Consider the following 72089-nt stretch of genomic DNA (forward strand, 5'->3'; position numbering starts at 1 on the left):
GGCCCGAAGGCGCCGAGGCTAGGGCGGCGAGAGAGCCGAGATCCGGGCAGAGGGAGCGAGCCGGCCCGAAGGCGCCGAGGCTAGGGCGGCGAGAGAGAGCCGGCCCGAGGGCGCCGAGACTAGGGCGGCGAGAGAGAGCCGGCCCGAGGGCGCCGAGACTAGGGCGGCGAGAGAGAGCCGGCCCGAGGGCGCCGAGACTAGGGCGGCGAGAGAGAGCCGGCCCGAGGGCGCCGAGACTAGGGCGGCGAGAGAGCCGAGATCCGGGCAGAGGGAGCGAGCCGGCCCGAAGGCGCCGAGGCTGGGGCGGCGAGAGAGCCGAGATCCGGGCAGAGGGAGCGTGCCGGCCCGAGGGCGCCGAGACTAGGGCGGCGAGAGAGAGCCGGCCCGAGGGCGCCGAGACTAGGGCGGCGAGAGAGAGCCGGCCCGAGGGCGCCGAGACTAGGGCGGCGAGAGAGCTAAGGCTAGAACCCGGCCCAAGGGCGCCGAGGCTAGGGTGGCGAGAGAGAGCCAGCCCGAAGGCGCCGAGGCTAGGGCGGCGATAGAGCCGAGATCCGGGCAGAGTGAGTGAGCCGGCCCGAGAGCGCCGAGACTAGGGCGGCGAGAGAGAGCTGGCCCAAGGGCGCCGAGGCTAGGGCGGCGATAGAGCTAAGGCTAGCGCGCCAGGCGAGAGAGAGCCGGCCCGAGGGCGCCGAGGCTAGGGCGGCGAGAGAGAGCCGGCCCGAGGGCGCCGAGGCTAGGGCGGCGAGAGAGAGCCGGCCCGAGGGCGCCGAGGCTAGGGCGGCGAGAGAGAGCCGGCCCGAGGGCGCCGAGGCTAGGGCGGCGAGAGAGAGCCGGCCCGAGGGCGCCGAGGCTAGGGCGGCGAGAGAGCCGAGATCCGGGCAGAGGGAGCGAGCCGGCCCGAAGGCGCCGAGGCTGGGGCGGCGATAGAGCCGAGATCCGGGCAGAGGGAGCGTGCCGGCCCGAAGGCGCCGAGGCTAGGGCGGCGAGAGCGTGCCGGCCCAAGGGCGCCGAGGCTAGGGCGGCAAGAGTGCTCCAGACTCAGGCAGAGCCGGCGATTAGCCAGGCGCCGGCTAGAACCCGGCCCAAGGGGCGCCGGTAGTGAGCGGCGTTGGCGAGTCGGACCCAGGAGGCGCCAGCAAGTAGCTGGGTGCCAGCGGGACAGGCCCAGGGCGCGGGGAACAGGTGAGAGAAGGGCCCGACCCAAGGAGGCGCCCGGTGGGTGAGGAGCCCCGGTGCCCGAGAGTGAGAGCAAGGGCACCCGAGGGGCGAGGGACCATACAAGCATCCCCCGGAATAGCTGCGAGGCTTGGGGCGTGCTAAGGGGGAGGGTTGGAGGCACGCATTGCCCTTAAGGCAGGACGCTTATCAAATACCCGTCGGGAATAGGGACGAACAACTAGACCGTCCATTAGGGAAACTGGCAGCCTCCACATTACATATCTTACCATCAAAGTCGTGGCGGGCGAGGTTCTGAGGGTGCTACGTCACCCTAACGTGACGGTAGGCGGCGCTAGGGGGTTCACGGCCGCCCCTAGCCGCCGCTCCCTCACATCCCCGCCTGTCTCTTAACGTAGTTGTTATAACCGACATGGAGGAGCACCTGCCGTGAGTCCGGACTATTCCAGGAAATGGGAGATGAGATGAAAACTAGCTGAAGTGTTGAAAAAGGCACATGATCTTGTGTCTACCATCTCTCGATATAAATGCTGTGTCCCCCCCGCCCCTCGGGTAGCTGTGGGAACAGTAGCTAGTGTTTCCTAAACACTCCTCTCTGCTTCCTCTGCAGCTTTGTGCTCATACTTTACCTGTCCATACCACTTCCCTCTGAGCACCTCAAAGTGACTTAGAACCATCAGGTTACGAAGCCCTGCAACAGCCTTTTGAGGCAGGCCGATTTTTTTATCTCCGTTTTACAGGAGGGAAAAATGAAGCACAAAGCTGTTGTGTTCAATAACTTTCAAAGTGGTTGGTGTATTTGGGAGGCCTCTGTTTTTGTCCTGAGACTTGATATACTGATATTCCAAAGTAGGCCTGTGCCAAGCGGCTACTATTCACTTCGGATTTGGCCAATTCAGGGGACAGTGGTTCGATTCGGTGATTTGAATCACTGTCCCGAATCGTTTCGGCCAAATCTGATTCGGTGATTCGGCTTTTGCCGAATCAGCCAAATCCCCAAATCACACAGGCTCCATCCCTTGCCTGCTCTCCCAGCCCTGCCCAGCCCCAGCTCCTGGTTGTTTTAAAAAAAAAAAGCCCCCATTCACTGACTGCTGCCAGGCAGAGGGGTGATCCCTGCTGTCCCCCACTGCCCAACACTGTGTGGGGGGCTCTAACTTGAGCTCCCTGCCCTGCTGTCCCAGCCCCACCTTCGTGGCTGCCCCGCCTGCCCCAGCTCCTGGCCCTTAAAAAAACAAATATATAAATAAAGCCGCCACTCACTGGCTCCTGCCCAGGAGAGGGGCAATCCCTCCTGTCCCCCACTGCTCCACTCTGTGTTGGGGGCTCTTTCATGAGCCCCCAGAAGCCCTGAGGCTGCTGCAGCAGCTGGTGAGTGCAGGGCTTTTTTGTTTTGTTTTGTTTTGTTTTTAAAGGGCCCAGAGGTGGGGCTGGGGGAGCAGGCATGGGTTGGGGGATACTCAGGGGGCTGGGGAAGCAGGCAGGGGATGGGACCTTGCAGGGGTCTCCCTATGGTCTCATCCCCCTTCTTCTAGCCACCCTCCCCTGCCCCCTAGTTACCAGCACGGAGTCCGGGACCAGCTTCCTGTCGCAGTGGGCAGGGACTGCCCAAATTGCCAAAGCTCTCCAAACCTTTTCTGAATTAATTCAGGGAGCTTCAAATTGATTCTGGCCTTTTTATTGGTCCCCTGATTCAATTCAGAGTCGGCCACCAAATCAGGCCGAATCTCCTCTGAATCGAATCCGCACCTGAAGCTTCACACAGCCCTACTCCAAAGCAACAGGGACTGTGAAAAACTTTAACAGAAGTTTCTGACCGCAGGTCACGTGGGAAGTCTGGCAGAGCTAATTACAGAACCGAAGAGTCTAGGCATGTCATTCCCGGCTTAAAACAGCAGACAGACAGCCACTCTTGAGAATTCAGCAGTATCTAGATAGAAGGCACTGCATCAAGGGAAATATTCCATTAAAACTCTATATTTATATGTGTAACAAAAGTGGTATCAGCAAAACGTTGCTGCATCAAAGCAAATCACTTCCCTATTTTTAGCTGTATGATTTAGTCACACACTTGCAGGAAATAAGGTCAGGTTCTTTGCAACGCATCTCCTTCTTTCTCTCTTTTTTTTTCCTTACTAACTTTCTCTAACCTGCAGGAGAATTCTAAGATACTGAGAGATCCTTAGTATCTGTAGGGTTTTGTCCAGCTGCCAACATGTCTGTGTTCAAAAGGAAAGAAGCTTGCAGCTGGGATGTAGCTTTGGATGAAACTTCTCCATAAGTTTCATAGATTTCATAGACATTAGGGCTGGAAGGGACCTCAGAAGATCATTGAGTCCAGCCCCCTGCCCCAGGGGCAGGAATTCAGCTGGGGTCATAGGATCCCAGCAAGATAAAAATCCAATTAACTCTTAAAGGAGTCCAGAGTAGGTGCTTGTACCACCTCTGGAGGCAGTCTGTTTCAGGTCTTGGGGGCTCGGACTGTAAAGTTCTTCCTTACAACAAGCCTGAAATGGTTTTAGAAACGTTTGTGACCCTTTGACCTTGTCATCCCTTGGGGCGCTCTGGTGAACAGGCGTTTCGTCAGATCCTGATGTACACCCCTTGTATACTTATAGGCAGCCACCAGGTCCCCCCTGAGCCTGCGTTTTTCCAGGCTGAAGAGTCCCATAGCTCTCATCCTCTTATCATAAGGCCTGTTTTCCTGCCCTCTGATCACGTGCGTGGCTCTCCTCTGGACTCTCTCAAGCTTCTCCACATCCTTTTTAAATTGTGGAGCCCAAAATTGAATACAATACCCCAGCTGTGGCCTCACCAAAGCCAAGTACAGCGGGAGGATGATATCCTGGGATTTGCTTGAGAAACATCTCTGAATGCAAGCCAGAGTTTTGCTCACTTTGCCAGCTGCAACATCGCATTGGTGGCTCATATTCATCTTGTGGTCAGTTGTGACCCCCAAATCCCTTTCAGCTATGGTGCTAGCAAGTGTAGCACTGCCGAGCCTATAGGCATGCTGTGGGTTTTTCTTCCCAAGGTGGAGTACCTTGCATTTTTCAGAGTTGAAGGCCATCAGGTTTTCATCCACTCATTTTCCAAGCCTGTCAAAGTTGGCCTGGATCACCAGTCTGTCCTTGGTGGGGATGCTTTATCCCAAAGTTTGGTGCAACCAGCAAACTTGGCCAGTCCGCTCCTGACACCGATGTGTCGTTAATGAAGATGTAGGAAAGGATAAGTCCCCTGGGGTATAAGCTGTCTGGGCCAGCTGACTTGAAGTTGTCCAACCTCTCAAGGTGCTCCTTCACATGGTCAACATTGATGTAGGGTAATAGTTCTCTTTCGCCCTGACCATCCCAAACTGTTAGGACTGTTTGGGTTTTTTTCTTGTTATTGGTCATTCTCTAACTTGGCTTTTCACTTACGAGAGAGGAGTACAGTCCATGGTCTGACCATAGAGCTACAGAGAGACAGTCTCAGCTGATGTAGGTTGCCAGCATCCCATTGACATCATTGGAGCTAGACTGATTTGTAAAGGAGGAACTTTCCCGGAAATCCCTGAGTTCTACCCCCGCTGACACTGACTCACTTTGTGGACTTGAGCATGTCACCATATCTCTGTTCCTCAGCTTCCCCATCCATTAAGAAGCATAGTAATGCCTACCACACAGAAGGGCTGGGAGGAGGAATGAATTGATGCCTGTAAAGCACTTTGACCAGAATCATGCTCAGTATTATTACAGGACCCATCACAGCCTAGCCAAGCCTAGAAAATATATGAAAACAAGCTTCTGTCAGTCCATAGTGGGGACAGATATCCAGGTATCCAGATATAAGGACCTTGACAGCAGATTCCAAGTTGCTCACAGAATCCACGGGGTAAATCCCTACAAATTCTCGGTGCTCCTCCAAGAACCACCTTAGGTCCAAGATGACAGGAACCCAAGCGTGAGCGGAAGGGAAGAATAGCCTTGGAAAATCAGTTGTGTGTCACATAGCTGTCTCTCTTTCGTTGTTCTGTTGTCACTGGTTATGAAAGCACCTCTACAGTGAGCCTGGGTTGTGCCTGCACAACAAGTGATGGCTTATAGGTGGAAAGAGAACTGAGTTCACTGTGACAAGCCCTTGGCTTCCAGGACTAGATTCAGTTTAAATGCAAGCTGGAACACTGCAGAGCCCCAAAGCAACTTGTTATTTCAAAGACTTCAAGGGAAGGACCCAAACACCCCGAAAACAGCATTGCAAATCCCAAACATCCAAAATCAAAGATTCAGGACCCTGAGAAGTCACATAATAGAGTTGTAAACCACAAGGCTTATAAAGTAGTATGTGTTGGGTTCTTTTTATGTGTTTCCTGGTGCTGGAGACATGTTTGTCTTCTGGTGTTGCAAGCTTTGCCCTGCAGCAAGGAAGGCTAGAAGCTTCTTTTTTTAATTATAAATGAAAACCAGGATTCCCGGGTAATAATAGGATTTTGGCAGTTACGGAAATCCCTCAAAATGGCCAGACTCATGGAAAAAATCATGAGATCTGGCAACACAGCCACAGACCTCCCTGAAACTCCTGAAATTCTTGCAAACAATTATCTGAAATCCATGTTGCTGGGCATTTCCAGCTTGATATAACTTCACTGAAGGAAGTCAGTAGAAAAGGCTTTTGGACTTAAGACTCCTGGGTTTTTGTGCCAATGGCAAAGAATAGTCCTTGGATCTGGTGGCTTCTGGCTCTTCCTTGCATTTCCAGGCAGTCCCCGAGTGACACACACCTCTGAAGACTGTATTAGTACAGCTGCTTGAGACAGTCTTAGATCTGATGCCATGTTGACCGGACTCTCTTTAAGGGCTGGGGGATAAAGAAGACATTTTCCCAACTCACTAGCTCTCCTGTCCCTCCCCCAAACTTTGTATTACTCAGCAGATCAAAGGTTGCACATAGCCCTGACTCCCTGGAGCATCTTCATTTACCCTGTCAATCATGTCCCTGGTGGCATAGGTTGGTGCCTAAACTACAAAACCGAATGAACGAGGGATAAGCAGGTAACACAGCCTCACATAGAGCCCCTCCTGTATGTCAAGCACCAGTGGCTTTAAAGTTTACCTAAGCAGAGCTTGAGAGAAGCAAGTGCTGGAAGAAGATGTGTCCGGGGAGGAAGAGATGGTACGCATTCTGGAGAGGCTGAGATGATCTCTGTCCAGAGGGGCAGAAGAAAAGTGAAGGATCTGGTGCTCAGAGCTGGTGCGTGTTATGCACACATAGGTTTGCTCAAGCATCCCAGGATTCATCAGTGCACACATCCACTCTTTCAATCCTTGACCTTCTAGAAATGCAGCTTGCACCGTTTCCTAAAACCCAGGCTTCCTTTACGCACTTTTTCAAAGCTCCTGCAGTCACCAATGTCCCCGTGGCTCAAAAGCAAGAGACAATGCAACTGGATGCTCCCAAAACTTCTTCTTCCCCCGGACTCCCAGCATGCTCTGTTCTTGAGTGATCATAATTACCTTCAGCAATTCACTTAAGACTCACAGTCCCAAATCAATATTCTTCCTTCCAGCCCCCCGATGATGCTTCTGCTGCCTCCAGGAAATTCCCCTTTTTCCACTTGTCAGCAGAATAACCTACTCTGTCCATCAACAGCACTTTTCCTTTTTCACACAATCATCTCTCCATTATTACCCATCGGCAGCAGACAAATCTGCAGCAAGGAGCAGGGAGCTAATAGTATTTCAGTGATTGTGCAAATGATCATTCAAAGGGGAGAATATACCTATTTATCTGCTAATACAGTAGTTAAAAAAGTCTTCCTTTAATTGCATTTGGAATCTATTCTAACGATTTACCCGTGAGAGTGTTAAGATGCCAAAGCTTTTTCATTAGTAATCTATTCCCAAACAAAATCTTTGTGGAGATAGGTTAAGATGGTAAATAGACCATTAATTTACAGCAACATAATTAGAACATTGCAGTTATTAAAAAAAAAAATCCTACTATTTGAAGTTCAGGATATACAAATGCAGAATTACAACTGAAGTTTGGGAAACTGTATTTAAGACCATTCATTAAAAAGAAAAAAAAAACCATAATGTCAAAAAGTGTGACCCTTAAGCATCACCCTTAACTCTGCCCCATTACCCAAAACCACCATTTACAACCTTACTGGTGCAAACAAAATCAAGCTCCACAAATAGCAGATATTGTAATCCTGATGAACTGCACAGCATGTTGGGATTCAAGAAAATATTTACAGACATTGCTATGCAACATCCACTTATTCTAAGGGTTTATGAGTAGATCCTATAGCACTGTCTTGGTTAAAAGCAGAAGTCATATTATCACCTATGTTACCTTGCCGTAGAGAGATGGTTGAAAGCTTTCTGACACATTATTTTCCTGGAAAATGAAATTTCATCAAAACTGAAACTTTCTTTAGAAAAGGAATTGAAACAAAATGTTTTGATAAGGTTAAATATTTGTATTTCTACCATGTTAGGATGAGATGTATTAATGTCATTCATTTTGAAAACATTTTTTCATGTCAAAATGTATTTTTCCTGAAATTTTTTTGTTCCTCCCCCAAATGCAATTTAACAGGAAGGGGGTTGGGGGTGGGGAGGAGAGGGGGTTGTCCTTGTTCCAATTCAGAACAAAAAAAAAAAAAATAGAAATGTGATAATTGCATATGGAAACCAAATTCCGCCTTTCTACTAGATTTGTCTTTTTCATATATGTGAATTGGATTTCCAAAACACAAAGGGATTTTCTAGGAGCATGATTTGTATCATCAGGGAAGCAAGGTCAAAAGTCACAAACATTCCTAAAAAGTGTAATAAATTAAGGCCTATTAAACTTAGTAACCACTGTTGTTATTACAAATTGTAATGAGTACTAAAACGGGTAAAAAGTAATAAGGCTATCTTGTACTGTATTGACAAGTTCCAAGTTCACCCTAATGTTGCACTGGATGTCTTCTTGATCTCTGGACTGGCTTTATTTCTAAGTGGTAGTAGGTCAAATAGAGTCCCAGATGAAGATAGTGTGAGGAGATCATTGGGTGTTTATTTTAAGTATCAAACATATTGGTTTAAAAAAAAAAATGAAAGAAATTTAAACACAAAGAATGTTTGTTGAAAAACAGGGCATTTTTTTGCGTGGACAATATGTCAAAAATATTCTCATTATTTATTTGGAGTTTTCAAAAAGAAAAACAAGGCAAACATGTCAACCAGCTCTAGATCTAAATGAAGATTTTGCAAAACTATTAAATACTCAAACCAACAGATATATTTCCATACTCCTGCATTTTTTGTACCAGAACTAGTGGCCTTTTCATAAAATCAACATGCCTACTGCAATGTTTGCAGCTTGAACATTGCAGCTCTGTGGTTGAGCACAGAGGCCAGAAGATGACAGTGATTCCAAACAAAAGTGAGCTTGATTTGTCTTTTTTGCATTATATAGACATGAACCTCTGAAAATAAGCACACGAATAAAAAGCAAAGGAATTTTGTAAATATTCATTTAGTAATGACCCAAGCCAGGATTTTTCTCTAGGAGATGGAGGTTGTTTGTCTGTTTAACCTGGGTGTTTTGAAAGGGTCATGATCAGTACTAAATAACAGTTTGTCTATTAGGGGAAGTGGTGGAAATTTGCTATTACTTTGCATAACCACAACTTCTCACCCCCCCCCCCCACGCACAACCCTTGCCAACAGATGCCACTAAGCACAGTAAGGAGTGGCACTTTTCTACCTTTATTGTAGGAAGTACAATTAGGAAACAGGTGTGCACCATTTTCCCTTTTAGAAAGGCCCAGGTCGGGAGCATATTCATTTCTCTCTGCTAAGAGGGAGGAGATCATGGCAGCCCTGGGCTTGCACTACCTAACTGACCAAATTGAAAACCATTTACCCAACAAAACTTCACTCCCTTTACTCACCTGCCTTCTGATCTGGATAATATGGGATTTGCTTATGAGATGCAGTAACAGGCAAAGCTTTGAAAAATCAAAGTTGCTCTGGATTTTGCCTGCTTAATAACTGCCATTAAGAACCCCTACAGGAAAGACCGGGTCAGACCCAGAATCAGGAGTGATACTACTCCAGAATCCAGATCATTCATAAGCTGAGCTCAGAGAAACTGTTTTGGTGAAATATGTACTTTGTGAACAAATACAGATTTGTATCAACCAAAATAGTTTGTGAATTTGTGCCAATACTTGCAAATAGTTTGGGCCAAAAAACAGCTGAAAACATCAAAAAATACATTTCATATTTTAAACAAAGGGGTTCAGTGTTGCAGATTTGGTTGGGTTTTTTTTCCCAATATACCTAAAGAATTTTTTGGACATATAAAAGAGCCCTGAAAAGAAAAGGAAATCTTTCATTCACTAGAAATGACATTCTTTTATGACGTTTGTTTCAATGCAGGGACAAAAAAAGATTTCTGTTTTCAGTTGGTCTGTGACAAAGCATTTCTCCTAATTTTTCAGCTCAGTCCACAGACTCAAAACATCAGTTATTCACATCAGTCTATTTCCATCCTCCTCCTAAGCAGGGGATATGTGTACATCCCTATTCCTAACCCAGAAGAAGCTTTATCCTGAATAGGTCTGTTCCACGTCCCAATGGTAGTAGCCCAACCTTCAGGTAACTATGATGCAAACATGTATCCTCTAGTTTATTCAAGCACTTTTTTCAGACACTTACTGTCACTTTTCAAGACCCGTATACAAACACAAACACAAACACCCCTCCACCTCACTCACACTACTATATGTCCACTCCTACAGAGAGGCAGAAAAGCACACAAGCATGCACTCTAGCATATCCCCATTGTGTTCCCGAGAAGCCTCATGCACATCTCCTTAGTAATCTTGCCCTTCAAACTGTAATCTCCTTGAGGCTGAAACCATTCCTTTGCATTGCATTTGTACAGTACCTGACACTCAATCCTTCCATCGATGGAAACAAACTATGGGTAAGATGAATGGTCTGTAAGGTAGATAGAAAACTGGCTGGATCATTGGACTCAGAGGGCAGTAGTCAATGGCTTGATGTCTAGTTGGCAGCCACTGTCAAGTGGAGTGTCCCAGAGGTCGGTCCTGGAGCTAGTTTTGTTCAATATTTTCATCAATGACCTGGAAAATGAGATGAAGTGCACCCTCAGCAAGTCTGCAGATGACACCAAGCTGGGGGTCGCATTACATACACTAGAGGGTAGGGCTAGGATTCAGAGAGACCTTGACAAATTGGAGGATTGGACCATAAGAAATCTCAGCAAGGACAAGTGCAAAGTCCTGTGCTTAGGACAGAACATTCCTATGCACAGTCTTCCTACACCGGGGGCTGACTGGCTAAGCAGCAGCTTTGCAGAAAAGGACCTGGGGGTTACAGTGGACAATAAACTGAATATGAGCCAAGAAGGCTAATAGCAAACTGGGCTGCATTGGTAGGAGTGTTGCCAGCAGATCAAGGGAAGTGATTCTTCCTCTCTATTCAGCACTGGGGAAGCCACATCAGGACTACTATGTCCAGTTTTGTGGCCCCAACTACAGAAAGGATGTGGACAAAATGGAGACAGTCCAGCAAAGGGGATGCGGGGATGGGGGGACATGATTTACGAGGCTAAGAGAACTGGGCTAATTTAGTTGGCAGAAGAGAAGAATGAGAAGGGATTTAATAGCAGCCTTCAACTCCCTACGGGGTGGCTCCAGAGAGCAGGGAGCTGAACTGTTCTCAGTGGTGGCAGATGACAGAACAAGGAGCGATGGGCTCAAGTTACAGCAAAGGAAGTTTAGATTGCATCTTAGAAAAAAACCTCTCTGTAGGAGGGTAGTAAAGCACTGGAACAGGTTACCCAGAGAGGTTATGGACTCTCCATCCTTGGACGTTTTTAAGACCTAGCTAGACAAGGCCTTGGCTGGGATGATCTACTTGGGGATGGTCCTGTTTTGAGCAGGGGGTTGGAGTAGATGACCTCCTGAGGTCCCCACCAACCCTCATTTTCTGATTCTATGAAGGGGGCTCCTAGATATACCACAGTTGACTATTACATATGCTACTATTGCTGCTAATACTATGTGGACTTGCATGCCCACATTTGTGCCAAAGTTGTGTGCACACAGGCATATACAGAGAAACAGACACAGAAGTACTTAAGATGCTGAACATGTGCTGAACATGTCTGCAATGACAAAAATGGACAAGCATGTCCCATAAGGCTACAGGGCATGCCGGGGAAAGCCACCCTGCTGCACAATATCACTGCAGGTTGCTCCTTCCTCGCCCCTGCACATACACAGTGTAAATCCACCCCAGAGGCTCCCAGCTTTGAATGTTGTCTGTCTGGATTTTTTTAAGTAACCAAAGCCTTCCAAGATAGCAGGAGGGAAGGGGGCATGTGTGGGCTCCTTGTTGAAGCTTGGCATTCGTGCCCCTGATCTAGTCCATCATGTCGTGGCCCTTGGTCCCTCTGACTGGGCTTTTACAATTAGCGGGGTCTCGTCTCAGAGTGTTTATGGTGCAGCTCCAGTGCCGGCTCACAGATGTTCTTATATCTGGCTTTATAGGGATTTAGTTAGCCCGTTCTGCCGCTCCCTACACATTATTTGTCTCTAACCAGGGTTCTGTTCCACACTGAAGTTTTAAAAGGGTCACGGGACTGCAGCATCCCCGCGGCACCTCCTCCCTCCGTCCCAGATCTGTCTCTCTCTTCCCTCGGCTCCGCTGGATTATGCCATTGTGCCATGCTGCATCTCTCTTTTTATATCCTAGATTGATTTTTCTCCCCTCCCCCTCCCCCTCCTCTTCCTCCGAAAGAACAAACGGCATCGGGTATGTCAGAGCTTTTCATTCCACTGTTAAGATTTACTGCACTTCACAAAACAAAAGCATGTAACTTGTGGCCGGAAAGCAAGAGTGACAGGGAGAAGGTTAAAACTCTTTCCAAGGAGGAAAGGGACGGGGATGAATTATAAGAGAAGGCGTCACGCCAGACCCTCAGAACAGAGTGCTTGAAGTCCTGTTCTACCAGAGCCCGGACACACGGCTCTCGCTCCAGCCAACAGGAGTTAAGGCCAACTCCTATGGTACGCAGCTGTCCCCTGCTCCCATGCAGTCGGTGCCCCTCACAATCTTTAATATATTTAGGCTCATTCACGGCTAGCAGGTGGGACAGAGCTGTTGAAGTGCTTCATCACGGGGTCCAGAGGCATGAGTTTGAGCCTTGCCCTAGACATATGCAGAAGTTGCCCCCGGTCAAGGGGTTACTTAGGCTGAAGAGTCAAGGACAAATGAGACTGAGATTTGCCACAATCTTCCTGCATGCACTGCTGGTTACAGAAACTGCTGCCCCTTCACTGTAGCTGGATGACTGAAACTAGGCTCAGGCAGACCTTTAACACCTGTTAGGTATTGCACTGCTCATATCCCTTATTTAAAATTTGTGAGGCATGATGTAGGGAGGGCCACCCTGGCTGCTTATAACATAAGAGAGGCTTGAGTCCACATCTCTCAAGTCCTAGACTAGCAGCCAATCCACTGGACCATCCTTCTACCACCTTTTTGTGGGGAAGTGTTTATTCAGGAAGTCTCAAGGTGAGAAAAATTCAGGACATGCTGAGCACGTCCACCTCGGTGCTCTGTGAAAATCGGGCTCAAAGTGCCTCAAGCTGGACACTCCCCAAATGGAAGCATGAAACCTCCATGGCTGCCTTGAAAGTATATGGGTAATATATGGCCTAGGTCCATGTAATTATGATGCCCTTTAGCGGCTGATCCACAACCAGGCTAACAGCCTTCCACTCACAGCTACGAGAGTAACCTCCTAAACCCAAATGTCAACAGTTTATGCACTAGAAATAGAGGATCTCGGTGCTAACTCCGGCTGACAGCCTTGTGGCGCTGACACATATGTGGCTGTTTCCAATTCTGCTATGGTATTACCCAGCTCTCAGATGCTTCCTTTTGCACCTGGTTCTTGGAGCACGTGGCAAAGAGGTCTAAGCTCCATTATCTCAATCACCTAGAATGGGAAACTGGGGCACAAGAGAGCCACATAAGTTGCCAGCGAACACACAAGATGCCTACGGCAGCACTCACAATATGGCAGCACTCACAATAGGAACCAAGGGATGAAACCCTGATCTCATTCAAGTCAATGGAGGTTTTGTCATTGAATGCAATGAAGCCAGGATTTCATTGCAGGTCTGCTGCCTCCCAGTCCAAGACTCCATGCACTGCACCCACTGCTTCTGTGAGCATCTGCCTTGTCTGTCTGTCTGCAGCACACCCGGTAGAAGACCCGCAAATGCACATGCAGCCCTAATTGGCCAGGCTTTGTGCTAAGTGGCCTCCATTATGATCTCCCATCTTCTAATAGCACGGTTTTGTCCACAAAGCTGGTAGTAAAACTCTCCCATCTCTTTTTGTTTTGCTTTGGTTTTATATTTGCAGATTTATTCCTCCCTGGAGATTTTACTGCAATTTAAATATCTGCCAGAGGTTTATGAGATTTTCCCTCTGCTGCCTGCATGGTGTTTTTTTTTTTTCCCCCTTTCCCTTCCTTCAAGATTTAGCTTGAGGACCCAACCCCAGTGGTAAAATACCTGGCCCTTAAAATTCCAGCCCACTGCCATCGATCCTGGAGAATTGTCTCAGGTTTACTAGTCAAACTGAACAAAACGGAGTCTTTAAAACACAAAATGCCAAGCCCATAAATACAGGGGCTCATAAGGCCTGGAGTTGGAGGGGGGTGGGCAATGGAGAAAAAGCAGGGGATTGGCTCATAGCCTTTTAAAGTGGCTGTTAACTGGGCCATTTGTGTGTCGCACCACTTTAAGCGCACTGGGCAGTGCAGCCGCTAACCCCCCAGACTCATCCACTGGGTTCACCCCACACAATAGATGCAGCGAGCTATTTCCACCAGGTAGGTCATAAATCCCACCTTTATTGCCTTTTATTATGTTGTTTCAACAGACTCTTAAAGCTGGAACAGCGACCGATTGATAGCTGCTTTAAATCTCTTTCATTTTCTGCCTGTATTACTTTCCCTTCCTATGCTTTCTTTTTTTTTTTTTTCCCTTTCCCTTCATGAGTCAAATTTTATAGGTCTCCCCCCGAGGACTGCAGTGGAAGAGAAACTGTGTTTGTGATTGGGAAACAGCAACAGAGAGCAAAAGCAAGAGAGAAAGCAATGAGAGACAGCGTTTATTTTTCGCCTTGGTAGAAGGCAGGGGAGATACATAAATTGAATTACACCAAAAGCGGGGGGCGGGCGGATATGCAGGCTGCGAAACCCAAGGAGGATTTACTGCAATGGAATCAGAAGGGAAAGAATAAAAATCAAATCAAACTAATAATAATAATAACAACAATAACAATGATATAGTCCTCGATCCATTACTGTGATACCAGTATTGACTGAATTCACACTGCTCAGACAACTTCTTCCTTCCTTCCAGAGGAGACAGAAACACTGATTTAGGCTTGGAAACCAGAGAACCCCAGACTGCATATGTCAGCCTTGATCTGGTATGGGAAAACCTCGGGTACGTGGCTGATGCGGCCTCTCACAGCCAGCTTTTTGAGGCAGGGACTATTATGGAGTGCCTAGCATGATACGAACCCTGAGCTTAGTCAGGTCGGTACTGCCATACTTAATATACGTAGCAAATACTGTGATTTGGTTCCTCCAGCCAGCTAGTCTAGGGAGCAAAGCTTTCTGTGGTAACAGAATGGAAAACTTTGACACTTCCACTTGCTCCTAGAAAGAGAACTTTTTACCTCAAATGTTTAGAGCTAACCAGAAGGTTTTGACAGAACAATCTTCCATTGGAAAATTCAGTTTTATGTCAATGAACATGTTTCAAGGGAACAAGCTAGTGTTGGTGGACTTTTTGACAGAAAAAAAAAATCACTTTGACTTTTTTAGTTTTCTTTAATAGAAAAATGTGCTTTGTTTTAGCTGTCATTTTGATTAATTTCATTTTGTCATATATTAAATATTACTTTGAACATTATACTTCTTTATTTTCTATTGTCATGTTTTGACATTATCAAATTGAAATACTTTATCTCATCTGAATGACAAAAAAAAGTTGACATCATCTAAATGAAACTTTTAGATGATTCTGGGTGAAAAAAATTTGGAAGTTTTTGTTCTGCAGGAAATGTCAAATGTCAAAATTTCAGCGTTTCAATCTGATTAGGAATAAAAAGCGATTTTAACATGTCAGTTTCCCCAAGGAAAAGAAATTCTGGTTTTCAACCAGTTCCAGTTATTTTTATTAACCTGGCCTCAATGCAAGATATATCTAGGTCTCGGTAAAGCTGTACTCTCAAAAAGTGCCAGTAACTGAGCTTAAGAAAAGCACCAAGTACCACAAGATCAGGAATGCAATCCCAAGACTTGGCAACATTACCAGATTTGTGCTCAAAATGTATCTTTCCACATATCCATGAACCGAAGGATCCAGGGGCTAAAGGCAGGACAACTATCCTCACCCTAAAGGGTGGGTATAACGGGCTTGAAGAGCTGTGCTTTCAATCCACCATGGATGTTAGCCCAACAGATGTCAAGAACATCACTGAATGCACCACAGCTAACTCATGCACACATGTCAAGCTGAAGATGTTTGAGTGTTTGAAACTTATTTCTTTTCACCCTACCAAAAGTGAATGAACTCATTTCTCCTCTGTTAAACTGGGATTTGAATGGCGTTTTGATTGGTCACTTACATCATGACAGGCTCCACCCCTTCTGATGCATGCGGCACCATGTTCCATAGGTGTTCCCAGCCAACCCCATTGCATGCAAGGCCTCTGGCAGCCAGGCTGCCTCCATGACCTGGGACAAAGTGCTTGATCTCTCTCTGCTTCAGTTCTTCCCTGCAGAGGAAAAGTGATCCTTCTTCCCTACCACATAGCAGAGTTGGGAGAATAAATGGATTGGTACCTTGGAGGTGTTCAGACACTGTGGAGATGGGAGCAAGGACACCAGTCAGCTAGCTCGTGGAATATTGCTCCCCCATTGTTATTACTGCTATTTATTATTCATAATGTAGGTGCAAGCTCACCACCAGTTTACATTCACTTATACAATCTTTCCCACTTGTCAACAGTGCCTTAGAAAACTCCTCTTAATGCTAGCACTGAGCTATCTCCAAGAACTTCCTGGTTTCTTACCACTTCTCATTTTAATAGAGTGCCAGAGTAACCAAGATAGATCTGAGAAGCCCATTTGCAGCAGTTTAATGCGTTCTAGCCCAGACAGGCTAATAGATCTAGAGACTGCAAAAAATAGCAGAAAGGTCAGGTGAACGGGTAATATAGAGGTTTAGAAGGCAGTAAAACAGGAACCCGCATACTTGATAGCCAATCCACAAAGCCATGAGGGTGACTGAGATCGTCTCTTTGACCAGGCCTCATCTATTCTGTACACTGTGGGACATCAAGCCAAAAGTGTCTTGAGATGATCAGAAAATCTCCAGCAAACCTAGAGACTCCAGGACCCAAGCTGAACTCTCTTAGGGGCCAGTGGCTTTCTCCTTCATGGATAATTTGAAAAATTGAGGATTATGAGAGACATATGTGGCAGGTAGGCTGTATGTTGGGGATAGATGTGCCTGCTGCATCTGCCATGGAAGAAACATGGTAGAGAAGATTCAGTACAAAAGTGCTTCACTGAACTGGAGCCCAGATGACAGCCTTCCACCTCTGGGGGTTAGAGTCTAGCTTGGGCAAGTGGTTGGGAGTCTTAGTCCAAGTCATAAATGTATAGTCCACATCAATTTAGTGACTATGCAATGCAGCAGAGGATTAGGGCTGGAAAAGCAGGCAGTGGTGAAAGCTGAGACTCAGGCGCAGTAACAGAACTGGGGAGGCAGAACTAGAAGAGAAGGGGGCAGCAGGTTAGGATTTGCAAAGAATGGATGAACCTGGTTTAACTAATAGAGTTGGCACAATCCCCACCATTACGTCACCCTCTGCTGAATAAGCACCAGAGTCCTGCATCACTTGAATGAATTAGAGTTGTGGAAAACTCTTCCATTAAAACGTTATTTTCAGTGAAGATTGGCCTTTTTTTACTGCATAAACATTTCATGAAGGATTTGGGTTTCATTGGAAGTTTTCCAGGTCCTTTATGGGGGAGGGTGTTGAAAATGTCTACTACAACATGAAAAAAAAAATGGCAGGTTTTTCTCTTTTTTTTATTTAAAAAAAGAAAGAATTCCGGAAAAATTCAGCAGAAAAGTTCGGGAAAAAAATAATCAAAATATTTCCTTTTCTCCTAGATTTGTCATGCAAAATAATTAGTTCCCAACTGACTCTAAAAATAAGTTGGTGACCCCTTGTCCACTTCCCCCCTAGTACTGAATATGAAGAGCAGGAAAGAAGGGTTCACATCAGCAGCCAGCCAGACAGGCAGTATCCAAAGGTCACGTGCACTCCTGCAAATTGTTAATCCCCAATGGAGAATCAAGTACCCTATGGGATACTCACAAAGAGATTGTATGAAGGGAAAAAAAATCAGATTGTAAAGAACCTGAATGATCCAATAATTAAACAAAGGGCTTTCTCTGAAAGTCCCTGCTGATGGATGTCCTCTCTTAGGCTGGGAACAAGCTTGCATCGTTTGGTTTTGTTCCACTAGTCATAAATAATAGCTCTTCTGGGAGTCCAGAGGAGGGCGAGGATGGTGCCTGGCAGTGAAATCACAGCAAAGAAGATGACAGCGGTGGGGACCTCCAGGAAGGAACATGAGATCCAAGCCGGAGACAAATTGCCAATTTATCTTGACCTTCCCTTTGGGGCACCAAAAAATCTAGAAAATGAGCAAGCCAGAAATCAATAGCTCAGCAGAGTTATTTATAAGGTGCGGAAGTAGCAGAGGCAAGAAGAGAGGATCGCAGTAAAATGAAGCTTGCTATGGAGATGAACCTGAGTGGAGAAGACCCCATCGAGAATTGAAATACCCCTGAACTTTCGGGAACCCGCTATTGGAAGCTGGCCCTCTGACTTCCACAAAGGGAATTTGTCTCTGCAAAAACAAAAACCGGAGCTTAAAAGGCAAGCAGGTCAGTGCTCCTTGAAAACATGTGCCACAACATCCCTTGTTCAATGCAGGAGAAACAAAGGCACCGATAAGCCTGGTGGCCCACCCGCAATCACACAGCAAATCACTGCCCAAACCCAGGAGTCTTGAACAACTTCCGTAATGCTTTATCTGCTAAAACATGCCAGGTTTTCAAGAGCTCGGCACCCACATTTGGACTTGAACTGCCAAGTGTGCTTAGGCCCCAGATAGACGATTATAAAAGGGACAGACTTTCAGCAGCTTACACGGTCTAGCCTCTGTCCTGGTTTGGGAACAACAAATCCAGCTTCTGTGCAGGGGGCTGGACTAGCTGACCCTTGATGTCCCTCCCAATCCTATTCTAACTTCTAGTCAGGCAGTAACACAAGATTTTCCGAAGTGCCGAGAGGCAACTCCAATGCACTGGATTTATCCAGGTGACTCATTCTGCTGCCTAATAGGGAGCCAACCTCAGTGGCAAAGCTGAACCTAAAACATAAACCCCACTTAACCCTTGGCAGAGAGAGGGTTGAGGGGGACTGAAAACACCCAATCTAAATGTGCTGCGTACATCCATCTGTGTTGATGAGGGGGGTTTCCAAGTTTAGTGCCACTGCCTTCTTGTTCAAACCTTGCCCTCAGAGGTTAATGCACTGCAACAACTTTATGTGCCTTTTCACTTTCGCTTTGGTTACTTAAACTAAATTGCATTTCCTCTTTGGCAAGTTTAAAAGGTGCTTGGGAAACCTCTGAACACAGGCACAGGAGAATCCAATTTGTGCCAAATGAAACCTGAAGAGAATTTATAGATGTGCCCAATACGACACAAATGCATTTTTTTTTTTTAGAGAGCAACCTGAATACAGCAGTGTCAGAGCAATGTTACAGAGGCGAAAGAAAGCTAAAGAAAAAAAGGAGGAGGGGGGCTAAGGCAGGGTAAGATTTAGAGAGGTTTCTCGGTGGCTGGACAGGAGGGGGGTTCAGTGGAGGAGGGGAGCATTGTATCTCTCCTCTTTGCTGCGGTGATTTTAGTGATGTGAGAGAACTGCCACGTTTTTAATGGAACAAATAAAAGGACAAGATTGGCCTCATCAGCAATAACAGCAGCAGTTTACAGCTGCATCTGAAGGGAAAGATGAACGGTGGCCAAGCTTTGAGTGGAGCCATCCGTTCCCTGAAGGCCCTGGTCTCTTCACTCCCCCCTGGCTTTTTCTTCCCCGCTCCCCTACCCTCCTGAAAGCAGACCTTAGAGACTCAGCAGTAAGCGCTGGGAGTCCTGGGGATTTGTCACTTGAGGAAGGTGCACAGCTAAAAACGGGAAACTGGAAGTCAGACTTCTCTCTTCCTGCTCTTTGACCCTGCCCCTGACTTACTGTCCTCATTGTAGACTAACCACAACTTGGGTCGTGGCAAGTTAGTAACCTCGCAGTAAGGCTAACTCAGCAGCGCATGACTACACCATTTAGCTTTGTGCATTGCTGTCACAAGCCAACAGCTGCACTGGCTCTTTGCCTGCTTATGAGGGACAATACAGATATATGGGCAGGTATGGCAGAAATCATAGCACCGCTGTTTACTGGACCCCTCGGTGCTTGCTTGCTTAGGATGTGTGGGGTAACTTGTCTGCCCACTCTGGGAAGCATGGGAAGAAACAACCTAGCCCTGGAAGAGTCATTTCTTTGCAGGACCCATGCTGGAGGGATGATGTGTTTATTGACCCCTTAGGATGAAGTTATGGATCTTGTTCACCCCAACAGGCAGAGCCGACAGCTGCTAGTTTCTATGAAGACAATGTTTCTTTGGCAGGGACACTGATGTGAGCGGTGGGGTAGCACGGGAGTTATTGGCCTGGACCAGCATTTGCTTGGAGGCCGCCAAGCACCGCTCCTTCTGGGCATGCCATTTGTGGTAGGGCATCTCCTGCAACAAGGTACAATCCCACAAGCATCCGCATAAGGAAAGACCTGCCTCAAGGTTTGGTCCCGTCTCTAGAAAAGCCCACCTGTGCCCTTGCTTTCTGTGGTGGGGTGCGCACAGGTGGCCACAAATATGAACAGAGGTTGTGGGCATTTTAAAGAGTTACCCCAGAGGCAGTGCTGATGGAGGCAGTGACTTGCAGTTACAAGTTCCAGTCGGGAGGGGTGTGAAGACAGTACCGAGAATTTGGTGCACGGGGGCATTTTGGGGAAGGGGGTGGCAAACCACTGTCTACTGATTGTTGACTGGGTGTGGTGAGGCATGTTCTCTGCAGTCATTTTGGGGGCGGCAAAATACAAGATACACTAACTCAGACGTTGCCTTCTGCCCTGGGATGTGGGTGAGAACACCAGGCATGTTCAGGCAAAAACTCAGTTTTGAATCAGAATGAAATGATTTAGGGAAGTCATGGTACAATGCTGTGCTTCCATTTTCTCCTGTAAAATAGGAATAATGATATTTACCTACCAGATCTGTGAAGTGCTTAGAGATCCTAATATGCTACATGGTATAGAACAGTGGCTCTCAACATTTTTATACTCAAGGCATCCTTTGACAGGCTTCAAAACACTCCCCAGTAGACCAGAGGCCCCCCTTGGAAAATGCCAGATCTTAGTTTTCACAGATTTTTTACTACAGAAAAAATACTAAAGCAATTCTTCTGCTGCAAAGAACTCAGAAAGGCCACAACAGGTCAACGCATTTTTAACGCTACAGATTGCTATTTGAAGTTCCTGTGTTTATCTTGTGAATCATGTTTGAGCATCTAACAGCACTAGCATTGCATCGCACAGCACCCTTGAAGGATTTCAAGGCGCGCCAGGGTTCATTGGCACCCTGGCTGAGAACCACTGCTGTAGAAGAATCGCTGCACGTATAGTTGTGCCTGCGTACAATACACTTCCCAACTCCTGGTCCTAAACTGCTGCAAGACTGCGGACTAAAGCAATGTCATGACTGACTCTGACTTCTCTTAGACCCTAAACATCATTGGCCTAGTAGCAGCAGGTCCCACATCCTTTACCTTAATGCAGGCCACGGCCCCGAAGTATTTCCAACGCCACCTCCCAGCCCCGGAAGACGGCAGGGTACAGTGACGGGGAACACCTCTGCGGCAGAGGCGAGCAAGCCCCGCACAACATGCTCAGAAAGGGTTTTTCAAAGCGCAGCACTCCCGTTAATTTCATTATTTTTATTCTCTCAGCCTCCAGCACTTCAGCTCTGCAGAGCTCCAGCCGCGATTAATTGGAAGATCTCCCACTGATTCCTGATTAGCTGCTTTTGATTAGGGCTTAATGACTTCACTCGGCCCCTAATTCACAGGGACGAGCGGCAAAACGTCTACAAACTGCTCAAACAGAATTGCATTTTCTCCCACCCCAGAGCCAACACTTAAACACTGTGTACACAAGTCTTTGCTTCCCTGGACCCCATGTAGCCCCCTCTCTATTCTCCACCTCTCTCTGAATCATCATGCAAAACAGTTGCTAAGAAATTTGAACTATGACTCCTGGTTGCTAGTGCACAAAAACCTGTCCCAGGAATAAAAATCAGAGGGTAGACATTGCAAAGCCCTCTGAAGACAAAGGGGCCCTAACCTTTATTATCTTGGATGGCGACACGGATAGCTAAATCCCTTAAGCTCATATGCTACACCTAACCCAAAATCTGCATAGTGAGTCCCTCTACACCTTGGACTAGTTGCCCAAAAAAGCCTCGTACTTGAGGCATTTAGAACTGGACGTGACAAGCCATTCAAAAATGCAGAAGGCCTTATCCCTGGTTAGTGTAAGCACCATTGATTTCAAATGTCCTTGCCCTGATTTACACTAGGTAGCTGTCTAGCCAGTGTGAGCAAATAGTGCTTTCTGACCATTGGGAAATGAATTAATTACCCACTTGTTTCTCTTTTAACTATAGTACCGTAGGTCCAGGATTTCAGCCTCAAGCAAAAGCGTGCTGGTATTGTTATTTGCACTTACACTATTAGTTTAGGGAAACAGCCACTATAATAGAAACATCTCCCTACTGGTATAAGCATGCCAGTGTAGGGATCCTACTGGCATAAGCATCTTCCTATTGCTATAAGCTTGACAAGAGTAGGTGGGGGTGCCTTTGCCGAGTATTAGGATGCAGTGTATGATAAGTGAAATCAAAGTGGAAAACAGCTACAGATGGTTCATAGGCCAGGCAATGGGGAAACCCATCACAGCTGCAGTTTCAAGCTCCTGAAGCTTTTACTAAACACAGCATGCCGCAGCAGGCTTCTGAGAGAAAACTGTAAACCCACTAAGTTTTCCCAGCTTTCTGACACCCTGTCCCTTCATTGCCTCTCCAACTCTCCCTTTACCTCCCTCGGACTCCCCTTCTCCCTAATGTCCTTCCTCTGCCTTTTTACATTATTTTATCTCTTTCCCTCTCCTCCATTTCAGCACATGCCCTCAGCCAAGTTCTCTTCTAGGGTAACTTTACTGACTCCAGCGAAATTATATCAGCAGATAGTTTGGCCCCATCTCTTTTTTGCTCACTCTTCCCCTTTCTTCCTTCTGACTTTCTCTCTTTCTCCCTACGAAGTTAGCGTAGGCACTTTCCAGGGGGAGCTGCCCCACCAGGGAGCACAACTAAACTGAAATGTCACACAGCTGACGTGTCAAACAGCGTTACGAGGAGCCCCGCTAACATCTGCCATCCGGCCCCAGGCCTCGTGTCTGAGGAGCGACCTTGGAGGCTGAGCCGAAAGTCGTGTCATCCTCCTGCCTGCCTTGTCAGAAGCCAAAGGGATGTTGTAAGCACTGGCTTTCAGAGCCTGCGTCTCCTTCTGAAGATCTGAGAGTGCATTTATCTTCCAGAGACATGCATTAATCTATCAAATACAGGTGAAGATAAGGGGATAAAAAGAGAGGCCAGGGGAAAAAAAAAAAAAAAGAGTAGCCATTTTCACCACTGAGAAGCAGTTCATCTGCTCCATGCGTCCCTCTAGGCACGAGGGCCCAGGAGCACGGGAGGCAGGGATACTTGCAATAACTGCCTTATCACATCTCTCACAACCCCCGGTCTTGACCTGACAGAGCGAGGTGACAGCACATAGAGCACTCTGATCTCACCATGCCCTTAGCCCCTCTTCTGATCTGTTTATCACCACATCTCAGTGACAAGTCAGAAAAGCAACTAGACTCCCCAGCAAACATCCCCCATGCAATTAAAAACAGGCTGGGTGGATTTAGTGTCAGTGAAAGACACTGTACAACAAGGAGATTTCTATTTAGCTAAAAACCCAGTAATAGGTACGTAGCTTTAGCAGAAACTTTTCCCTAAATGTCACCTCAGTATACTCATCTTGAGCATGATAATCCCCTTTCAGGGACAGGCTCCTAAGGGAGACATGATGGAGAACACAATGAACTACAACTTGGCAAAACTGTGTTGTAGTCCCAGCTCTGCCACTTGCCTATTCAGTGACCTTTAGCAAGTGACTTCTCCTCTCTGTCCTTCAGTTTTCCATCACTTAATGGAGTTAGGGATGCTACTGACCTTCTTTGCCAAAGGCTTTGAGATCTACTGATGAAAATACCTGGGTATTATTATTAATCGTAGTAGTAGTAGTAGTAGTAGTATTCTGTATGGCCTGCTTTTTGCCACCCTCCTTACTGGGACACCCATCTGTCATAAGTGCCACATACCTAATGCCCACCCTCTCTGCACTCTCTGAGGTCTTCCAGCAAGGGGAGCAAATTCATACTACTGTAATATTCAGGGAGACTTGCTTAGGAGGGAGGTGCAGCATCACATTGTTCCCTAGACTCCTTTCTTTGCACAGTATTCTTGGCATGAGGGGGCATTTTTACAACTCTATCCAGCTGAAAACATCTGGGAACTCCTGGGCTAAAGCAACCCCAATGAGGCATCCCTGGGGAGAGAATATGAACAGGACCCAGCCAGCTGATAAAGTGAGGAAAACATAAAGTTTAATTACTTGGTTGCTTGGGTATTTCCTACCTCAAGTTACTAGAGATTTTCCTAGGGTGGAAGCTCAGATTCTCCGTGAGTGACAATAAGGTCCTACTTGTGCTTGCGTTGGGGGCAATTCAGGAAACAGAGGAGAGAAACACAGAAAGCAGACAAGCTCCCCGTTGTGTCCCATTTTTCTGCATGTGTGAGCCCTTTTTATTTCCCTTCTTGAGCAACTAACACTTGGCCACAGACAATCCATTTCCACTGTCAAGTAGGACACCTGATAGTAACATCATTGCCTTTAACATGGGTCACAGCGTGGGGAGGAGGGCAGCAACTCCAGCTTTGGCAGGAGACCAGGCCTTGAGTGTCCATACAATGCCTGACAATGCAGAAATGCTACTTTTTAGCACATATTTCCATCTTAGCTCCTTCGCCTAGAGGCACTTTCACCAACCAGTGACTTGTAAGCAAATTTACCCTGGGTGCAGCCCTTTAAAGTTGCCTTTTCTCAGCTGCATCATGGCCAGTGCATTATAAAGATACGAGCTTAGGACCTTCCTGAGCACAACTGGATTCACCTTGGACTCTCCAGGACACCTTCTGCATGGGCTGCAGCCCAAATGGAGCTGGGCTGAAGACTGCTCATTTCCAACACAGCTGAAGACTAAGTAAGGGAAGTGCAACCAAACTAATAAACAGCTCTGAAAGAGAGGAGGATTTGATTCAGGTCCACATTAAAGGGCAGAGAAATGAATGCAGAGATCAAGGCGCTTGCAATTTCAAATATATCAAACAGATAAATAAATATGGTTTAAACTTTCAATTAAGTTTGAAAGAGAAAAAGAGAGGGGAGGCGCAGAGGGAGAACCAATCCAGCAGCCCTCGGGCAGTGCATTTGGTTTCAGGACTCTCTCTAGCTGCCTGTGTGTGCAATCAGAAGCAGGACATCAGTAATGAGAGAATTGTGAGTCCCAGTAAGATCAAATGAGTGTGTTTTTAATGCCTCAATTAAGGTTCATTCCATCAGGCTTTTAAAAGCGATTTAGTCCCACTAAGCCGCACCGGGTCAGAGGGAGGAAGAGACGTTGGATCTCATTTGAAAGCTAAGCACATATGTTCCCATCATTAACATTCCCTTCCCATTAATGAGAATAATATTGTTGACTTATAATGTTGCCTTCATTTAACAACTGGAGAAGAATGAAATGCTTTCTTCTGCGTTTGGCCTAGCGCCAGGAACTGCCTGTAAAATCCAGATAAGGGTTCTTAGCACAAACTTCTGATAAGGGAATTAATGGTTAAAACTTTAAACTTAGGCTAAGGGGAAGAAGACAGGATCCATGATCTCTCCTCTGCTGCCAGTCAGTCAGAGCTAATACCCCTGAACTTGCCCAACCTGCTCCCTCGATTTGTCCTCCCTTGTAATTGTCTATCTGTAACATATGTCCTTTCTATGCTTCAAGGTTGGAGTGTCTTTAATCATGGAGACATCTAAGGACACGTCCCTCTGGCTTTAGTATGGCGGGGGGCGGGCAGGGATGAGCAAGGTTGAGGTTCTCAAAATCTCAAGTTCAGATTTCTCTGACAGCTCTTCTCACAGCATGGGGGTGTCAACGACGGAAAATTATTTACACATTTACATCTCCCTTCTTCCTTTTCTCTGGAAGGAAACTTCACTGGCTCCTGGGCAACTATCCTGAGCAAGTAACATGCTACAGGCAACATTATATTTTCCTCTCCTTGTCAATGTGTTTTAATTTCCTGCGGTGGCAAGACACCTCAGAGGGTTGTGGGAGCAAGCAATGAGAGCCATGGGCTGAGGATCACTGCTTTAGATGTTCCTCTTTCACAGCTTCCCTTCATTAGACAAATGAGTTCGGGCTGTGTGACCTAGATCCATCACTCATCCTGCCAAACCGAGAGGAAAACGTATATACTCTGCTGTCTTGCCCATGTGGCCCTCCCAGGTGCTATCCAGGAAGACAAGATCTCAGGGAGACAATCTGAATGATTTTTTTTCTTTCAGTTCATCATGATCTTTTCACAGTGAAAAGATGCTCAAAGCAAGGGAGGTAAGTGAGGAAGAGCAGTGATGGTTTTCTGAAGAGGAATGTGGAAAGCCACCTCCTACTGGTAAAACAGCAGCTCCGTCCGTTTGGGCTTAGGAGTGATAAAACACTCTTCCTTCCATAGTTCGGCTTGAACAGATATTTCTTTGTTTAGGGATCCCATGTCCCCTCGGCAGTAAATAAAAAACACTGTCCTCTTTTTACAGGTGGAGAAATCGGCCAAGAGAGATTATATAACTGACCCACGGTCACAGAGTAAATTAGATTCCGAAGAACCAGGATTAGGAGAGTCTCAAATATAATCTGCAGAGTGTCTCTGAGCCAAGTTCCTCTTTTCCACCTTGTTTCCATAAGGACAATGTTAATAACAACATTTGCCTGCCTGCTACCTGCATATGTCTGCGGAAAGTCTAAATCTGTACATATTAGTATATTACTGGGATAGAGATACCTGCTTTTTTAGACGAGAAAAATGAGACACAGGGAAGGGCCTTAAAGACACCTCCAACCTAGTACAGAGGGTGTCCAAAGAGCTCCTCCTCTACACCTTTTACCTTCACGTAACCCCCACCCTTTCCTACACTTTCTAGGAGAGCTAGTTTGGAATATTTCCATAAAACCATTTTTCTTTGGAAAAAGATGATTGATCTAAATTGTAGCTGTTCACAGAAATAAAAGACTTGTAAGGAATTTTGTATTTTGAACAAAAACAATGTAATTTATTTTCAACACAGAGGGTGTGTCTACACATGCATGTTTACTACTGTGCAGCACAGGCATGCATCTACACATGCATGCCAATACTGTGCAGTAAATATGGCAACTTATAACAACTTGAGCATAAGTTTGATACCTGCATCATACAGCTGTCAAATTTACGCCCCATTAGTTACTGTGCAGTAATGCATGCGTAGATGCCTTACTGTCCACTAACACTGTGTGTGTGGACTAACTTGGGACTAACTTTAGTCCCAAGTCAGTCCACACACAGTGTTAATGCACATTAACCCCTGCATGTATAGACACCAGCCTATTCCCACTTACTGCACAATAAATTTAAGCTGTCATAAATGCACTTGCAGACATGCCCAGTATTCCATATTTTTTCTTCCAAATAACTTTGTCTTTCAAAATTTAAAATAATCGCAATAAAATATTAGTATTAAAATACTGAAATATTTTGATATGCTGAAAAATGGAGAAATTCAGTAAATCCAAACCTGAATATCTTTCCAGGTGACCACATCATGAAAATTGGAGATTTTGACCTTTCATCCCAAAGGAACATTTACAATCTCAACATCTTTTTCTAGGATGGGAAAACCATTTCTCACCTTGCTCAAATGGAAACCTGTTTTTGTTTTTCTGTCTCCTGTTCTGCTTTGAACTCAAACTGAGAGTTAACTAGAGTGATCCAAACTTGTTAAAAAACAAGAGAAACCTTTCATATTTCAGACTTCAATCCATCTCTGTTCCCAGCGGCCAGAGAAAACTCCATTAGCCCTTAAGGTTCTTTTAGTAAATAAAGAAGGGGGGGAAGCAGATGATAGAATAGTCTTTGTCCTTTTATTTTTCTCTCATATATATATTATATATAAAAAAAACATTTTCTCAAAGGCACTAAAGTCTCTCACTTCAGCCCAGAGAGTCAAGGGAGTCCAGGTTTTCAAAGTCTTGTCTTGAAAGGGACTGATGGCTTGAAAGCGCATCTCAAACGTAATTTGCTAATATGGGCCAGTGATACAATGGGCTGTGTAAATGCTATGCTCCCTACAGAGTTCCCTTCAGCTTTTCTTATTATGATTGTGTGAGATTGTGGGGGAAAACAGTGCAACTCAGTGTGGGCTGTAAATCTCGGACACTATTTGCACATCAATGCCCGGAAGGGGGGAAAAGCCTTTGCTTATCAGATCTCCCAGGCTTAGAGTTGTTTTTTTTTTTCTTTATTCAGTTATTTTATTATTATATTATGTTGGCTCTGCTTTGGGATATCAGATGGATGAGGGGGTCTTAAGCTGCCCCTTCACCAAAGAGATCATGGATTTGGAGAACCTGATGGCTGGCTTTACACTAGCTGATGGCTCATTCCAACTGCTGGTTATATTTTTAACTTTCTCTCATTAAAGTTTTGCTTCTGAGGCCACTGCAGAACATGAACAAGAGCTGTAAGGAAGTAGCTGTTTTGCAGAAGCACACAAAAAGAAAAAGGACATTAGGATGGCTCCCTAATTAACGTGACAAGTTCTTGTCTATTTACACTTGAATAAATGGGACATCTCGCATGAGTCATGATATGTGTAGTGATTACTCATGTGATTAAAAGCGTGTTGGGTCTGAGCTGCAGAATGTCCTGGGAGAAATGAAAGAGTCCTTTGTTAATGATAAATATTATTATTAGAGCTGCTTTAAAACGAGAACGTCTGTCCCACCAAAAACTGCTGATATTCGGGAAGTTGTTTTTATCCAACACTAATCAAAATGAGAAGATACGTTAAAGTTTTATTTTTAAAGCATGTGAAAGGTGTTGGATTGACAGTTCACCATCTGCACGTCCTCTCTTTATGAATAACAGAGCACAAGCTCTGCAACACTTCCATGCCTGAGGGCCTCTGATACCTCAGGCCTGAGCTAAACGTGGTCTGCTCTCCAGGAGACAGGACAGCTGAGACTCCTTATGGCCATACCGTCTTTGGGTCCCCTAATGAACAAATCCCACAAACAACAAGGGATCAGAAAGTGTTGGTTGTATTGGTGTGTTTGAGGGCAAAGAACCACGACCACAAGGAAATGGATGAAAGCATGGCATCCTTTTCATACAGATCACTGCCAAGTGGCAGAGCCCTCTGAACAGAGCTGGCTTCTGCATTTCTCACCAAGGCTTTTCTACATTGGACTACCAGTGCAAGGCAAGCTTTTGGGATTTAAAATACTCGAGTAATACCAACATGTCTCCCCTTGGGAATGCTTCCATTCAAGTATAAGAGTTTACATTTGTTGGAAGCAGTTTTAAGCGTAACTACGAAAAGCCACTTATTATACAATTAGTGTTTGTTCACAGGGAGTAATGTCAGTGCAACTGCAGCAGCTTAACTACAGCGGTATAATTATATTGGTACAATTTTCTGTGTAGGCCAGAAGCTGTTTGCCATTGGGAATCACATTATGACTCTGCTGGAGTTTATGTAAACCCCTAACACATCTGCTTGGAATAGTTTAGATATAGTTGATTCTGCCTTGGGACTGAGGCAAGGACTAAACAACCTCTTGTGGTCTTTCCAGACCTATTGTCTAAACTTCTTTTGAGTAATGCAATGTTTACAAGTTCAGTTAGGGCTTGATCCTGCAAGGGGTTTAGTGCCCTGGCCCTAGTCTAGTAAAATACCTAAAAACGTATTTGGTTTAAAGCAGGGGCATCACAGTCATCTGACCCTGTAGACTGGGACCGAGATATGAGCCAGATGAATGGTGTGGGGCCAGACCCATGGACCAGATTAGGCTTATGGATAGCCTTCCTCTGCAGAATTGAACAACTGCAGCACCCACTCCGGCCAATCTGGGACACATGCCAAATGCAGCATCTGCTCCAGCCAGTTCAGGACCTATGCCACATCAGGGCATGCCCCAGACTAGCTGAAGCAACTGCTGCATGTGGTGTGGTTCTTGAGGGGATGCTGCAGTCTCTGGATCCAGCATGTGTGGGGGTCCGGTCTTGGTCCTGCATGTGTGCCACTTGCAGCACCCTAGAGTTGGCACCGTGTGTCTTGGACTGGCCAGGGCAGGTGTTATGTTGTCATGGGTCCCAAGACCTGTATGCTGCATGGTCCTGAACACACCACCTGTGGGTCAACTCAAGACCCAGAGGCAGCACTGGGGGCCAGGTAATGGAGCTCTTGGGGCCAAATCCAGTCCGTGGCCTGTATCTTTGACACCCCTGTTTTAAAGCATATACGTAGCACCATTCACATTGAGTGCAACTACTGACATGTTTAGGTTCTTTGCCGAATCAAGCCCTTCATGGACTATTGGTCATTTCCAACCAGGATCAGAGTCAGCCTGCTTTCATGGGAAAAAAAGGCACTATATGCTATTATCATTCTGGTCTCCAGCTCCTGAGAGTCACCATGTATTTTATTGCATACCTAGTGTGTATGTCCAGGAGGCAGAGGAGAGTATTCAGGAAATAAAGATGTGTGAATGGGGTGAATCTGTCTCCAAGGAGTTTCATACAAACATTTGCACTTTGTGAAGTTTGGCTGCTTACTTTATTTTATGCCCTTGGAATGTTATTTTTTCTTGTCAAATTCAATGACTATCTTTCCTCAATGCAAAATTGTACACTCTGAATTCCAAGCTGTATTTTAGTAAAAACAAAACAAAACAAAACAAAACTCTCTTTATTTTCATTGAAAAGAAATGTCCCCTTTCGAAGAAACCCCAAAATCACAGAAATCCAGTACTTTTTAGGTGAAATTCCATTTCTGGCATGTAACAAAACAGAGGAAGACTTTAGATTTGGAGTACATTCCTCTTTCACTGCAAGTTCATTTCTATTGGGAAGGTACTAAACACTTTATTGTTCAATCCCAGGATCTTGCCACACCAGGTAAATAATTTATTCCCAGGCATACCTGGGCAAGTACCATGGCAGCATCTAATAGCAGAACCCATCTAATGCTAGAAGCAGCCATTGAAAGTACTGTAAGGTCCTTTTGGCTCTCAGAGAGCTGAAGGTAGAGAATTTCTTTGGATGGAGTATATGGTTGATAGAACATGTAATAGGTCTTAGTTCTGGGATAACCCTCCACTGGGGGCTGTCTAGTGTCTACATCCCTTGTGGAACATCCAGCTACCATCCTTCCTAGTCTGGCATGCATAGGGAGAACGGACCTGTATGCTCTAATGAAAGATCTCAGTAAAAACTATCACAAAAAGAATATAATCAGATAGTACAAGTGTTTCTAAATAAAGTGATATCAGAGAAAGCTATCTGCTTCGAATATCCCTTCTGAGTTTTTTGAAGATATCAGTGACAGTATTCCAGGTGACATTGATCCTGAACTGGAATCAAGAGGAATTTTGCAGTTTGACTTGAACTGGTCCAGGCTTTCAAGCTATATGGGAAAATGTGACGATGCTCTGTCACAATCCTGGCATCCTTAGGAAGGAAAACATAAGGGAGAGGGGAAGCCAAACCCCACCTTCTCTGAGTTTATGTGACATTAATTCTGCCTTTATCTCTATAGGCCAGGGGTGGGCAAAATGCAGCCCATGGGCCAAATGTGGCCCTCCAGGCCATTCTATCTGGCCCAGGCCCCCCCCCCCAGTTTAGAAAATTAATATTTATCTGCCTCTGGCTGCCTGTCATGCAGCCCTCGATGGCTTGCCAAAACTCAGTAAGTGGCCCTCCGCTCAGAATAATTACCCGCCCCTGCTATAGGCCATAAAGTAACAGACCCTCTCGTGGCTGGATTTGGAGCTTTAGACAAGGTCCATTTCAGGTGGGTGTAAGAACCCAGGTCACTTCCTTCTCCAAATGTGGACTGTGTGAAACATCCAGCACAAGAAGGACAGATCTACTGTTGTCGTTTTCCTACTGCTCTCTGCTTAATATTACAGGAGAAGCCCTCACTGAGACTGGTACCTCTTTGTGTATATAGAGGGTATAATATAGGGAGAGCTACAGATCTAAACAAACAAGATAATGGACAGAAGGTGACCAACTAACACAAGATCAATGGCAGTTCCATCAGGCCTACAGCCTTGAACCCAGGGCCTTGGCCTAATCATCACAGCTGTCTACCCCACCCTACCATCCTACTGCTGTCCCCAGAGGCTGCATGGGGCCTGGCCAAAGGCTGCAGCAGTGCCCAAGACTCAGCCTGCTCCCTGATACCCGAGTGGCTGGCTCCCACCACTTCGCCTTCCACTCCCCTGCATAAGACCAGGAAGAAGAACAACAGAAAGTGTCTGGACAACAGGATTCCTCTAGATCCTAGATTACACTCTGCTAACTTGCTTGCTTGCGTTTTAACCTACTGGCTTCCTGCCTTGGCTCATCTCTGAGCTCTGCTTATCCTCTTCAATATTAACTTTTCCCCCCCATCCAGTAAGCTCAATCCCCAGTTAGCCCCCGGGCCTGGCTGCCCACATCCCAGCACTAACAAGAGCCAGGATGTATGGCCCACTTCACTGTGTTTCCCACTAGATGTCGTGAGTGACTAGGTTCCTTTATTTGTTTGTGGTATTTATCTGTCATAGGAGTTGAGACTTGGCCATAACCTTAAAGCCGCTTCAGTACAGATCTCTGATCCAGAAACCTCTGGGACCATAGAGCTTGCTTTAAGTTGGACATATGCACAAAGAGCTCAGAGGTTGGAGAGTCAATCCCCTGCCAAGCTTCTCAAGTAGTATTTATGTAAATATTTACAGTTGAATCCACTTATTGAGGATAATAGGCCCAAGTGGAAACATCACAGCCCATAGGGAGCTAGAAGTGGTAGAGATAATTCAGTGCAGCAGGAAACATATGCATGGCTCACAATAAAAGCCTTTCTGGGGATGTGGCACACCCTGTCCTCATTTCCTATGGTAAAGGTAGCAAAAATACAGGGGGATGGGCTGGAACCTGAACGTACATGTAACGGTCCATGGTGCTGCCCCATGCCAGCTGGAGAGAGGAGTGGGATTGGAAGAGAAGCTGCATGTGACCTTCTGATATCCATACACTTTAACCAATGAACTGGAGAAAAAGTTGAAGGCATCCAGAAGTGGGATATTAGGTCAGTATCAGGGAGAGAGGGTAGATGTTCAGCATCCCATCCTCCATCGGTTTTTGGGGGAGGCGGGAGGATGCACTCATTTCCCTTCCTAATTTCCTTGGCTTCTCTTTGAACAAAGTCACTGGCGCCCTCAGCATCCAAGCCTGCTGTTCACTATTGTAACAGTAACCAGAGATGGGGCTTGTTCTGGATTTGCAGGGGTGGGGCTTAGGTACAAGTTCTGTTTTAGCCATACCCGCTGAGGGAAAAGGAGACATCTGGATAAAAAGTTCCAGTTTGAGCCTTCCTGTTCTTAAAACAATTCTTTCATTCCTGGGAGAGATGCATCCAAATGAGATAGAATTATGATAGGACATGATCACACTCAACCTCTGTTCTATAAAAATCAAGCCATTTCCAGTAAGTCATTGCTAGCACTCAAAGTGCCCTCCAATTCACTGGCAGAGTATGTTAAGACCCTCTAAGATTAGAGCTTCCCTGAGAATAAACCCCATATCCACCGAAAACAGAGCTATATCTAAGGTCACACACAACATGCTACCCCAGCTCACATGTAAATAGAGACCTACATAATGGCATGGATGTTCTCAGTCCCACTGGCACTCATGTATCATAAGCAGAAATACACACTGTACAAGTGGAATATTTAGAGATGGAAAGTGTATTTGGACACTCACTATCCTAAAGTTACACATGCTATGGACAAACATAAGCCCAGCCAACCATGATCATGTTCACTAGGGCTGTGCCAAGCTTCAGTCCCTGATTCGATGCGGTGGAGATTCACCCAGTTCAGTGGCTGAACCTCTGAATCAAATCAGAGGACCCTTTAATCTCTCTGAATCAAACTGGAACCCTCCAAATCGATTCAGAGAAATTCAGAAAGATGTGGAGTTTCGGACATAGACACAGCTTTAAATGTTTTTTCTACATATCTCTAGGTAGCAGGAGATACTGAGTGCTGCGATGCTGGGACGCATGGAGCATCCCACAGAAGCATGAGAGGCTCCCCAGCATGCTTAGCACCAGACCCAGAAGTGGACCGGAAACACTTCTGGCCCACTTCCAAGTCCACTAGGGAGGGCGTGGCTCAGCGACTAATTCCTCCTGGGTTGGGGGGGGGCACTTGGGGTCCCCCTGCAGCTCACTGCCAAGCCAGGGAGGCATGGGGGGGCCCCACAGCACACTCCCTGCCAGACCCAGAAGTGGATCCATAAGCACACACTGAGCACATGGAGGGCCCATCCCCCACCCCTCCCGCACTCCTGTGGGATGCTCCATGCACCCCAGCATCACAGTGATCACAAGCCATACCTGCTACCTCAAGGTATGTAGACACAGCTTTAAAAGTTTTTCTATGTCTGAATTGCTGATTCTCCACATCAGCATCGAATCTTTAGATTCGGATTCGGCCAAATCGAATCAGGGACAGTGATCTGAATCAATGAATCGAATTACTGTCCCTGATTCAGGCCAAATCCAAATCAAACAGGGCCCGCTTCACATACCTCTAATATTCACATATACAACATGCCATGGAACAAAGGTCACACACCCACTTGTGCATTCTGTGGTAATTAGAGATGGTAATTAAAAGATTATGAAGGACTCTTCTGGTGGCAGTAGCTGTATGATCCAAGATCAGACGTTTCTCAACTTTGCGGCATGGGAAAAAAGAAATTCAGTCTAGGTGCATATTGTAGCTTCACCACAGTACAAGTGTTTTTTCTCTAGTTTGGTCTGCTATATAAGTGCCCAGCAATCAAGTTCAGATCTGAATTTTTCCAAATCTCAGAAATGTTTAGATCCAAGGCTCAGGTTCAGGCCCATCATCTCTAATCAAGTATTTCGTAGGGAGGGAAAAGAACAAGATCAGGCACCTGACTTTATTTTCCTGCCCCCTTTAACTGCTCCATTTTTACCACATCATCTGCACCCAAGTTACTTAGAAAAAAATCCTATTGCCATCTTCTAACTGAAAGCGTTTGGTACAGTTTTAAAGAGGGGACAGGGCTACTTCACACCAGTTACCTGAACTGCTAAGGCAGAAAAAAAGCCAGTGACCTGTTAAAAACATGGCAACATGTAGACTTCACCATCTCTCCAGGGAATAAATCAAGCCCAACTGTCGTACTGAGAACAATCGCATTAGAGACACGTTCTGTGACAGGGTCCAAATCTTTCAAAAGCAAAAACAATCGTGCACATGTCCACATGCACAATATTCCAGGAGCAATGTAGTTAAATGCATTCATTTGTATCTTTTTGTAAGGATCGGCTTTGGGTGGCAGCCAGATTTGCTCTGAAAATTCCTTCTCCTTGTTCTGAATCATTTAGTTAGCAATCAAGAAATCCAAAGAGAGGATTTAGATTAATAGCTAGGAAGGGTCTTTTTTCACTTTTGCTGATCAACAAGGAATCAGCCACAAGCCTGTTGTGAGCACCTAGCAAAGAAAGAGACTTTTTCATGTGTTTCAGGAAAAAAAGAATTGCAAACAGCCCAAAGTATTGCCTAGACAGGACATTGAATACTCTCCCTATCCCCAAACCCAATGGTTCTCACAAAATACAATAGCAATACATCCAACCAGAAACCATCAGCTCCTGCCTGGGTCTTTCCTGGAGATCTTCTGGGAAGGCCCATCAAGCAGTTTATCAAGGCAGAGGTCAGTTATCTAGCTTCTTTCCTCCTCAGTCCTCCAGACTAGTGGCTCAAGCTATGGACTGAAAAAAAAGAAAGGAAAGATCATTTGGTGGACCAGCTCCCCATATGCTATCTTCTCATACGGATTCATTTAGCAAAGACACCTTCCATCTCATGTAGCTTGCAACTCATCTGTCCAGCTAAAGTATGCCTGCTATGCCACTGGCATCTCATTCCCTTTTTGGTCCACCCACACATATAGTGAAGCTGCATGCTGCTAATGGGCAGTTGGCTCCAGAGTAGCTTTTTAGATGGTTCGTTCTTTAACTCCAAGGATATTTTGAATATTCCTCTCTGCTGTTGCTGCTAAGCAATTGAGTGAAATGCACTGAAGGCGGGTTTTTTTGGTGCCAATCCCAGAGCACATTCTATACAGCCTTGGCACTGACACACCTACCCTACAACAGATCCCACACTAGGAAGCCAGATCCAGCTGGGACACTAAGCCCTGCTTTTGAAAACTAGAGCCTTACAGACCACCATATACAGAAAACCCACAGACCAACATTCATATCTCCACAGAACCAGTAATCACCCTAAACACACAAAGAAAGCTGTAATTTACAGCCAAGCCCTCTGATACCACTGAATTTGCACTGGGGAGAACACCTATGATTGTCACTTCACAAATGCACAGAGGTAGTAAACAGAAGACTCTGGCCCTGGTGCTACTGTGGGAGCTTCGGCTTCTTCAACCATGGCATGCACCTCCAGGACTGCAGCCTGTTAGGAAGGGATGGCATCCATCTCACACCAAAGGAGAGCTGTTCTTGGCTAGAATGTCAGACCTCTCAGATAGGCCTTTAAAGTGAGATCACTGGGGAGATGGGCCATCAACCACTAGCACAAGCCCCCAAAAATGGCAACCTCGAAACCAGCATCCAAGGGTACAATAAAACACTTTCTCCATTACTGGCCAATGGACAGGTTATTCCACAGCTCACCCAAAAGCCTAGAACCTCCAATGGCAGGCTTAGGTGCCTGTATTGTAATGATGGAAGTACGGGAAACAAGCAGTAGGAACTGGCCCTCCTATTAACCAACAACCAATACAATCTCATAGGGATCACAGAAATGTGGTGGTACTCCACCTATGACTAGATCACAGGCATAGATGGATATACCCTGTATAGGAGGGAACATGTTAGGAAGAAGGGCAGTGGAGTTGCTCTTTATGTGAAGGAACATTAAACCTCCCTAGAAGCAAAGATTGAAAACAAAGAAGGGCGACTTGAGCCACTCTGGGTCAGATATGGGGAGAGTGCAGGGAAGGGGATTTGACCAGAGGAGCTTATTACACACCTCCAAACCAAGAGGAACTCAACCAGGAATTCTTTGGAGAACTAGCAGAGGCTGCACGCTCTTGAAGCATGGTCATCATGGGTGACTTCAAGTACTCAGACATCTCATGGATTGAGCACTCAGCTAAATCTGATCGCACACAAAGCTTCCTCACTTGCATCACATACAAAAAGTCAATGGGCTGACCAGGGGCAAGGCACTGCTAGACCTCGTTCTGGCCAAAGGGAACAATCTAGTCAGCAATCTGAGGATCAAAAGGAAATTGGGCCACAGTGACCATAATAATAATGATAATTTTCTCCATTCACCATAAATCAGGGAAACTGGCCAGTAAAGTAGAAATCCTTGATTTTAGGAAAGCTGATTTCCACAAGCTTAGGAGATTGGTTGGTGAGGCCCTGCAGGACCATGATCCGATGAGGAAGGCAGTACAAGAAGAGTGGTCGTTTCTCAAGAAAGCGAACCTAAAAGCTCAAAGGATGTCCTTTCCCTTTCATAAGAAAGGCAGCAGAAGGGCTGGGAAACCCCCTTAGCTCAACAGGGCAGTAATGGACCTCCTGAAACAAAAACAAGAAGCCTGCAAAGGATGGAAGTCAGGAATAGCTATCAAGAAGGAGGACTCAGCAAGAACCCAAATCTGTAAGGAGCAGATCCCGACAGCAAAAGCACAAACCAAAAACAGATTGGCAATCAGAATTAAGGACAACAAAAGTCCTTCTTTAAATATGTAGGAAGTTGGGTGAAAAATAAGGGAAGCATAGGGCCCCTGATGAATGAAATGGGACATCTGATAATTGACACTCAGGACAAAACCGAACTCCTGACTGAATACTTCACATTGGTGTTCCACCAGTCCAAGGGTGTTATCCTGCTTGACAGGATACAGGATGACCATGATGGAGGTGACCACCCTTCCATAGTTGACATAGATCTTGTAGGGGAGCACCTACAAAGGCTAAATATCTATAAGTCAGCAGGACCAGATGAACTTCATCTGAGGGTGCTAAAATAACTGCCTGATGTCATCGTGCAATTAATGACAAAGTTATGTGAAGACTTGTGGCAGTCAGAAGAGGTCCCAGATGACTGAAAGAAAGCCAGCATGGTGCCTATCTTTAAGAAATAGAGAAAGGAGGACCCAGGAAATTACAGGCCAATCCCTGGTAAAATCCTGGAGAAAATTATCAAAGAATCCATCAAAGACAGGATAGCAGAAGGCAGTATTCTGAAGGACAGCCAACATGACTTCATTATGGGCAACCTCATTGCCTTCTATAATCAGGTTACTCACCACCTGGATGGGGTAAATAACATTGTTGTCATATGGTTGGACTTCAAAAAGGCCTTTGACCTGGCCTCCCACAAAGCCCTCATGAAAAAATTGGGAAAATACAGCCTCAACTACTTTATGGTCTGGTAGCAAGGTAACTGGCTTTGTGGTAGGATGCAGACAGTACTGATTGAAGGAACTGAGTCATCATGGTAGAGGGTGACCAGTGACACACCTCAGGGTTCAATACTTAGACCAGTGCTTTTCACATGTTCATCAACAATTTGGATTCGGGTATTAAAAGCTATCTAAGCAAAGTTCACTGACAACACCAAACTGCGGGGAAGTATGGTCACGCTCAAAGACAGACTGGCAATCCAAGCCAACCTGGACAGGCTCATCAGGTGGGCAGACCTCAACTAGATGCTTTTTAATACAGAGAAATGCAAAGTGCTCCATCTGGGGAGAAATAATCCACAACACACAGGCTCAGCAGTGTTATGCTTGCTAATACCACATCTGAATGACACCTGGGTGTCATGATAGACAACAAAATGAACATGAACCACCAATGCAATGCCATAGCTGGCAGAGCTAATTAAACACTGCCATTCATCTACCAGTGCATCTCAAGCAAGGCCAAGGATGCCATCGTCCCTCTCTACTCATCCTTGGTGAGACTGCAGCTGGAGTTCTGTGTCCAGATCTGGGCACTGCACTGCAGGAAGGATGTGGAAAAGCTCAAGAGAGTCCAAAGAAGGGCGACATGCATGGCATGATTAGAGGCCTAGAGACCAGGCTATACAAGGAGAGGCTGAAAACCTTGGGACTGTTCAGCCTGGATAAAAGAAAACTCAGGGGGGACTTGGTGGCAGCCTATAAGTATATCAAGGACTTACATCAGGGCCTGGGGGAGCATCTGTTCACCAAGGCTACCCAGGGGAGGACAAGAAATAATGGGCACAAGCTGATCGAGGATTGCTTCAAGCTAGACATAAGGAAAAACTTATTTACAAGCTGAGTGCCAAGGGTTTGGAAAAGACTCCCCCAGAGTGAGTACAGTCATCCACCCTGGTGATCTTCAAAAAGTGTCTTGATGCCCATCTCGCTGGGGTCATCTGATCCCAGCAGTCTTTCCTGCCCAAGTGCAGGAGGGCTGGACCCAATGATCTGAGGTTCCTTCCAGCCCCTAACAATGATGAAACTATGAAAACTCAAAAGGGCTTTCACTGAACTGTCCCATCAGGGGAAATGCCTTGTTGGACCTGGTCCTGGCCACAGGCGATGACCTGGTGAGGGGACTGTCGGTGCTCGACCACCTGGGCAATAGTGACTATCACCTGCTGGAATTTACCATCCAGTGCAGGGTGTCAAAGGCCTGCAGCAAGGCAGCAGCCCTGGACTTCAGGAGGGCAGATTTCAATGAGGTAAGGAGACTAGTCAGGGAAGCACTGAGGTCCCGGAGGGGAGGGGAGTTGGGAGTCCAGGAAGAGTGGTCGTTCCTTAAGGAGATGATCCCCCAAGCCCAAAACGTGACAATCTCCACGTGGATCAAAGGGGGCGAGAGTGCTCAAAACCCCTATGGCTCACCAAAAGCATCCATAAATGCCTCAAAGCCAAAAAGGAGGCGTACACCCAATGGAAGGGAGGGGCCATCACTAACGAGGATTATACCTCCTTGGCTCGAGATTGTAGGGGGGCTATTAGGAAGGACAAGGCAGAGATGGAACTTGGACTAGCAACCCAGATCAAAGATAGCAAGAAGTCCTTTTTTAAATACATAGTGGGTAAAAAGAAGGTGCCAAATAATGTGGGGCCTCTGCAGGACATACTTGGTAATCTGGTGGTAATACCAGATGACAAAGCTAATCTCTTTAACAGATTCTTTGCTTCCATTTTTCTGAGCAGGGACAGGGACATCCCCCCTCGCTGGGATCCCGGACGGACCCAGGAGAGGCGCAGCCAGGCCCAGGATCAGTGAGGACCTAGTCAGGGAATTTCTGGAGGGACTAGATGTGTTCAAATCATCAGGTCCTGACAATCTCCATCCCAGAGTGCTTAGGGAACTGGCAGAGGTCATTGCAGGACCCCTGGGACAGCTTTACGAGCACTCGTGGTGCTCTGGTGAGGTGCCTGATGACTGTAAAAGGGCCAATGTGGTCCCCATTTTCAAAAAAGGTAGGAAAGAGGACCCAGAAAACTATAGGTCCATTAGTCTTACCTTGGCTCTGGGGAAGCTCTTTGAGAAAATTATCCAAGAACACATCTGTTTATGCTTAGGGCCAATCAACATGGGTTCATTAGAGGCAGGTCCTGTCAGACCAACCTGGTGGCCTTCTATGACCAGGTCACAAAAGCCTTGGATGCAGGTGTCGCGATGGACGTAGTCTTCCTGGACTTTGGGAAGGACTTCGACACTGTCTCTCACCCCATCCTCATTAAAAAAATTAGGCGTCTCTGGTGTAAATGCCTACACAGTCAGATGGGTCACAAATTGGCTGGAGGGCCGCACCCAGAGAGTGTTAGTGGATGGGTCATTTTCAACCTGGAGAGATGTGGGCAGTGGGGTTCCCCAGGGCTTGGTCCTCGGACCCGCACTGTTTAATATCTTCATGGGTGATTTGGACAAGGGGGTGAAAAGCACCTTGTTCAAGTTTGCAGATGACACTAAGATGCGGGGAGAACTGAGCACACTAGAAGAGAGGGACAGGCTACAACTAGATCTGGACAGGTTACAGAGGTGAGCGGATGAGAATAGGATGGGTTTCAATATGGACAAGTGCAAAGTGCTGTACCTGGGGAGGAAGAACCAGCACCATACCTACAGGCTGGGGAACTCGCTTCTCATCAGCACAGAGGCAGAGAAGAATCCTGGAATCACTATTGATTCCAAGATGAACATGGGCCGCCAGTGTGGGGATGCAGTCAGGAAGGCCAACCATACCTTGTTATATATCCATAGATGCATCACGAGCAGGTCCAAGGAGGTGATCCCCCCCCCTCTATGCAACACTGGTCAGGCCGCAGTTGGAGTACTGTGTCCAATTCTGGGTGCCGCACTTCAGGAGGGATGTGGCCAACATGTAGAGGGTCCGGAGGAGGGCCACTCACATGATTAGGGCGCAGCAGGGCAGGCCCTACAAGGAGAGGCTACAGGACATGAACCTGTTCAGCTTCCACAAAAGAAGGCTGAGAGGGGATCTGATGGCCACCTACAAACTTGCCAAGGGGGACCAGCAGGCAATGGAAGAGTCCCTGTTCCCCTGAGCACTACTGGGGGTGGCAAGGAACAACAGCCATAAGTTGACTGAGAGTAGATTCAGACTAAACATCAGGAGGCACTACTTCACTGTCAGGGCCACTAGGAGCTGGAACCAACTTCCAACGGAAGTGGTGCTTGCCCCTACCCTGGGGTCTTCAAAAGGAGGTTAGGTAATCACCTAGTTGGGGTCATTTGACCCCAGCATCCTTTCCTGCCCATGGCAGGGGGTCAGACTAGATGATCTGTTTAGGTCCCTTCTGACCCTATCAACTATGAAACTATGAACAAGGACACTCCTTCAGAGAAATAGATCACACTTTTGAAAGATCCATCCAGGTACTACATGAAGAATTGATGCAGTACAAAAAGGAAACCCCCCCATGAATTGCACACCACTAGTTATGTCACACAATCCCTCCCTGGAACCTATAAAGAAAATCCTCAAACAACTGCAACCCATACCAGAAGAAGACTCACTTCTCAAAGACATCTTCCCAGAACCACCCAACCTTGCCTTTAAACCAGCACCAAACTTCACCAACCTCATCACCAGAATCAAACTTCCTACAGCCCAAAACATACCAAATAGATCCAGACCATACCGTGACAAGAACTGTAAAACCTGCCAACACATCCCCACAACTCCCACAATAACTGCACTCTGCAACAGAACCATCACCATGCCTGGGTCTTACACCTGCACTTCCACAAATGTCTTATATCTCCATCCAGTGCACCAAATACCCTGATGGAAAACATGTAGGAGAAACCAAACAATGACTGCATACCTGAATGAATGCATACCGACAATCCATCAAAGACAAGAATACCCAATTACCTGTAGGGGCACATGTCTCACAAGAAAACTACTCCCTCTCCAATCTCTCAGTTCTAATCCTCAAAGGGACTTTAAGAAACACCTTTCACAGACAAGCCTATGAACAGATGAGCCTATGAGCTTTCATCAATCTATTGGATACAAAAAACCATGGACTAAATACAGACATTGGATGTATGACACATTGTAACCTGCCTAACATCTGACTCCCCAGGTAAACCCTCCACTTTTTACCAGCTATTCCCATTCCCTCCCCTCCTCCCCCTCCTCCTGTCTCATCCTTTGCCTGCAGCCACTTTATTCCCCCTCCCCCACCACCTGTCTCTCACCTACTGAACACCTCAATTACATTTTAACTGACTGGCCTTTTTGCATAGGTACTGCTCAAAGGGAATTTACAAAACACCTTTTGCAGATAAGCCTATGAACTTCACTTCATCAACCTACCAAATACAAAAAATCATGGACTAAATATAGATATTAGATTTATGACGCATTATAACCTGCCTAACATTTGATACCCCAGGTAACCTCTCTACTATTTACCAGCTATAGTCTTATCACCAGGTCTACATTCCCCTTCCCCCACACCTGCCACCTCTCTCTCACCCATTGACTTCCTCAATTTGCATTTTCACTGACTGGTATTCTCACATGCATACTGGCCTCTGGCTCCTATTCCATCTAGGAAGAGCGCTGACCAACTGCAGATACTTCCTCAGCCTGCTGAAAGGGGTTTGTACCTGAAAGCTTGCAAAGAAAAATTTTTCCAACTATTGTTATTTGGTTTAATAAAAGATATTGGATTTGCCCAAAGATCCTTGTCTGCCTATACTCTTAAACCAACATGGCTACAACTTATACCCCTACAATTTCCCATATTTCATGGTAAATTTCCATGTTCTGAAAAAAGGGATGACTATACCATTTTTATATAGTCTGGCATGAGACACCTAACCCAAGGCTTGACAACTGCAATGTCTGGGACTCACATGCACACATCATGTCTGCTGTCAGAGAGCAGCTTCTTCCTGGCAACCACTGGCAGCCACTCATAGACTGAAGAGTACAAATCAGTCAGGGAAGACAGCACATGGGACATTAGAGACCAGGATTTGGATTTCCCCAATGCCTACATGTGAGTTAGGATGCCTGGCCAGCTCATCCATGTCCAAAGTCAAAGAGAGAGGAAGAAGGGGATAGCATCTCCTTGTGGTCATAAAAAGAGAACCAAACAATGGCCAGACTGTGAAATGCATTTGTCATCCCTCCATTCTGCTCCTAATTCATTGGCTCTTTCCTCCTTATTTTAAAAACACATGCACACACCATACTCATTGCATTTCAATTTTCCCAGTGCTCAGACACCTTTCTTTGGGTCTGGAATTTGTTTTAGTCTCACATACAACATTTGGGAACATTAAAATGCATATATGATCTATGCTACCATCACAGAGTTTCAATCAACAGGAAATCATGACCTTCAAAGTACTGGCCAAGAAGCCATGACTCCTGCATTCTGCTCCCTTCCATGTTACACAAGAACAGCACAGTCTTAGGAAAATCAGCTGTGCCTCGTTTTCCCCAGCTGTACAGTTACCTAACCTGACAAAGATTAAATGAAGGTGAGTTCAAGAACATTTGAAAAAGGTTTTTAAATCCTAGGAGAGAAGCAGCAGGAAAATGCAGAAGTAGCATTATTAGTAGCAATGCAAAAAAAAAAAAAGAAAAAGAAAAGGCCGTGCTATTCTGGGCTGTGTGCGCAAAGGCTTCACGTCACAGAGCTGGGTAGGATACAGCACGGATGTGAATGCATTTGAATGCTGCATGCAGCTGTCAGTAGCCTATAGCAGGCGCACAAAGCCTTGGAGAGTGGGACAATTGCAGTGAATCTGTAGGTGGCTGGAGAGAAGATCAAAGGCCATATTCTCAGCTCGTGTAAATGAGTACGGGTCTACAGCTGAAATGAATATATGCCAATGGAATCCCAGGCAATGCTATACAACAACAGCTCTACTGGCAAAAACGCTGGTAGAGACACAGCTTATGCCAATAAAAGGAGTCTGCTTGCTGATATACAAGACTTGCCTTCCTGCACAACCTAAACTACATTGACAAAAAGTTCTTTAACTAGTATAAATTGATGCCACCTAGGGAGATGAGGAAGATTGTCAATGTGGCTATGTTCCTATACTACATCTAGGTGTGATTGTTTTCAGGGCTTCTTTCTGGCTGAGCCATACTTGAATTGACTAACAACCACTGCCACCCAAAGCCCCGACTTCAACTGTCATGGAGTGTACACAGCAGACTACAGTACAACCACTACATTCCTCAATGTGAAAAAAAAATACAGTCAGCAAACTGGAAGGGATCCAGGAAAAGGAGATAAAAATGATTAAGGGTTTAGCAGGATTGACCTATGAAGAAAGATTAAAGGAACTAATTATGGACAGCTCAGATAAAGGATGAGTAAAGAGGTGATTTAATAATGGCCTGAAAATACTTGGAAGGTGTCAATGTTAAGGTAGAGGGTGGAATTATTTAGGGTGGTTCATTTAGGACTAATGAGAAGTGATGGAATAAAGGTTACAATGCTCTTTAACCTGCAGATATGTTTCTAGTCAGAAGCCCCAGGAAGTCAGCAGCGCATGGGTGGCCAACACCTACAGCTGGGACTAGATCCAACATGAAAGATTGGCCCATGCAGATCATTTAGTTGCTACATCAGCAGCACTATGGGGAACTGCCCTAGTTCTCTTGGGCTAGGGACAGAAATTACATATAAACCAGTATACGTGAGGTTCAAATCCATAACACAACAGAAGTTCAAGGCAAATAAATCACTTTCAAAAAGCCAAAACCAGTTTAAGATAAACCTGGATAGATGTAGTATCAGACTTAACTGACTTAGGTTAAAATTGATGTATTGAACTTCAGTCCCAGATTACCTCCAGATTTGAGTTAATGCGCAGTCCCCCCGCATCCCAGGATGTTTTGCACCTTCCCTATAACCCCTCTCCCCCTTGCAAGGTGGGCAGGCTAGCCTTGACCCAAGCTGTCAGCTCCAGCTGAGCAGGGAAGCAGGCTGTAGCACTACCCCGCAGCCCCCAGTTTCTGACCTGAGCCACTGCAGGCATGTGGCTGCATTTCCAGAATCAAAACTGAATGTCTGTTCACTAGGGCTGTGCGAAGCTTTGGGTGACAATTCAATGCAGAAGAGATTCAGCCCGGTTCAGTGGCCAACTCTCCAAATCCAAATCAAATCAGGGGACCAGTTAAAAGGTCTGAATTGATTCAAAGCTCTCCAAATCTTGGGAAAAGATTCAGAGAGCTTTGATGATTCGGGCAGTCCCCAGTGGCTGCAGCAGGGAGCTGTAGATGACTCTGAGCTGCTAAGTAGGGGGCAGGGGAGGGGACCATAGGGGAAACGCCTGCCAGCTCCCCCCGATTCCCCCCACCCCACTTGCCCCAGCTCCCAGTACTTTCAAAAAAAGCCCTGGTGCTCACAGGCTGCTACCGGGTGGGGGAGGGCAATCCCCACTGCCCCTCACTGCGCCATACTGCATTGCAGGCTGTGCCATGAGCCCCCCAACACCCCCTTGTCCCCTCCACCCCCCCCATGGGTGCCTTGCCCGGGCCAGCTCCAGCCCATTAAGAAAAAAACCAAACAAGGATAGCCCTGGGACTCACCACTCCTGCAGTGGTCTTGGGACTTGTGCACAGCCCCCTATATGGCATGGGGCAATGGGGGGCAGCAGGGATCATTCCCCCACCTCCCACTGGCAGGAACAATGAGTCTGGGTTTTTTTTTCTTAAAGGGCCGGAACTGGGCCGGGCAGGGCCCCCGGCTGGGGGAGTGGGGGGGCTCAGGGGGTTTGTGCAGAGGGGCAGTAGAGGGCAGTGGGGATTGCCCCCCCACCCAGCAGCACCCGGTGAACCGGGGCTTTTTTTTTAACAAGTGCCGTGGCTGGGAGAGCAGGCAGAGGGTGGGCCTGCCTGATTTGGACATTCAGAGATTTGGCAGCTGCTGAATCTCCAAATGAGATTCAGCCAAACTGAATCGGGACAGTGATTCAAATCACCAGATCCAATCACTGTCCCCTGAATTGGCTGAATCCGAATCCGGTGCGAATACTAGCTGCTTTGCACAAGCCTAATAATCACTTGCTTATCAGTTCAATCTCTGCAGCTTAAACTAGCCTGTCAAGATAGAATAGATTCACCCTCAGGTTTTTTTGACTGTCTGTACTTAGTCCAATAATTCATCCAATGAAAATTAATGGGAGTTACATTGTGATCCCACTTTGCACATGAAGAGGGGCACAGTGAGCCATGCCTGCCTTCATCAGGACATCACACAATGGCTTCTTCCAGGGATATAATCCCCCAGAAAGGGGCAAAGGCATGGCTTTGTCTATCTATGTACTACTTCACAGGGTGGAAAGATTTGGCAATGGGGAGAGCAGGGAATTTGTTCCAGCCATGTGGACGTGTGTATATCCCTCAGCTGAAAGAGAGATCGTGTCAGCTCAAAGCACATTCTCTTGATGCGCTTTCTAGCAGTAGTGATACAGCTATTTTCTGTCCCCCATCACCCCTCCTCTTCCCTCCATGTAGACCTTGTGTGAATGACATAGCTGAGCTTGGAGGGCGTAGAGCTCTCCTCTTTTCCCCAAACTTTGGAAGCAATGAAAGCGACATTCCCCACAACAAGGCCACTTGTAAACTCTAAACAAAATGCCAGCGTTACCAGAGTAAAATTTTGCCTGCAACCTACTTTATTGCTATAGCTACTGCACTTGCAACCTCAGATGCTATATTAGAATTTAGAATGCAGTAATAATAGAAGTCCGGGTGAGAGAGAGCGAGTTTGTGACTTGTACTTGTTATCACCCTGAAGGATTCTTCCGGGCAAATATTCCAGAGACAGTTTTCATTAAACCACAAACTCGGCAATTTAGTCTAAAAAAAAAATAAAAAAATCAAATAATTGCTTGGAATTGGGGATTTTTAAGAGGATAGTTTAACCCTTTAGCACCACTCAAATCATCTTGCAACAAAATGAAAGGGGAAAGTTAAACACAGAGATAATGGCCAGAGTTGCCATGGAAATGTAAGAGGATAGAAATTGAAAGTCAATAAAGGGCTAACTTAATGTTCAGCTTTAAAAATAGTACTTTCATACCAAAATGGAACAGCTTTCAAATCCCTGGTGGCCTGCATTGAACTAAGTGGGAACTGGCTTGGCAACTGGATAAGTCCGTTTAATATTGCAGAGTATTCACAGTGCAATCATGTAAACTATAGGCTGCTTTGGTATGTATTGAATCAAGACATGCTTTCTAAATGTTAACAGAGCATTCTACTCCCAGACATATTGTAAGGCCCTTAATTACACCTGCAAACACATGTGCATACATACATGTTGGCTCAAATCATTGTGGTATAGAGGAACTAATGATCAGAGGGGCATGAATGATTCTGCTTAGACTAATTTGCTTCCTTTTATTAAGAGAACTAGAATGCACCTAGCCCATGCCATTTAGAGAATGAAAGAGTTATATTTGAATAGGGTAAAAATCTTTTCATGAATAGCAAACCATTCAAAAACTGGCTTTTGACTTCGTTCCCTCCATCCCTTTGATGTTTGCACTTGGCAAACATTCATGTAGCCAGCGTTTTGTTCACAGGATTGCTTGAAAATGGCCATTTTGAGGCCTGCAGACAAGATTCTTTTAAAGGTAGAAGGTTTTTGTGTGCCCCAGTAAGCCTAATAATTAGACAGGGGTGAGACTGTCGTAAAGGTTCAATCAATAAATCAGAAGGCAGAAACAAGGCCATGTGGTCAGTGCTTCAGTGGTTTTCCAAGTGGTTTTCCAGTGGTGCTTCAGATGTTTTCCAAGAGACCTATTAACCTGGGTGGTAGAAAGCTGGGGAGGTCTTTTTGAAACAGGTCTCTGCATAATGAGCCAGTGCCGAGAGCTGAATGTGTCTGCATTTGAAAAAAAAAGCTCTGGCCCTCTAAATTTAATGTCAGATTGGGATGAGTTTGGAAGTGGGTATTTCTGTCAACAGAGTCCACAGGCTGTTGGCACAGCCGCTTCACCAAACAGTGATGTTTCTCCTGCGGTGCGTACCAAGCCAGCGTGAGTTAGTCTATGAAGGTGTGTATCTCCCCTGCCTTCTCACTGACTTCAGGTTAACACGGCTAACTAAATGAGGTACATATAGACAGTGCAAGCTTTCATGAACTAAAGTTCACTTTACCAGATGCTGTGAAAGGACATGCAGAAAGCAGAGTATAAGGTGAGAGAAAGTTGAGTGCACAAGACAAGGGAGGTATATTAAGCCAAACACTCATTCCACTACCTTACCTCCTCATGGTAACAGTGTCTGCAGTCCCGATGGGTAGGAATAAGGTGGAGGATCTACGTACACCCTGCTCCACTACTACTTAGCCCATATCGCTAAATAGCGGTAAGCAGTGCTAGCTATCAAGGCCATTCTCCTCTCACAGCTCTACACACAACCTTGTGCCCTCTCCTACCTTAGTCTATCTGCAAGCCCCAGTCCTGTCCTCATCTTGGGATAGAGTCTTTGTCCTCCATTCATGATTGCTGTTGCACCATTGTCTCTGGACTTCTCAGGTTCAGCATATTAGCAGCGTGCAGTGGCCACTCCTTCACCCCCACTGGGAGCCAACAACCACCAGGCCTGGACAACACTGTTCTCTTTGACCACCCAGTCAGAACTGAACTCCCTTCTCTGGTTTACTGATTTTAGAGTCCCATTCAACCCAGACTCCAAGAATGCTTCTTTTTGCATACATATAAGGGGGGTTGGAAAACCCCATTATATAGACGTATCACTTTATGCCAGCTGCATAGCTACCCTAAGCAAGGGTAGGGGCTGGGCTCATTTTCTTCTTCCTGCTGGGCCTCTTGCATACTACAAACAGGCTCAGGGGGTTGGTTCACCACTCTTAGGGAAGAAGGCTCAATACTGGTGGCAAGCAACTACAATTTCTGTCTTTTATCTAAAGGCATGGCTGCTTATGATTTTATAGCCAAGGTTCCTGATTTCTGCAGCACATGGAATATGAATGAAGTTAGCAGGTAGAAGGATCAAGTGGTGATACAGAAATTGATAGGTATTTTCTTTCTCTGCAGGGTGGTACGACCGAGGAGAGGGCAGACCGGGATGAGCCCTCCACTGCTGAGTGGCAGACGGTCTCCCATGCCAGGGCTATTAACCATGTTGCGGCACCAGTTCCTCCTGTCCATCTGGAGAACAGGTATGAGGCCCTGGCAGCCCTGGAGGAGGAGGGAGCAGTGGAAGATACCAGGGAGGAGACTCTGCGCACACAATGTCCTGTGCGGGCGGCAGGAGTCAAGAGGCCTAAGAGGAGGAAGCGTCGCGTCATCATGATTGGTGACTCCATCCTGAGAGGTACGGAGGGCCCCATCTGTCGCCAGGATCCCTCAGCACATGAGGTCTACTGCCTGCCCGGAGCGAAGATTCAGGATGTGAAGGGGATGCTCCAGTCCATCATCCAGCCCACCGATTATTACCCCATGGTCCTTGTCCATGTGGGTACTAACGATGCGCCCAGGAGAGCCCCTGATTGCCTGATGGAGGACTACCATGCTCTGGGAGGCGTGCTGAGGGAGATGGGCGCACAGGCGGTCTTCTCTTCCATCCTGCCAGTGAGCGGTCGAGGCAGACGCCATGAGATGTGCATAGCGGAGACCAACTGGAGGCTTCAGGAATGGTGCTTCGAGGCGGGCTTTGGCTTCCTCAGCCATGACCGGCACATCGTGATGAGAGACATGCTGGGATGGGATGGGCTCCACCTTTCCCCTAAAGGTAAGCGTGTGTTCTCTTCCAGGTTGGTGAACCTCCTTCGGCAGGCTTTAAACTAGGCTCGTCGGGGGAGGGGGAAGATGAGGGCGGAGGAGATGATGAACTACCAGGCCCAGCAACAGCCAGCGAGCCCAGACCAATGGTCAAAAGGGAGAAACAGGTAAGTGATGGGGGACGGGGCATTGCTGAGACTAGGGGGCCAGTGGGCACAACCGTTGGAGGCCTCAAATGCCTCTACACGAATGCTCGAAGTATGGGGAAGAAGCAGGAGGAACTTGCCCTCCTCCTAGCTGTCACCAGCCCTGACATAGTGGGGATCACAGAAACGTGGTGGGACTCATCGCATGACTGGGCGGTGAGTGTCAAGGGCTATAGGCTATACAGGAGGGACAGGATAGGGAGGAAAGGTGGAGGAGTCTACATCAAGGAGGAATATACTTCCTCGTCAATTAGCAAGGGGGTAGAGGGGGGGCACTCTGAGGTGCTCTGGGTTAGAGTAAAAGGCAGTCCAGGGGATAGAGACTTAACGGTGGGAGTCTACTATAGACCTCCCAACCAGGGAGAAGAGCTCGACCAGGAATTCTTAGGTCAGCTCACAGAGGCAGTGAGGGCTAAGGATGTGGTCATCATGGGGGACCTGAACTTCCCAGACATCTGCTGGGAAGAGCAGTCAGCCAAGTCTGATCGCTCACGTCGGTTCTTAGCCAGACTGCAGGACCTCCATCTAACCCAGGAGGTGCACAGCCCCACCAGGGGAGACGCCTTGTTGGACCTGGTGCTGGCCACGGGTGATGACCTGGTGAGGGGGCTGCGGGTGATGGGCCACCTGGGAGACAGTGATCATCGCTTGCTGGAATTCACCATCCAGCGTAAGGTGGCAAAGGGCTGCAGCAAGTCAACAGCCCTAGACTTTAGGAGGGCTGACTTCAACAAGCTAAGGAGGATCGTTGGGGAAGCACTGAGGACCCAGAGGGGAAGGGAGCCAGATGTCCAAAGTGAGTGGTTGCTCCTTAAGGAGACGATCCTCCATGCCCAAAGGGAGGTAATCCCAACAAGGGTCAAAGGGAGCAGGAGGGCACATAAACCCCCATGGCTCACTAGGAGCATCCGGGAATGTCTCCTTGCTAAAAGGGAGGCATACACCCAATGGAGGGATGGGGTCATCACCAAGAAGGACTATGTTACAGTCGCCCGAGGATGTAGGGGGGCAGTCAGGAAGGCCAAGGCAGAGATGGAGATAGGACTAGCTTCCCGGATTAAGGACAATAAGAAGTCCTTCTTCAAATACATAGAGGGTAAAAAGAGGGTCCCGGGTAATGTGGGGCCCCTGCAGGACACGATGGGCAACTTAGTTGTCATGCCAGATGACAAAGCTAACATATTTAACGATTTCTTTGCCTCTGTCTTCCTAAGTAGGGACCAGTTCAGCCACCTCCCTGCTGAGCCCCCCTCGGGCCCCGAGAGAGACACGCCTGGGCCAAGGGTTAGCGAGGAGTTAGTTAGGGTACTTCTGGAGAGGCTGGATGTGTTCAAGTCCGCTGGTCCGGACGATCTTCACCCTAGGGTTCTACAGGAACTGGCCGAGGTCATTGCGGGACCCCTGGCGCGGCTCTATGAGCACTCGTGGTGCTCTGGCGAGGTGCCGGAGGACTGGAAGAGGGCCAATGTGGTCCCTATCTTCAAAAAGGGAAAAAAAGAGGACCCGGGAAATTACAGGCCAGTTAGTCTGACCTCAATCCCGGGTAAGCTCTTTGAAAAAATTATCCTGGCACACATCCAGGAGGGCCTTGCGGGGGAATGCATGCTCAGGGGCAACCAACATGGGTTCATCAGTGGCAGGTCTTGTCAGACCAACCTGGTGGCCTTTTACGATCAGGTCACCAAATCATTAGACGCAGGGGTTGCTGTGGATGTAGTCTTTCTGGACTTCCGGAAGGCTTTCGACACTGTCTCTCACCCTGTCCTCATCAAAAAGCTGGGAGACTGTGGTGTCGATGCCCACACGGTCAAATGGGTCGCCAACTGGTTGGAGGGCCGCACCCAGAGGGTGGTAGTGGATGGGTTCTTCTCGACCTGGAAGGACGTGGGCAGTGGGGTTCCGCAGGGCTCGGTCCTCGGGCCCGCACTGTTCAACATCTTCATCAGTGACTTGGATGAGGGGGTAGAAAGCACCCTGTTCAAGTTTGCTGATGACACTAAGATGTGGGGGGATGTGGGCGCACTAGAAGGGTGCAATAGGCTACAAGCTGACCTTGACAGGTTGCAACGGTGGGCGGATGAGAATAGGATGGGGTTTAACACTGATAAGTGCAAGGTGTTGCACATGGGGAGGAAGAACCGGCACCACACTTACAGGTTGGGGAACTCCCCTCTTGCCAGCACGGAGACGGAAAAGGATCTTGGAGTCGTCATTGACTCCACGATGAACATGGGCCGGCAGTGTGGGGAGGCAGTCAAGAAGGCCAATCGTACCCTGTCATGCATCCACAGATGCATCTCGAGCAGGTCCAGGGAGGTGATCCTCCCCCTCTATGCGGCACTGGTCAGGCCGCAGCTGGAGTACTGCGTCCAGTTCTGGGCGCCACACTTCAAGAGGGACGTGGACGATATGGAAAGAGTCCAGAGGAGGGCCACTGGTATGATCAGGGGTCAGCAGGGCAGGCCTTATGAGGAGAGGCTACGGGACCTGAACCTGTTTAGCCTCCACAAGAGAAGGTTAAGGGGGGACCTTGTGGCCTGCTACAAACTGGTCAGGGGGGATCAGCAGGTATTGGGGGAGTCCCTGTTCCCCCGTGCGCTGCCAGGAGTGACCAGGAATAACGGTCACAAACTGGCGGAGGGTAAGTTTAGATTAGATATTAGGAGGCGCTACTTCACAGTCAGGGCGGCTAGGGCCTGGAACCAGCTTCCAGGGGAAGTGGTGCAGGCTCCTAGCCTGGGGATTTTTAAAAGGAAGTTAGATGAGCACCTTGCCGGGGTCATCTGACCCCGGTGCTCTTTCCTGCCAAGGCAGGGGGTCGGACTAGATGATCTTCCTAGGTCCCTTCCGACTCTAGCTACTATGAAACTATGAAACTATGAAGAAGCGTGAAGTGAATCTGTCTCCTATTTTTGCCCTGGCACTTTCTTCTACAGCTCTCCCCCACACTCCCACCTGAAGCTCTCTATCCAATCCAACAACCCCTGCTATATAACATGAGAAACAGCCTCTTCTTTTTCATTCTAAAAGACCTTTATAAATTCACTTTTTCCCAGGAGGCCTTTCAACAATACCCACCAAACCTGGTTTCTAGATTGCAACACAAACCCTATACTGTATTAGTTATATCAATTTAGGTATCATATACATTTAAACCACGCATGGATGAATCTCCAAAAACACACAGAGTTTTGGGAATCACGCAGCCTATTTCTTGGGGAATTCAGAAATCTGACCCAAGCCTGTAGCTTTTTTTCTCCAGTAGGTTCAACCTGAATTTACTTTTCAAAACACAGCCATTGCCACCATTAAAAAAAGAACCTGCGTTCTCCACATACAGGAGCTGGACTGGTTATCAGAAGTCCTGTCCATGTTTCACAGACTGTGGATAATATTTTCAAAAGAACCTAAGTCATTTCAGTAATTTGGAAGCTAAATCCCATGGACCTGAAAACTCCTAGTGGGATTTTCAAAGGTGCCTCAGTACCTAACTCGTGCTGATTTCAAGGGGAGTTTGGTGCTTTGGAAAAGTCTCACTAGACATAGACCTGCATCACAGTGAAATGAACACCTTTGCAAATCTGCTCCCTGGGCTTTGGGTACTTAACTTGTGTTGGAAGTCAATGGAATTTAGGCTCCTAAATCAGTAGGTGGTTTTGTTTTCTCCAAAATGTTACTCTATCTTTTGCTTCCATTAGTCTCACTCACTATCTCTCCCTTGTCCCTCTATAATCCTCTTACTGAAAAACAGCCCGAACAACCTTTGAGTTTAAGCTTCTAAGCAAAACATTGTAGTGAGCCTGAAACTGGGCACTATGAATTAACTAGCTCCTTTTATGAGCTGTATTGCCTAGTTCTACACAGCATCTTCCCCTATCATGCATGCAACAAGAGTACTGTAGGGGTTTAGAAAGCAAGCCACAATAAATGTAGGATTTCTGTCATTCTATAGCAGCCCTGTCATGCAGCCAGAGGAAGGAGGTCTTTAAAAACGGTTACATGCTGCTCTGAGGGGGATTTTCAGGTGCAATGTGATATACAACATAGACGATTCTAATCACGGCTCCTTTACTTAAAGAGAAGTTCAGAGCGTAGCCGGGAGGCAGTGGCCCCATTTTCACAGAAATAGCTATGTTCTGTAGATGTCAGGGGTGCACATACTGCTATCATTTCTCTGTACTGCACTGCCAGCAATTTGGGTTTCAGATACAAATAGCAGTAGTAAAGTGCATGCCCATCATGGATGCATCCTACTAAGCTAGTGGAAATGAGCCCATTTCACGTATCCCAAAAAAGTCTGTCCCCAGCTTCAACGGGAAATAACTATAGCTAGTGCTGCAGGCCTGAACAGGCCTATCAAGTGCAGTCACAGAATTATTCATATACTCCGTTTCATACTCTGCCCTTCCATTGAATGTACCCAGCCTTCCCCAGCTCCTGTCAACTTGAGACTCTGACTCCTGGGAGCATGGAGTACAGGGGCTGTCTTTTATTATTTGCACTGCAAAAAAAAAAAAATTGGAATTAAATGACAAATTTCCATCTAGGTTGATTTCTTGTTTCTCCTGCACACACACATCCATAATCCTATATTTACATGCACATTCACACAGACAAATATTCTTCTTTCCCTTGGCCTCATCATAGGAGCACTAGCTCCACTACAGTGAAGATTGGCCTTCAAGCAGAAAGCAGCACTCAATTTTTCTCTCTCTACTGCCAGTATATACATGGCTACTCAGATGTAAGATTTCCTGAGACTTCTGGGGGAACTGGATAGCATGATTGATCCATGTTTTGGATCATTTGGTGGCAGAGTTCACAAGTTACCTCTCCCTAAAAACAGCACTTTATAAAGTCACCTGTTTTCCTACTGTGCATGTGCATGGGGGGATGGGAAGGGGGGGGTCGCACTATTCCTTGATCCCCACTCAGACTGATCTTAGCTGGTCACGGTATATCATAGCTAGAGTATACCCACTGCCCCTTTGGAGAAGCTATGTTGAAAAGCTAGCAAGGACTAACTTTGCAATTCCAAGTTGGGGCACATCAAACAGAAATGCGCAGCAAAGAAAACCTATGTCTAGGCCAGAAACATTAGGGATCTGCTGAAGCCAGAAACTTGCAGGCAGCCCTTTGTCAGAGTAATCAAGTGACTCAGAATAACATGCTCAGGTCAGCAAATATAAGGTGCCACATGAGTTGGAGCCCTGCCTATGAGGGGTTACAGAGGGCATACATCATGAGTGCTTCTTGCTCCTTATGAGTTTCTTCTTAGTTTTTCAATCCTAACTCCTTCTCCAAGTAGCACTCCAGCATGCCCACAACACACTGATGAGCACTCTTCCCTTACAGATGCTGCAAATGCTCAGGGATTAGCGCACGTGAGTACAGCTGGCCGAAGTCTAACATCTTCCATTGGCCAAGGCAAAACTAGGGTGAGATCAGAGACAGCAAACAAAAACTGCCTTCACCTGAACACCAAGCCCACTCCACGCAAATCTTGCTTTCAAAAGAATAAATCACAGCCCTGTGGCAGGCCTCTATCCCAGAGCACACCCCCTCACAGGGCAGCATGATCATCCTGGCAAAAGAATCCCATCCCCTCCTAGTTGTCCCACTACCTTGAGGACAGGAGCAGGGTGCTCGAAACATTTCACTGCCTAGGGTCCAAAGTATTCTTCATAAATACAGCCCCCTTGGGACTGACCCTACACACAAACTGGTTTAAGTGATCAGAAATTGGTTTAAACCTGTAACAGAACAGACATTCAGTGCACATAAACCCATTTGAAATTGGCTGAAACTGGTTTGAGATAAACCTGGTTGAATGTAGCATCATCCTTAACTGGGTCAAACTGGTTTATGTAATGCCTGTCCCAGACCCCTTCCCAGATGCTTTGCAGTCCTGGACGGGCCTGACCCCATTCCTCTGCTCCTTGACTGGAGCTCTGGTAGAGACTTGCAGGCACAGCAGTGTCCATCTGGCTTCTCCTTGCCCCATTCCCCCTTTTACTACTTGCTGCTCAAGCAGGGATCCCTCCCTCCTTTTTCCCACAGCACAGACCCCAGCCAGTACATGGTTTGCTAGCTAATGCTGAGAGATGTCTGTGTAAGGAGACAGGACAGTATCCAGTTAGGGCTTTTTGGAGCTAAGCAACAGGTAGCTGGTACCTCCCTCTGTTCCTTCCTTGGAAAAAAGCTGTCTAAGAAGAACTTTAATGAGAAACACTTTTGTTTTGCTGATGGGCAGAAAAATGGTCTGCAACTCCCTCCTGGTTCAGTCAGTGATCAGAAGAGCAGTGAGGGGGGTCGGGGACCCCTCCCCTATCAGAGCATCCTGCCAGGGCCTGACTATGCATCCCTTCAGCTCAGAACTGTAAAAGGGAAGGGAGGGCTGTTCTAGCACCCCCTGGCTTCTAGCCTGAGCCACTGCAGGCATGTGCCTGAATTTCCTCAGTCCAGAGAGGATGTCTGTGAGGTTACAAACTGGTTCAGCCTCTCCAGGTTAGACTAACCTGCAAAAATTGAATCAATTCAGGTTCTGGCTTTTTGAATGTCTGTCCCTAGTCCTTTATCCCTGCAGGCCCAAACATGTCCTGAAGTCACTCAACATCAATGTAGAAAGCTGGGAGGAGGGTACAGAATCCAGTGTGAGCTGGAGGGAACATCTAGCACTGGATCCTGCTTAAGATGAAGCAACTTGGATCTAGAGGATCAAAGCAAAGTGAGAAAGAAGGAAGCAGTATGCTGTAAACTTGGACTCCAACTTGGAGACCACATGGATCTGTGAAATTTTTAACAAGCTGTGCACTTTTGAATTAGGCTTGTTAGCCACAGGTAGGTTCATCATGCATCTGACTAGACTTCTTGCCTGTACACCATGATCCAAATGACTGACAGTTGTCTCATCAGGCTGCACACAGAACCAAATAGACTGCCCCAACTTACAACTAATACATACACTGGCAAACCTCCCCTCTTCCTTTTTAGGCTTTCTATCCTTCCTCTACCACAGACAGCTGGATTTAACCAGATGACCTGCTTATCATGTGACTTTGCTCATTTTCTCCACCTGGTAAGATAAGCCAACTGCATCACAGGTGGGACTAGACAGATCATCTCTTAAAGCTGACAAACTTCTTCACCAGACCCCTGCAGTCTCTGTTACAAGAAGATTCCCTTGATACTGAGGTGGATGCAACTTCCAGAACCCAACAGTGACATGAGGCATACCAAGTGTCTTGAAGTCCACATAAAACCTCTCCTCATATCGTACAGTGTCTGTGAATTCCAAAAGAAGTCCATCCTTTATGGATGCTATCCACATATGAGGACAGTCAGTGCACATTCAGCTTTGTTTCCAGCCATATGTCCACCTGTGCTCACACAGAATCAAGGAAATGGCCTTCCAGGCAGTCACATCTGCAGCTTATTAAATTCATATGGTTTAATGTTGACACAACTGTGTCAGACATGCCTTTAAACACCCTTCTCCATGTGTGTTTATAGGTAGACAAACAGATATGACTGTACAATTATTCCTGTACAGCCATGTTGCCGTGCACACAGCCGCATGAGTGTGTCTACATGCACAGATGTTTTATCCAGCCCGTATCACCGCAGAGACATGGCCACACATGCACACCATCCTGTTCTCTGTGGATAGGAGCGGCAGAGCTTCTCCCTCTCCCCAGCTCCTCACTCCTTGCACACTTAATCCTGACAGTCCTAGTAAACTCTCAGAAAAAAGACAAGACAAAACATGATCCCATTTCTTGTTAAATACCATTAAAAGCAAACCAGTTACAAAAATAAAACACAACAACAGCCCTTGCTGAAGGTTACAGCCACCTTGAATGTAATCCTGGCATGGCTCTGAAAAAGGCAGATACTTCCCTACACTTCTCTGTCAGGTTCACTTTGCATCAAAATCTCCTTTGGATGTCACAGCATTATTAAAGTTGTGGATTGCAGCACAATGCGTGTGTGCATGTGTGTGTGTGTGAAAAACTGGGTCACCCAGGGAGATCTCCCTGAAATCTTTGTCCTTGACAAATGCAGCCAACTGGGACCTAAGGAGCCTCCTCTTTTATTTTTGCTTCCCATCCTGTTTTGAAGGGACCAAATAATACGCCCCCTTTTACTGGGCTTTTGTAGCTTTTATTTGCCAGTTCCTGAGGTGAATAACCTCTGGCAGATGAATCCAGGGGGACGCTCCTCTATCGCTCTTAGTCTCTGCTTGCTGAGGGCTGCTGTGCCCTTGCTTTTACAAAGCTCTTTATAAAATATTCCCTTTCTCCAGGAAAGCAGCTATCACTCGGGGTGATCAGTCCCTCAGACTCCGCTCAGCCCTTTCTATTCACAGCGCTTGCCCTCCAGCTTTTGGCAAGGGAGAGGATGGGAAGCAGCCAACTTCCAGAGCTCAGCTAGGGCCGGCTGAGTGTTAGATAAGCAGAAAACAGGGAGCATCAAGGTCATGGGGCAGCTCTGGAGCTGCTAGAGGGTGGCTGTTACAGTCCACTGGCTAATGCTGTCAACGCAGGGTGCTTACACGGCTTCATACTGGGGAAGTATCAGGAGGCTGCATCCATCTCTCTCCCCTAGTATTGCAACTCCACTGCAAAGACGCCATCCATAAGGCAAGGAGCAGGGTCTGGGTTTGCCCCGGCAGGTTTTAACAGGCAACTATTCCCTCAGGATCTGGAGGCAAGCTGTGCTCCTTGCCAGCTCCTAATGCCAGCTCCCTGCAGCCAACTGTGTCGCAACCACCAATGCCCCAGCACCCAGCCGGTGCCCATTACTCCTTGGAGGTGCCATCTCACTAAGTGATATCATCATCCTCAGTTTCCATCTGGGGCAGGAGAAACATTTTGTGCTCTGGGCAAGCTGCCCTCCTGGCCTCTGCAAGATAGACGGACGGGAAGATATCAGAGAGCAACAGTGCGCGCACAGAGAACTGGAGCTGCCAGAGTGATGCAGTTTGCACAAGGCGAGAGAATGAGACCTCCAGCTGCCACTAACCTCCGGGGGAGAGGGAACGAGCTGACGGTGTTGGTCCAGTCCTGGCAGCTCCAGTAACTGCACTTGCCAAAGAAGCACAAACCAAAACAAACAAAAAGGCTAGTGGCCACACTGCTGACAAAAGAGGAGGGGAAAGATTGTGTGCTTTCAATTCTTTTAACAAAACAGTTTGATTTTCAAACACATGCACCATGAACAAGACTGGGCTGCCACTCGACACTGCAGTCTGACTGCAGAGGCCTCCATGCTGTTTTCTGTTCAGTTTAATAGGAAAGGCAACGTGTACCCACTGGTCCCTGACAGTTACATTAAACTGACTAACCAGACAATAGTGAAACCACCTGCACTTATTACAATCCAATCAGGCCCGCTCCATTGTCCTTTGGCTAATGTATTCAGCAGTGAGTTTAAGGGATCTTGGCGGAATGAATTGTCAGCTAATCGGAAGCGAACGATGACAGGGGAATTATGGCTAATCCTACTTCGGGGCCCAAACACTCCAAAGGAATTAAAGAACATTTAAAAATAATAATAAAAAGTCACCTTCTTTTTATAAACCCCAGCACAGATTGTTCCCTTTTCCTGGTCACCAAATGGCAAGCAGAGATATGCAACGAATGAAGAGAGGAGGAATGCAGGGGAAGAGAAAGAAGAGAAAAGATAAAGACAGGAGATTAGATTTGGACAGAGGCTCCAGGTTACCCACTTTGGGAGAGTAAACTCCAATTCAATTTTCTCCTCCCCACAATACGCCATTGTGAGTTACACAGAACCCAAGATAGTGAGATAAATGTACATGGTGTCACCACCTGGAGAGGAGAGAGATAGAAAAGAGAGACAGAGCGAGAGTGCAGTCAGTATATTACCACGTAACAGCTCGGTGTTTTTTGACAAACGGAGGAGGTGGGGGGGTTATGATGATGAGGCCTGATCCCCAGTTGGCGTAGATCAGCATGGGTTCACTGAAGCAAACCATCTATTTCCATTGGCACCAGCTGACAATCAACCCTCCAAGTTGTTAATTAATAGCTTTGCAGCAGTGTTAATTGGTCAGAAGAAAATACACTCATTCTTCCAGGTCCATAACCAAGCCTTCAGTGCGTGTCCAGATTTCTATACCCCTGCTAAGCCACTGCGGAGGCTTCCCAGGATTTGCTTCCTCTGGCATGAAAAGCACAAGCAGGAAGGAGAGAGAATATCAAGTAGCTGCTCCTGCAACAGGTTACCTGGCCCTTGTGCGGCCTTTCTGACCAGGGTGTATTTTTCCCTTTTTCACCATAATAAGCATGCACGGTCCTCATCATGGACCGACACCTCGTAGTGGTGTCCCAATGATCCTCAGAGTTACGTAGCCCAGAGTCTTACACTCCTGAAGAGCCATCCATGGCAAACAGGCCTGAGGGGACTTTCCAGACAAACCACAGTTCAAACTCCAAATCCTCAACAGCAGATCAGGTGGGAAAAGATGTCAGGATCTCCACAGCTGCAAAGACGGAAGAAGGCTGTAGCAAGATGGATGTCTCCTGTCGTCTAGGGCTTTCCCTCTCTAGTGGGCTTAAGTTTCTACCTTGTCAAGAGTCTGTGGTTGCTGTTTCCACACCCCAGCTTCCTCACATTAAACAAAGTCATGCGCAAGCTTCTACCACAGAAAACACCATGCTTTCCTATACAAACCCCCAAAGGCCCTGCCAACTATGATGGCACGCTTGTCCTGCACAAATATGCAGAGCGTGGTATTGTCATCCTGAACACCATCTTCAGACATGACAAATACAAGGACGCATGGAGACATGTTCACTTTAAGCACTGGCAGCTCCAGACATGTGTAGACAAAACAAGAGTTTACTTTTCCCTAAACTGAAGTGGTGGGTTTTTAAAAAGGCCAGATGACTATCCAATCTCTTCTTGAACACCTCCAAGGTGGGAAAAGCACCATCTCCCTTGGAAGCCCATTCCATATTTTGGCAACCCTCACCACAAAGAATTTCTTCCTTATGTCCAGTCTAAACCTATTCTCCTTTAGTTTGTGGCCATTATTTCTGGTAACCCCAAGGGGTGCCCTGGTAAACAGAGTGCCCCTATTCCCTGCTGCCTCTTTCCCCCACCCGAACCCCGATGAGTTTGTAGGCAGGTGTTTTAGTTTGCTGCACCCCAGTCATTTAAAACACATTATGCCACTGAATGTGCTACAGTGGCTGGAATTGATGCACAATATGCCACCAATGCGTGCAAACACCAACACCATTAAAGTGGTGCAAAAGCATTAAACCCACTTTAAAGTGTTGTGCACACATGCCCCTCGTTTCTTCTATGCACGGCCTCCTTGACTATGTTACTGTTAGAGCCTGTGATTGAATGGATGTCTGTATTATGCAAACCATGAAAAGAACCAGTGACTGCTGGACAGATCACTCTTCTCAGATCCATTATGAATATCCAGGTTGCTTTAAAACACTAAAAATGGCCAAAAGCAATGTGAAGGACACCAAATCCCTTCAAAACCCCAAAGTCTGTAAGGATTTCCAACAGTGTCTCCATGTGAAGCTCTCTGCCCTGTCCAGAAATGAAGGAACACTGGAAGAAGTTTAAAACCACCATTCATGTGACCTATGGTGAATCCACTGGCTATACCACCAGTCAACACCCAGACTGGTTTGATGAGAGTGACACCAAGACCAAGCCCTTCTTGACCAGAAGAGAAGAGCTCATTCTGCTTGGCAAGATGATACCTCATAATGTCAAAAAAGCAGACAAATCTGCTCTTCAAAGACAAAGCTGAAAGGAGGATCTGGAAAATCAAAAATTAGTGTGGCAAAATAAAGCCAATGAGACCTAGTGCTATGCTGACAATTATGACACATATAGCCTTTTCTAGGCAACGAAAGCAATCTATGGCCCAACTTCCCATGATCCTACTTTTCTGAGACCCCTGGATGGCTCAATGCTTCCCAGATGCAATTAATCTATCCAAACTAGATGGAAAGAGCACTTTGAGGCACATCCCACTCTTCTCTATGGATGTGAAATGTGGGTGGCCTACTATCATCATCTCAAGATCCTGGAGAATATCACCAACAATGTCTCCAGAAAATCCTCCACATCAAATGGGAAGATCACTGCACAGATGCCAGTATCCTTGCTGAAGCCAGTGTTACCAGCATTGGGTGGATGATCCTCAAGAACCAACTTCCCTGGACCAGACATTGTGTACAGATGCCATGTTCTGGACTCCCAAAACAAGTGCTCTGCTCTCAACTTAGTAATTGCCTGAAATCTTGCAGTGGCCAAAGGAAATCCTACAAGGACATATTGAAGGCATACCTCAAAAAATGGATGCCAACATCAAGAGCTGAGAGAAGTTGGCTGTCAACTAATTCCAATGGCACTGCAAATTTGACCAAGTGGTGGCTTGTTTTGCGGTAAGGTGTCTTGCTCTTGAAGCAGAAAAGAGAGAACAGAGGAAGGAAAAGAAGAGAAATACTAGTCTACAGCCTACTCTCCTCTGTGGAAAGATCTGCAACTTCTGTGGGCAAGTCTGTAACTCAAGGATTGGAGTCTTAAGTCACCTCAAGACCCATCAGTGAGCCAGGGTAGAAATCATCCTCAAATCAAGGGACTGTCACTGCTACCAGATGAGCTAATGGGAGTTTCAGTTCCAATGAGTTTGTTTAAACATATTAACCTTTCTTTTGAATACCACTGTTGAGGAAGCTTTGGGGCAGATGAAAGAAGACACCTCAGGCTATGTTCCACTATACAAACTTACTGATGTCATATGGGGCTTCCTGATGTGCCTAAGGTTAGGATCATGCTTAAACATCTTTTTGAATTAGGGCCTGCATAGATAGGCAGCAGCACATCAAGTTTTCCATGAGCTTCCATGAAAACATTGCTAAGCAGTGTCTGAGAAAGAGCAACGCAGAGAGACGAGGGCGAGCTTGGTCTCCAGACCCTTCCATCCTAGCTGAGACCACCGCCTAGTACTGTGGGAAAAGGCACTGTAGTGATGCATTTAATTATACTCTTCATAACATGGGGTCCAGTGGGTGGTAATGTTTTATGTGATGTGGAGACATCTTCCCACTAGAACCACACTGAGGATCCCAGGTCATGTTATATATTATAAGTACCTTCCTATGGGTTCCCCCACCCCCAATACTCTGTAAATATGGTTTAGTGAGAAAGTCCAAACATGTTGATCTTCAGCCCATTTGACAAAGAACCCTGGCTTTGGTGAAAGGAGGTCAGCTGAGGATTATGGACACAGCAACGTTGTGATGTTGGGAGTTATTTACACTGCAAGTTGAGCATGGGATTTTAGATCCATGAATAGTTTTGTATCTGTAGCATGGGAAGGAGAATAACCAACTATGGCAGGTCTGGATTTGTGTATAACATTGGACTGTGTCTTTCCAGTGATGCTTCTTAGATGTATGATAAGGAAAGATCAACATGCTTTAAAGGCTCACATGCATGCAGACCCGCCAATGTGCAAGAAACAATGACAGACATAGATATGGAGTGGATAAGGGAGGCCTTCACCTTTCCAGGCTGTGACTCTCTGGAGGATGCTGAGCTCGGTTGATTCCAGCTATCTGTCTGGTAAAGCGGTGGCCAGCTACAATCCCAAATGAAAGCTAGTACCAGCAGTTTATATGCTGAGAAGAGGTCTGGTAACCAAGCAACCCTGACATTTCCCTCTTCCCCTATAAAGCCTATGGTGTTGAACCATGCCCCGTCTGGGCTCTGGACAACCTCAACCATGGCCTGGTAGAAGACATCAAGGTTTTCTGAGAATGGAGGAGTCACTGGGATGAAGCTGTTAATATTGTGGAGACTCTGGTTACCTAAGATGCTGTTTTTGCTCCTCTAATATGTGTATGTGATTAGATGACTAGAAAGACAGTGGTGCTTATTGCAAACACTAGACTCATGGGTTAACTGGAGTATTTCAGAATGTATGAGAGGATCTTGCAACAAACATAGTATGGACTGCACACATAATGGGGCTTCAGGACAAGAGTTTCATTTGCATTTAAATAGATTTAAACAGTGACTCAGTCCCTCTCTTGTCCCATTCACCATGTGGAAAAAAACAGGCTGATGACCACAGGTAATGAAAACTTGTTCAAATGAATCTGTTCTCCTGTAACTGCTGATACTCAGGACAAGGAGAGAACCGTGCGACTACATTACTGTATACTGTCTGGAGCTGGGATATTTCGGACAGGCTCTGTACAGACCAATGCTCAGTCCCCACTGCCCACCCCTGTGGGAAGCAACACAGGAAGAAGTGTAGAGATGCTAAGCAAAAGCCCTCTGCTCTTGCAATCTCAGCCTCTCCCAGCAGAAATCACAGCAGGTAATGCTGTGAATGTCAGCACCTCCACTTCCAAGTTTCAGCCTCCCTCAGAGCATGGTGTTAAAGCACTAGAAAAATCACTGCAGTCCCAGTTTCCCCAAAACCTCTAACAGCTACTTGTGGAGGAGTTTCTGCATAGATATGACTCACGGCTCCATGCACATGCACCAAAACCTGGTGTTAAGATAACACATTAGCAGGGATACTGCTTTCAAAAGCCACTCACCCTCTCATCTCAATGTTAACGAAGATCTTAGGAGCCGATGTGCTGCCTTGTCTTTGCGCTGGCCACTAGTAGTTTCATTGGCCCATATGCCCCCTGGTTAGAAGTGAGTTTCAGCCTGAGGGCTCAAAGTCCCAGGTTCTAGCCCCTCTTCAGTCTGCATTTATGCAGCCTCAGCACAGTTACATTTTTATATTAGCTACCAGTTAAGTCCTGCATTGATTTTTTTTCCCCCAGGTCTCCTTTTGATTTTCAGAGCCCTTAATAAAACCGCCCCCTGGGACTTGTCTGTCTCCTATCTCTTCCCACTGGACTGGTGTGGTCAGATCAGGTGACTGAATATGTCCTGGATACAACCTTGAAGCAGAGGGAGGTTGGGATTTTAGTTACTGGGCCCCCTCTGCTGCAGCCTGTGTGTTCGTACTGCTAGTCATAACTCTCAGCCTGAGTTAGGATTTCAAAGCAGGTTAAAGAAGTGTTTGCTTGCTGCCGCATTCCATCGCTCTTGACCCCAGACAGTTTGTATTGATCAACCGTGCGTGATCCAAGATATTTTGCAAAAGGCACTTTATCTGGTATATTTTACAAATGGTTCCAATTGTCAGGGAAGTCTGCTTCATGTACAGAGCTACCCACACCCTGTGTACAAACCAGCACAAAGGTGAAGAGTTGAGCAGACACATAAACGTGCACTTTGTGAGAAACTGCTGAACTGGAGCAAAACCAAAAGATTCTGAAATTTCCCATGAAACAAAAGGACTGAACGCTCGGGGTCAACCCAGACAGTCTGCTTGGACAATGTTTTGATTCTAGCTTTTTTATTGTCTTGGTAATAGGAAAGAAAAGAAATGGTATGAGAGTTGAGCCAAACCACCTGAACCTGCCTTTCAAAACGTGGTGAAATGGAATATTTCAACTCTTTTGAAATGCCCTGCCCCCAAAATTATTCAAACCAATTTGTTCCCACAACAAAAGGAAGCTTTTGTTTAGAAAAAGCAGCATTCTCCAGTAGGAAGTTCTCCAGTAGCTCTTGTCGAGAACCAGTGACTCCAAAAAACCCCCAAACAACCCATTTTTTCACTGGTATTGACAATATTTACTAACACATTGGAAAGAACAGGATAAAAGTAATGTAGAGCATCACTCACCTTGCACCACTCCAGGAATCAGCATCCAAGAAGTCCTCAAGATAAAAGCAGTTTTGCAATAACATGGAGATCACTACTTCAGAGTAGCAAGGGCCTCAAATATTTAAGTGAAGAAATAACCTTTCCAGTAATGATCAGAACTAGCCCAGCCAACCTTACCATTAGGGGACCAATTTTTTTGCCATTTCCCTTCTCTACACAGAATCAGCTCCAGTGCCCTGTGGTCAAATCACTATGCCCATGCTGGCCTGACGATTTTGGGAATCTGCATTGTAAAGGAAAAGGGGAAAATCCATCAGAACAAGCAGTAGCTTTGTCTGCACTTAGGGCTTGCACTGATCAGCTGTACTCGACTCAAATGTGAGCACACGCAGCTGCAGACAAGACTTAATGTTTGAGATTCAATGGGAAATGCTTGATTTTGCACTCAGTGGCTTGAGTGCAATGACTTGAACCAGAGACAGGTACCGCAGGCAGACATCTCTAGTTATGTACACCTTGTAGAAGTGGGGGCAGGCAACAGAGATAGGTGACATTTTTTACAGCAGTCTAATCACAGAGAAATGTAGTCTTGGGCACAACCAAAATATATTTACCAAATTCTGAATTTAATAGGCACTTTTGAACTAAAATAAATGTATTTTGATGGTGGGGGGGGGGGAAGCCTCTTTATTTTGATTGTTCATTTGGAAAATTCCCAAAATTCATTTTTCTTTAAAAAGGTCTTTAAAAAAACCCCAAAATGAAATAACACGTTTTGATCAACCTCAAATTTCTTTTCTTTGTTTGCTTCACCCAGAAATATATAATACTAAGTTTGAATGAAATTATTTGTTGTTATTTTTCAGTGTAGCCTGTAGATGCAAGAATCAGTTTTTCACACAAGACTCTGGTTGGCCACCTTTCTGTCCCAGGGCAACAAATGCACAATGTTTCTGAGGCCAGACACATGGAGTATCTTCTCCTCGCTGGGCAGAGGATATTTTAGGAGCTGGAGCTGCTCTGTGAGAGGCAGGAATATTCTTTACCTTGTCCACAAACCACTTCAGCATGGACAGCAGGTGCTTCTGATTCCAACTTGGAGGCTCTGTGTACCCCTCTCTGGCACAAGTGCTGCCTACTTTTGCATTTGCATGGGTAATTTTGGCCCATGGTGGAGACCAGAGCCCATCTAGAGATGTTCATGTCACCAGGTTGTCTCCCTTTGAGCACTGGTGCTCCACACAGCATCTCCTATTACCCTTTGCAACCGATGCTCACTCCAACCACTAAGGAAACGGCTGCCATCTATACCAGAGCATACTGACCGAGATCTCTGCGGGCCGAAAAATCAACTTGCCACATTCTCAGAAGCCAAACCAGTATGAAAGCTAAGTGACACTAAGTCCAAGTCTGTATGTGTTTGAGAAAACTGGAAGGATAGATCGTGAGGGAGTACTAGGGGACAGAGTAATTTCCTTGCTTGAAGAGAAACAATAATTAAATTAAAAAAAAGAAAAGCCTGAGAACATGTGTTTGACACTGCCCCAGGGCTCTGCAAACACTTGGAAAGGCATAGCCTGTCTCCAGGTCCCAGCTTGTTGGGTTTGGTTTCTGCTTACACCTTCCAAAAGCACTTAGGGTCTTTGCACGTGCTCCCAGCCGGAAGGGGTAGCCTGGAGCAGCTTGTGAATCTGTCTCAGCAAGGGGGATGCTGTGCATTTGAAGTGGAGGAGGATGATGACTGAATGGCTTGTGTTTAAATTGTGTATCTCCAAGCTTCTTATGGGCACAGCCCCAGCTATTCTGTTCAGCTTGTTTCAATAATCAACAAACACTCACTGTCGAAACAACACATCTGTCCTAAACCCTTATTATAATTCCCGGAACCACTTGCAAGCGTTCAGAAACCCATTATTATCATTATAATCAAGAATCTTAGGACACTGCTATTTGTGCCAGAAATACATTCATACAGTGAATTGTTTGTGGAGGAGCCACAGAGCGGGAGGAAGATGCAGCTTCAGTGTCGTTAAATTCAGGAGCAGTAACTCCCACGCCATTTAATTTTTCCCCTTTCATTTTCTAATTTAAATTGTAGCTGCTGAAATTCAGACTAATCTTTACTTTGTCCTCTACTCGCCTTTAGCCTCAGTCCCAGGTACCTTGAGAAATGCCCTTGTTTACTGAACCTTGGAGCCATTTCAATGAGGAGAGCCTCTCCCTGGGCTTCTGGTGCCCGCACCCCAGGGTGAGAAGGCAGGTTTGTTTGGCAAGACCCTGTGCTTAAGGGCTGTCAATCACACCTGATATAAAAGACACAGCACTTTGGAAATTACTGCAACAACACTTAGCAAATACAAAATGAAGACGAACTCGCTACAGAATGTAAATGCAGAGTGGATCCCAGTTTTATTAGTCGTTTACAGTTCCTCCCTTGAAACAAAAGACACCAGAGAGTGAACTCTTTTTTTTTCCAGCAGTGAGTATTCACCCACCACATAAGGAGGAAAAAGGAATCTGGCTTATGCCAGCACAAGCCACAAGTCTAAAATGATCTCTGAGCAGGCTTTTGCCTCATTCTGTTATCAATTATACTTGGCTGCAATGGAGATTGTCTTGACCTGTGCCCATGGGAGAGAGAGGAGCATCAGGCCTCTCTTCTTGAATAAATAACAGATCTGATTCATGACTGCATTGCTCCTGTTTTACATTAGGATAGTGTCACTGATTTCATTAGGTTGCGCTAGTTTAAAGAAGAGCTGGCTGACTCACTGATTAATCATACCTGAGGCCTTCCAAATAGTTATATAAAAAGGGCAATCTGTTATTTAGCAATACATGCCCCTAAGATCCCTCCCAAACATTTTGTCCAAGAGAGGACGTTTCTCAAGGCAGGGATACACTCAGTTCTCCACTGCATTAACCTATGCACCTCCTCCTTCATTCATTTATTAGAGGCAGAAATTCCACTACATGGCAATACTAAAGGTCAAACGTGTTCCCAATAAACCAAAGGCAAAACTCTCAGGAGTTGGCCCTAATAATTTATCATCAGAACTCTGGAAAACAACAACTTCATCAGTTAAAATGTCTACAGCTCATTTGACCCCGTAGGCAACCAGAACACTTTACAGACACTGGTGTAAGCAGTGATAATCAGAGACTGGCACTTGCTTACCCACGGACTAACTTTGGCCAGAACATACAAGTACCATGAACACAACCAACCCTAAGTCTATGCAAGTAGGGCAGTCCCCGGTGACACCCGCTTAAATAGCCACAGTAGAAAGGCCAGAAACAATTGCAGGAAAGGAATAGTTTGATTTTCAGAGCTGCTGAATGCAAGTGACTTCCATTGGTTTTCAGTGACTCACTGATTTCATTGACCACAAATGCTCAGGACCAAAGATGGAAAGCATGGTAACAGCACAAGCCACAAAAGAGGGCTTCCAACTTGCAAGTAATTTTGGTTTCTTTCAAAATTTGATTTTGGCCTAAGTCAGACTGAATTCACTCCAAGGCTACCATGCTCTGAAGCCCAGCTCCACAGCAGGTAGCATAGAAGTTCAAGACTGTGGAGCTGTGCCACAATTAGAGCTGGGGCTCCTAAGGCTTTTGGCATACCAGCTCAAAAGTATATGGCTTGGGAAATCCAGCATGGCTGGCTGTCTCCCAACAGGGGACTCAGGAGTCCTGGGTCCTTGGCCCCGGGGAAGTCTGCCTAGAGCCAAGCAGCTGCTGGGATCCAGCAGCCAGCTCTGCTTATCTCCACAGCAGCATGGGGAGATCACCCCTGGCTGAAACTCCCCACCTCCAAATGTAGCTGAACCTCCTCATGCATACGCTGGATCCAATGGTTTCACAAGCTGGATCCAGCCTATAAGCTGTAGGTTGCCAACCAACCCCTGCTTTAAAGGGTGCAACAGACCCAACAGCAAGCATTTTGCAGGATTTGCCACTCTCCTCATCCAGTTAAATTCCTCCAACTCCAACGGGGTGCTTGAGGGACATGCCTCCCGCAGAACCAGCACCGTACCACTGACTTTCAGCCAGAACCAGGTGGAGAGAGAAGGAACAGGATGTGGAGAAGCCTGTTCACATTTGTTTGACCTCTTCGTGGGTCCATGTTTTGCCATCTAGCAAGGCAGTCCTCAGCTGCCTCCAGAAGATGTGCTTGCTGATCTCTTTGTCCTTCCACTCCAGGTAGGTGTTCCTCCGCAGGTACCGGGACAGCCCCAGCAGACGCCGCTGCATTGCTTTATCCAATTCCTCCAAAACAATCAGGATGATTCCAGCTTTCCCCTCCACGAACTGCCAGGACTGGGCAATCTCAAACTCAAACTTACACCAGTGGCTCTCTAGGAAGTGGCTGGAGATGACAGCAATGACCTTCCTGCTGCTCAGGAATCCTTCCTGGACAATGTTGGAGATGATGGGCACCCCGGGCTCGAAGTCTCTGTAGTGGAGGCAGAGGCGGAAAGGGGGAACTCCCTCCTCTAAGGTCTTCACTAGCTCCTCTTTAACCCAGTCAACATCTTTGCTGGAGTGGATGACGAAAGCATCGTAGGTGTCTCCCCTCTCAGAGGAATGCTTACACCCACTGAGCAGCACCACCGCATAGTACAGGTGGAAATAGTACTTGTAAATCAGGAACATGATCAGGACAGCAACAAGGGCCATGCTCACTGAAACAGCCACCAGGGTTATGCTGAGCTGACAGTAGGACAGATCAAAGTTCAGCACGGTCACATTCTTCATGTTAACAGGGCTACTGCAGACCATCCTCTCAGTGTTTTGAAGCAACTGCTCCTGTTTCTTGACCCACTCAAAGAAGCTCAAATGGGAGCAGGAACAATCAAACATGTTGTGAGAGAGGTCCAGGTGGATCAGCTGGTCTGCCAGGTTCTGCAGAGCTGTGTGCATCAGGAATGTTAGCTGGTTGTTGCTGAAATCCAAGACCGTGAGGGCCTGCAGAGGCAGGTAGGTCGTGGTGTCAAGAGTTTTCAACCTGTTGTTGCTGATGTTGAGATTTTGCAGGTTCTGGAGGTCTGCAAATGTGCTTGAAGACACCTGCAACAATTTGCAACTGGAAACATCCAGGGTGCGCAGCTGGGTTAGATTCCTGAAGTTGCTGGCCAGGCTGTTGTCCTTAAAGGAGTTGCCAGCCATCTTGAGCACCTGCAGGGATTCCAGGCCCCAAAAGACACATTCGCACAAGATCTGAACACCAGTGTAGGAAATATCAAGGTAGGTGAGATTTGTGAGGGAGCGGAAGAGAGGCATGACACCAAAGTCTTTTAGTATCGAGTGCTGAAAATCCAGGGATAACAGCCCATTCAGGCAACCAAAAGGTTCCTTCAAGCTGATGAAATAATTGAAACTTAGGTTCAAATGCTTCAAATTTGGGGCCCCAGCCAAATGAGAGGAGCAGCACCTGGTGAGACTGAGCCGATTCTCACTCAGATCCAGCACCTCTAGGCTAGGCAGATCCTTAAAGCCGTTCAGGAAGTTAGTGAGGTACTTGCTCTTGGTAATCCGGAGCACTCTTAGCTTCCTGAAGAGGGACAGCTTCACTGCGGGAACCTCCTTAAACTTGCAGAGTTTGCATTCCAGGCTTTGTACTTTGGAGAACTCAGGAACCGTTGACACTTGGGCGAGGTAGAGGTCCACGAACCGGATACTGGAGACATTGAGAAGGCACTCGAAGACTGTGTCTGTGTGATTTTGGAACCTTTCGAAGCTGATGAAGACAAACTCCTGCATCTGTACTTGACACAGTCCATCCAGGAGCCCATTCTGAAAGTTCTCCACTCTCCCAATATTACGGTACTCCCCCAGGATGAGTCTATTGACCTGCAAACCAGCAAGACCCTGGAGGCAGTCCTTCATA

The 72089-nt window shown here is 46.5% G+C and overlaps 2 protein-coding genes across 2 annotated transcripts in view; one reads left to right on the forward strand and one right to left on the reverse strand.

The window, feature by feature from the left end:
- The first annotated feature begins 14040 nt into the window (after positions 1–14040).
- On the forward strand, positions 14041–50668 carry LOC149855455 (uncharacterized). The gene is made up of 2 exons (XM_090022622.1): positions 14041–14091; positions 49568–50668. Exon 2 carries the CDS (start codon positions 49823–49825, stop codon positions 50318–50320), a length of 498 nt encoding a protein of 165 aa, XP_089878748.1. The 5' UTR covers positions 14041–14091; positions 49568–49822; the 3' UTR covers positions 50321–50668.
- A 19388-nt stretch (positions 50669–70056) lies between these two features.
- Positions 70057–72089, reverse strand: part of TLR4 (toll like receptor 4) — a 7094-nt gene continuing 5061 nt past the window's right edge. The window contains exon 2 of the mRNA XM_090021803.1: positions 70057–72089. This exon is cut by the window's right edge and continues 465 nt beyond it. Within this exon, the coding sequence (XP_089877929.1) occupies positions 70295–72089 (1795 nt within the window). The 3' untranslated portion in view covers positions 70057–70294.

This window comes from Crocodylus siamensis, chromosome 11 (assembly GCF_052110815.1).
Source record: "Crocodylus siamensis isolate JL-2025a chromosome 11, ASM5211081v1, whole genome shotgun sequence".
NCBI classification, from domain to species: Eukaryota; Metazoa; Chordata; order Crocodylia; family Crocodylidae; genus Crocodylus; species Crocodylus siamensis.

Coding starts and splice junctions, on each gene's coding strand:
- LOC149855455 (XM_090022622.1), top strand. CDS start 49,823: ATGATTGGTGACTCCATCCTGAGAGGTACGGAGGGCCCCATCTGTCGC.